This window comes from Quercus lobata, chromosome 9, assembly GCF_001633185.2.
Source record: "Quercus lobata isolate SW786 chromosome 9, ValleyOak3.0 Primary Assembly, whole genome shotgun sequence".
Lineage (NCBI taxonomy): Eukaryota > Viridiplantae > Streptophyta > Magnoliopsida > Fagales > Fagaceae > Quercus > Quercus lobata.
The window spans coordinates 46,677,387-46,731,889 of NC_044912.1; the positions used below are offsets into that span (position 1 = coordinate 46,677,387).

Sequence of the window (54,503 nt, forward strand, 5' to 3'; positions counted from 1 at the left end):
TTTGTCCTTTAATCTTCATTCAATATCACAACCTTGGCTATGCGACTGAATCACATGCTTCTTCTGAGATATAAATTGAATGGTCCTATTCCTTCATCTATATTGTGTTATTAATATTCAAAGCACCTAGCTAAACCCAAACTCAATCCTTGATAGCAATTTGTATTTGGCTTTCTTTTCAATGAGGGAGCTGTCAATTCCATGCGTTTTTAATATGGGAAAGAAAAAAACAAAAATCTTTGGATTTTGGGGCTTCAATGCCAACAACAACAACAACAACAACAAAAAAGACGAATTTTAGATGGAAGGGAAGGCTACAGTGAGTTAATTGAAAGTAGACCCTGAAAATGATGTGAACAAATACCTACCAGCAGTTAGAATTATGCTAAAATAATTAGTGAATATGTTAAACTTTCTCAAAGAAAGGAGAAAGAAAAACATTTTACTCTACTTCTCTAGAAAGCCAATTATTTTGAAGGACGTTGTCATTTTGATGTTGGACAAAAAGGAAATGTGAAAATGTAAAAATAAAGTGATATTTCTCTCATGTTAATTACATGAAGGAATATTATGCTGATCATGTGATAAATTCATGATTTAATCAATAATCATATATAAATTAAAGAAAATATTTCAATAACATAATAAATAATCAAATAAAAGAACATACATATTTTAAATTACATGAAAAATACTCATCATATAGCCCATGCTTTTATTAAAAATAAAATTACTATAATAGATTATAAAATAATTTTAAATAAATAATCAATATTATTTTAAATATATTTAAATATTCGAATTAGACCCCTATGTGTTCTAAGAACTCTAGCTTATTAACCAATTGAAATTTTTTTTTTAGATTTATACCCAAAGCAAAGGATTTAATAATCAAGTTATGATTTGTTCCAAATAGATTATTATGAATTGTTGTCTCAACCACAGTTATTAATCATCAAATTTAAAGACAATAATAAAAGCAATAAAAAGACACACAAGTTTGGTACTAAAATGGAAAATCAATGAATAATCTCTTCAATGGAAAACCATTTTGGGGATCTAAACCCATAGAAAATTCACTAAAAAATACAATTACAACTACATATCTACAAAACCTTTGCACAAGACTCTATTTTAACCTCAACAAATGCTCCATTTGACTTTCTATCGTAATGGCCTAGAGCTTTGGAATTTTTCTACGCAAACTTTTCCAACGACCAATCCCTGATTTAAGGTTTGTACAAAAATCTTATAAATAAAACATATCACAAGCTATTTTACCATCAGAACTACATATTTTGTAGTATTGCAGCCATCTAAAAACCCTAAAAGAATAAAGAAAGATGTGAATACCTTAAGAGAAAACACACATCTAAAAGCCAAAACGAAAAACTTATAAAATATTAATTTTACTGTTAATGTTTTGATGACAATAACTAAATTAATGATTACTACAAAATTTCAAAATTTGTATATAGAGATCAGATGTCTTAATTTGGTAGAAAATAATATTTTGCATTAGATAGGTTTTAGTCACAACATATGTAAATTTCTATTACTTTTAGTTAATAGAAACTTATTAAGGATTATGAATGAAACAATTTAAAATTTGAATAATTGGGGGTGGAACCAAAGATAGAACTGTTCAAGTATAGGGTAGGAGTATTCGCATAAGCTCGTGCAAAAATTCATGTATATTTTAACATAAGAACTTACTTTTTTCTATTTTATATATATTCACTTTTCAAAACACCCTACATCAAAATATCTATTTTACACTATATTTAATGAAAATATAAATTTTCATGATCTTTTTAATTGTTTCTCTTTCTTCACACATAATAACTACCAATCACTCTCTTCCTTCATCCTCAAAATATGTTAAAAAAGAATAAAAAACTAAATGCAAAATAAATAGTGTCAATGCAAATTAACATAATTACTATAATAACCATGTATTTTTACACAACTATATATAGACTAATGTAAGTGAATCTTGAGCTTGATTGACTAAAATGTGGTACTTTTCTATTATACAAGCATTAATAATTCCATAATACTCTCAATTCGCCTATATTGACTTATTTTCTAATTTATTACTAAATAATTAAATTACAAATTAAAAAAACTTATATCTATATTGATTTATTGAGTTAATTTTTTTTAATTATATATTTGATTATTTTTACTTAAGTTTTTTTTTTTTTTACTGGAGTTTATGTATTCTAATTAATTATATGAAATATATGACTCTATTCTTCTTCTTTTTCAGTTTAAAGTTCTCCAGTCAACTAGGATTATGAGAAAACTGAGCATAATAATGAGTCCCAATAAAATTCAACTCACAAATTAAATACTAAAGTTTTGGGAAGTTCTTTTTAGTTATATGTGTTAAGAATTCTGTGAGTAAAGAATTTCAACAACATTTTGGTAACGTATATATGCATGGTGCAGGCTCAAACTTCATTGGAATAAAAGAAAGACAGCTAGCTGTGGAGGCGGTTAGCTATATGTACCAAAAGCTAGGAGACCCCTTGCGAGTAATAGAGAGTGAGAGAGAGAGATATATAATTATATATTTTGGAAGGGCCATATCACCGAACACTTTTTGTTTTTTGATTTTTGGATGTAGAGCAAATTAATAGTATGGAATATAATTCCTTTGTTGTTTTTTTTTAGGTCAAAGAGTGGAGAATATATATAATTCATCAGATTGATATTAATATAACATTTTTATGACAACGATGACACCATTTTCTCCACCATCTTCATTATTAGCAACTATTGCCCGTGCCACCACCAAACCTTTACCTCACTAATCACTATCACTTCGTATCAGGCTGCTGCCACTATGGCCACTATCATCAACCCATTGATATACACTATACTATAGGCACCGTTGCATCAACCATTTGGTCCTGACCAAGGGGATGGAGGCGAATCTGATAATCATACATGCATAAAGTAATAAAAGATAGTTTTAGCTTGTATTTTCATGCATGTTTAGTTCTAAACTAGTTTGGGTTATTAATTATTTCCTTCAACTCACTATGTACAAGAAAATTTATAATACTATCTATGTATTTTTTTTTAAACTAGTCTCATGATTCATTAAAAAATAAAGTTATATAATTAAAACTACACATAAAGACATTTACAATATACACTTTAAACAACAAAATCTTATACTCAACACTTTAATTCAATGTGAATTTGTCATATCCATCCTACCATGTAAATTAATTGATATATTGATATTTAATTAACTATGATGTTAATTGTAAAAATTTGAATGATTAAGTGCGCACATCGCATATACTCTAATAATTTTTTTTTTTTTTTTTTTAAGTAGTTCTCCTCTATGGAAAAATTGAACAGTGCTATTGAACCATGAGGCTTCTTAGCATATATGAGAATTTAAAGTTAATTCTCCTCATGAAAGAGTTAGCTGAGCAATGCTATTCATCAACAACAATGCCATTAACGTGCATACCCTAATACTTTATAATGGAAAACTATCCACTTATATAATATGTCAAAATTAGTACACTAATTAATTTGGATATATATTAGATGAAGTCATATAATAAATCTCAAACAAATTAAAGTGTTGATAGAAATAGAACATATATAGCTGATACATAGAGTTACTAAGTAGATAGTATAGGAAGAACCCTAACAAAACAAAATGAAGAGAGAAAAGGGGTCCCACATTAATCCAAGTGGGAAATGGAACCATGTGCGATCATATGGTGGTTGGCCCCTATGTTGCCCCACTAGACTTACCTTTCCCCTCCAAAACCTCAAACTGAAAACGAAAGGAAAAGAACCTCTCTAATTCAATTATTTCTAATTATATAAATATATATATATATATATATATTAAAATTAAAAATTAAAAAAGAAAAGAAAAAAAAAAAAGCATTGATTCCCTGACCTCAAGTCTCCTCCCTCTTTTTAACACCTCCCATTTCCAATCTCTTCTTATTCTTCACATTTTTTTTCATCCTATATTCCCTTATTAATCTCTCTCTCTCTCTCTCTCTTACAATGTAGATATTGTGTCAGAAAATACATTCCCCTTTTGTCCTCCTGAGTTCTGAGCAAGCGGACCCTTTTGTGTCAGAAGAAAATCCCCATCTCCAACTATTGTTTTTCTTTGGATCTATCCCTAAAAGGCAACCCTTCTAGACTAGTTGGTTACACGTACAACCATAATATATCTGCATCACCCACACTAGTTTTCACACATAATATTCTTCACAGAGTGTTTTTAGAGAGACCCTTTTGCCCAATATCAATACCCTTTTGAGTTTTGAACCCTAATCTCTTCCCAACTATGAATTCTAAGCGCTTCTCTCCTCCCTCTTGTACAATAAAATCTAGGTTCACCCGCCGCTTCCTTCGAGCCTTCTTGAAAATAAATAGGCAAAGAACTCGTACCCCATCTTCCCCCATGGAGATCTGTCAGCGATATCTAAAAGTTAAGCTTGCTGCTGATGTATCCATGGCTTCTGCTGTGGGTCCAAGGAGGGCTTGGAGTCGTGCTATGCTTGCAAAGATTCGACACGGTGTTCGTGCTGGAAGCACGAGCTCTCTTACCATGAGAAAAAGAAAGATATATCATGGAAAAAAGTCTACAAAGGAGGTAGGTATTGCTGGCAATGCCAAGATGCTTAGAAAGCTAGTGCCTGGTGGTGGTGAAGCAATGGATACATGCAGCTTGTTAGATGAGACCTTTCATTATATAAAGTGCCTCAGCACTCAGGTAAAGGTGATGACAAGAATTGCTGATCAAATTTGCTCTACTTGAGCTGAGTTGTGATATATTGTCAGATTTTGCGTTGAAATAAATATGCAACCAAAGAGATCTTACTGTTTGTGAAGAATAAATTCCCATCCTAATTAAGGAACACATGGCATGAGGGATGAACTGTAAATAATTAAATAGCATTTGTATATGGTTTAATTTCTTTGTTGTGCTTCTTCTCTCTTTTTCCATTAATTATTAGTATTATTTTTCTTGGTAGATGGTATATTAATTTTTATGTAATGAGCTATAATGTGGGGTTAGAAACTGATGGGATTTAATACCACTTGTGGCTGAAAAGCTTGTTTTGATTCTATGCCTTTCTCCTCCCATAACTCTGCCTTTTTTTTCTTAATAATTCAATATAGTTTTCCTTAATTAAGTTTCCCTCTTTGTCTTAATGATTAATCGTAATTTTAAATTAGTATTTGCATAGTGTTACAAGTATCAAGAGCTATATTAACATGGTTTATTTGATCAAAATAACTTTATAGCAAACTAATTTAAGACTTACAAACAAATCCATTCATTTAGAAAAGGAAAAGTACTACATAATGGTCCAATTAATACATCATTATGCTCCCTTTCTTCGAAAACCATGACCCATATGTGTTCCCTTTGGTTTTATATTTTTTAGGGTTGTCATCCAATTGCTTCAAAAGTACACCGGCAAAATGATTTATTTATATACATATGTTAAATGCTTCTGCTTACTCATTCCTAGCTAATAGTTTTTTTTTCCCCCCATTTAATTAACTTCATTAGAGCTTTTTAAAAACCTCGTGTGAGAAAAAAACTTAGCATATTGTTATTGTATTGTTGTAAAACGTCTCACAAAAATCAAATATTTTACAATTTTCTTTTAAGCTTGTATAAATCTTAATTAGGCATACATAATGACGTGGTAACATGTGAAGCACCATAGGCCAAAGGGTGTGTTTGGATATCGCTTATTTTGCTGAAAATAATAAAAAAATAATTTTCAATTACTGTTCACACTAAAAAACATTGTTCATATACCTTGATATACTGTTCATGTCCCATGAACAGTGCACCAAGCACTGGTCCCAAAAAAAAAATTCAAAGGCTGAAACACAAAACGTCCAAACGTGGACATGATCCAAACGCTCACAAAGGGGTACTTAAGCTTTTTGAAGGGTGAGGCTTACGAGCTATTTGGTTCTTGTTTTTAGAATTAGTATTTTCTTTTTTAAATATCCACAAAAGCATAAAATAGTTCATAATTATGTTACCAAACTTTCTTTGGAAAAAAAAAAAAATTGTTATCGGATAGTTAATTATCTTTGGAAATTTAAATAAAATTATATTTTTCTTCTCTAGCTTTTTTGTTTTCCCAACTCCAAAAAAAAAAAAATATATATATATATATATATATTCTTTTTACTTTTAAAAAAAAAAACTCTAGTTAAATTCCTAGAAGAAATTAAGATATAAATTTTCACAAAACATGAATTTATGCAAATTCTAATTAATAGTTTGAAAAAGAACAAAATGAATGCTAGAAAGAAGTCTAAAACAATCGTTTAAAATTTATTGATTGATTTTACTAATTATATGAAGACGTACTTATAGCTAAGAAAATTTTCTCAGGATAAGTTGGTTAGATTTCTTTCAAATATATCATTTCAATATTTATGAAAGTATCTGAATTTAGTATTTGATTTATGTAGTCAATATAACTATTTTACATTTTTTTACCAGATAAAATGTACAAACATTCAACTAGAAATGATGATCGCAAATATATAATTTTAACCAAATTTTATTAGAAGTTTTACCACAAATTTTGTTAGATTTTAGTAACGGTACGTGAATAGGTCAAAAATAATCGAAATGATGTAATAAAAGTAAGATAACTGGGATTTGGGATCATACATCAGAACTCATAAACTTGAAACTTCATATATACCATTAGAGCTTAACAGCATGATGTGACGCCTTTATGTTCAGTCTTCTTGTAATATTTTTGTTCTTTTTAACCTACTCAAGTTTTGCCTATTCATATCATCAACATCTGCATTAGATTTCCATGTCGATCAGGACATAATTTGCTTCAAATACATATAAAACAAATGTTCCAAAACTACCAATTTTTCATCTGGTTTATTCTATTCAACCTAAAAAAAAAAAAAAAAATTCTCTGAAAAAATTAAGGTATTTTGGAGAAACTCCTCTAATTGTGTGTATTTGTTTTGTAACATGGAAATTTATTGTGGAATAAAGCGGAAGCAACAAAATAAGACAAAGGAAATAACCATATTACAAATATATAGGCTAAACATCATCATTTTTTTTTTTTTGGGTTAAAAGATGATTCATTAAAACAAACTAAACACAACACGCACAGCTCCCTCAGGACAGAGCCTATTACAGAACCTGCCATCCATGTCTTTCCTAAAGATTTCTAACACGTCCACAGGCGGACTACTAAAAGCACAATAATTTAATTGAGACGTGGTTTCCATAGTTATGAGTTCTACTCCCCTTATATGGCTGCGATGCAGAAAGGCAGAGCCCAGACCTAACCTTGCTTGCGTTGCTTGGATTTTGACCTTCTTGTGCTTCATGCATTCTTGCTTTTCACATGTTCCTCTTATCCTCTTATACAAAAGGATTCGGGCCTTTATGGGTCAAATATTCACTGCTTGATCAAGAGGGTCTTGGGCCCCTTTATTTAATCTTACCCAAGCTATTCTGCAGCAAACCTGTTTTGAGTTTTGTCCTTTTCTCATGGTATTTGGGCTATGCTAGACCCAAATTTACTCTTCTTGAAAGATGTATCTCATAAAGGTCATCTCTTCGGCTCTATTCCCTATATCATCCTCGAGTCCCATATATTCTACCGTAAGTTGCTTTCTCTTGTATTTATCTCTTTGTCCAAGTGCAAGTTTAGGCTTTTATTTCCTTTTGTTTTGGGCTTAACCCATTGATCTTTCATACTTTCGGCTTTCTTGCTAGGCCCTCAGGCCTTACTTCGTTGGGCTTTTGGACTTCTTTTGTTGAGCAATAAATATGTGAACAAACGGGTATCAACACAAATCAAAGAACTTATCAAATTGAAACAAAAGAAAGCAAACTTAAAATGACAAATTCGCAATGACTTATTTGATAAATGCTGGAAATTGTTAATTATAGTAAATTTGTCTATTGGGTGTGATATGAAAGTAGAGTCTAAACTAAGAAGAAAACGATGGAGACAATTTGGGAAATATTCATAATAAAAATAGAAATAGAATAGAAAGCTTCGTTTATGTGAAATTTAAACGGGTTAAAATAAAAGAATTGACTTTTTAATTTTAATTAGACTAAATATTTGAAGATGTTGATGCAAATTCTCTAAGTACTCTATTAGTTGTACTCAGTGTTATTAAACCTAGCCAAGCCAGGCTGGTTGGATTAGTAACCTAGTGACACGACACATAGATTAGTCCAGGTCATCAATTAGATTGGATGTGCACAAGACCCGATCAAAACCTATAAAACTCAGCGGGTTTTAAGCAAACCGTGTGACTTGATTGGATTTTAATAACCCCAACTGGGTTTATGAACTGTGTAAAATTAAATTAATAGGTCCATCCCATTGAAATTTTTTACTGTTTCATATGTGATAATATGGTAATTTAAATAAGAGAAAATCCTTAAAAAAAAAATGTTCTTTTCAATTTCACATAGCCAATTAGCATGTAAGTATAAGTACATCAATATATATTATATAGTTTATTGCTTAAACCTTCTTTTCTCTTCTTTTGTTTATGTTTTGTGTTTTATTTGTTTACTGTTTTAAGTTTAAGCCTTTAGCCCTTTTTCTCTTCTTTTGTTTATGTAGTTTGAGATTTGCATTTTTATATATACAAAATTTTAAGACATGTAATAATATTTTATTTAGTAAAAATTTTGTTACAATCTTATGACATTCGTTTATTTTGCTTGTGAAATTTTACAGACTTTCTAATGCTATTGCTTGTAAATCCTTGATTTTGAATTATAATAGCAAGTTTAATTTTTTTTAAAATTACATATTCATGTTATGATTTTTCAAATTTACTTTTATATATATTTAATTTTAAAAATCTTTTTTACTTGACCATGCAATTCAACTGTTGAGACACCGGTTGAACTAGTGACCTAGTGATCCAGCTCATAAACCGAGCTAACGTTAGATCTGGGTTTAATAACTATGGTTGTACTACTTATGTTTATATTTTCTAGCCAAAAAATCACTTTAACCCCAATAAATAAGGGGTGCATACGTTTTGGTCCTTAATTTTTCTTCTTTGAATTTCATTCTTTGAATTTTATTATATAGTTTCAATTTCATCCTGTCATCATCCACCTCCTGAAATCACAATAAATTTATATATATAATCTTGTAATAATAGAACATATCGATACTAAAATATGTCATTCCAATGGTCTAATAAACAAACCAAAACGATCACTAAAATAAATTAACAACATCGTTCTCACTGATCGCCAAAAAGAAAAAAAAAAAATGAAAATCTCAAACTTGAAAGTAGAAGACAAATTATGAAGGTTGATGATATAATATTATTGAACTTTAACATGAATAAGCAATAACAATAAGAGATCAAAGTTAAAGTACATAACTTGCTTTCAAAAAAAAAAAAAAAAGTACATAGCTTCCAAAATATAGCTGACAAGTAAAAGCATTTGCACCAGTAAGCGTATAAATAAAAAAAAATATCAAATTTACACATTCAAGCCTCAAAATTACCCACATCAATTGAGCTAAATATGTGTAAATTTTCAAAATTATTATAATAATTGTGTAAATATACACGATTATTGTAGCTTTGTATATCATTTTTTTTCCTCTCAACTCTGGTCTCATCAAATTCCTCTCTCTCTCTCTCTCTCTCTCTCTCTCTCTCTCTAAGAAAAATGATTATTTAAATAAGTAGAAAGGATAATCTGGAGTGGGTGTTTTTTAAAAGTGGTTGTATAAGATAGAAAAAGTAAATTTTCATACTAATATTTTTAACATAATTTGATACGCAAGCTAAAGCAAAAGAAATCTTTGAGATTGATGGAACGGTTATGGTGGAACCATAGCTTTGGGATAGTGCCGATGCCGATTTTAGGCTCGCCAGATAGTGGAGGCATTGTAACTTTAGGTAATATTCGCCGGATGGTTGAAGTTGTGGGAATGGGTGGAATTGAGGGCTTTGCCGATATTTGCATTGGCAAAATCGACTTGGGCAACGTTGGTATGAAAGGTATCATGGATTGTGGCTGAGTTGAGATTGTGGGATTTGGCAATGTGGGTTGTGGCATGGTTGGCAATGTGGGCTGAGGCATGGTTGGGATAGTGGGAATAGTTGGAATTGTGGGATTTGGTAACTTTGGAATTGAAGGCAAAGATGGCTGGTTTGGGTTAGGCAAAGATGGCTGGTTTGGCATAGTGGGTATGATTGGCAAGGTTGGTACAACCGGTTGAGGAAATTGTAGAAGATGACGAGCTGCCAAGCTAATGTTGATGCTGCAAATGAACATTGTAATGAACAAAGCTAAGATGAAGCACTTGAAAGATGCCATTATTTCTAAGTGCAGGATTGGACCCAAAATTACAATGTGTCCTATTGCAAAAGATATTTGTGGTTTGAGCTTATATAGTGTTCGGAGGGGTATTTTTATTATTATAAAAATATAACTTACAATCTATGTTTTATTTATCGAATATAACTACAGGGTAGAACGTAACAAGTTTTTAAACATGCATTAATTTAAGAACTTATTGATATACAGTTGCATTAATTGGTATTTTAAAAGCCTAAGAGTTACAAATTTTATACCCTTTTAAATTTATTGGAACTATTAATTTTCTATGTAACTTGCTAGCGCACAACTCTTATAAATAGTCAAGTTCAAGAGAAATTATTAGGTCCATTGAGAGGACCATTTTAGCTGGAACCCAAATCCTTTAGAGTTCCTAGAATACTATACAACATAGAGTTCTTCGAATCTTGACCTTTCATTTTTTGATCAATAGTTTAGATTATAACATGTCATTAATCCATTAACAAAAATATTAAATAAAGATGACACTTAAGCTATTAAAAATAAAAACAAATTTACAAGTCATATTTTTTTTTTCAACAATTTAGAAAATGTAGATGTGATATCCAAATCACACTGCACCAAGCTTGCCTTTGGTGAGATCATGGTTTTAAAAAGCAAACCGGAGGTAAAAACATTTTTGCCTCCAGTTTAACCCAATTTTGACTTATTTGACCAATTTTCTCTAGTTTTGGGAGTTTTTCCTTAATCAGACTGGTGTCCAATTCCTAATTAAACCGGTCAAATTGGCTAGTTCGGTCCAATTTTCAAAACCATGGATGATATCACAGTGTCAAATGTGACGTAGGATGGAGAACTTTGACAAAGACAAACTCTCTACCTTTTATTTAAGGCAAAACCCAGCAATGAAATTAAGATTCTTTTATTTTTTTTAGAAGAAATGAAATCAAGATTCAATAAATAAAATTAGATGAGTTCAATGTAGTGAGATTTCACATTTGGGTTTGACTTATGGGTTTTCTTTCTAAGTATTTTTTTTAAATTAAAATAGATTAAAAAAAAAACCCAAAATACGACATGTTAATTTGTTTGGTTTTACTATTTGATGCGGTGTCATTATATAAGGTTTTTATTAGTGGATTAATGACATGTTATAATCCGAACTATTGATTAAAATATGAAGGTTAAAATTAAAAGAACTGTATGTGGTAGAATACCCTAAAAAATTTAGAGGATTTTAATCCCCTTTGTAAACCTATTAATTTCTCCCAATTCGGGCAATCTTATGGTGTATTATTTAATTGGTAATAGTTGTCTGCGTAGAATTAAATCCCTTGATGCTTTTGTATCCAAAAAAAAAAAATCCCTTGATGCACACTGCTCTCCACATAAAGGATGAATTTTGATTCTCTAGAAACCACGGCCACTTCTTCAGTAGCCTAAATTATGGCATATCACGTTAATAATATTTTATTCTAATTTTAGAATCTATTGAGAGAGAATGAAAAACAAACCAAGGCATACTGAACTCTAAACATATATTTCTTTTCTTTTTTTAACGTGTGTATAGATGACAATATTTGAGTATATGAATTTATATTTGAGTGATTAAAAAGAGTTAAGGATTTGAATTTGAAAAATATACTAATAATTTTAAATCTTAATATCCCTGAATTTGATGAAACTTCTAAATCTATAGAGTTTTAGAAATTCATAAAATATACTTCAATATTTATAAATTTGAAATTAAGACATCAAAATTCTAATCCCAATTCTTTTGTATGATGACTAGAAAAATTACTAATCCCATCCTTTTAAGAATTAGTACTTCATCCCACCAGTATCATTTTTATATAATATATATATATATATATATATATATATATAGAGAGAGAGAGAGAGAGAGAGAGAGAGAGAGCGTGGTTTAAGCACTAATTCTCCTTTCCATTTAACATGCATTACCCCTACCAGCTACCACTGCACATAGAGGCTATTGCACCAGAGTGATGCTGAAGGCAAAAATGTATTGATTAGGTAAGGCAAATTGTAAAAGATGACAAGCTGCTAGGCTAACATTCAGCTATAATAACTCAAAAATTTATTATAGCTGCTTAAAAGTAGGTTCTACAAAATTTTTGTAAGAACTGGCTCCTCCAAATGAAACTAACCGGTCCCCCCACGTGCCCTTGACTACTTCTTTCATTCAAATTTACTTAATTACTTTGACTTTTTTTCAGTCTTTCCTCCATCTCTCCTCCCCCCAACACATCAACAAACCCACAACTTTTATGAGTTTTACTCACTCTTACTATCAGCTTTTCTTTCAATATGTATTTTCTAATGTTCTACTTTCCAATCCCTTCTAAAAGAACTCATCACTCAGTATAAATGTTCTCATAGTCTTACACTAACTCTCTTCAATCTCTTTACAAAAATTCATTAGAGCATTGTTGAGTGGGTCATACATACATAAATAGAGATACATATATTTTTTGTGAATCAATATGATTATTTAGTCTAGACCGGCCCCTCCAAAGATAAATTTCTAACTCCGCCCCTGTTAACATTGATGCTTGAAATGGATATTGCAATTAACAAAACTAAGATGAAATTCTTGAAAGACACCATCTTTAATAATATACAAGATTGGATCTAAAAAATAATGTGTCATGTTCAACTAGTTGAACTATGTGGCTCTAGACTTGTACTCTTTAAGCCTAGAGACTTTTGCACCTTTGATTTTGAGGGTATTTATTTGATAAAACCTTAATGTTTTAACTTTGAATTTCAAATTAATTAACTTTGAATTTCAAACTAAACCCCCTTGTCTTGAGGATTTAAGATCACTCTACATGATAAAAAGTCTGCCACATGAACACTGAATAGGATGTAAATATTAAAAGAACTAACATAAAACAGAGTGAAATTTTTATTAAATTTTTTTTATTAATAATTTTTTTTAACACGTTATTAAGCAGTTGTTTGAGCTTTTTACGTGCCGAATAGATGTCAAATGCAACTTCTAAGGTTTTCTATTAATTTTAGTTAATAAAGACTTAAGAGTTACAAATTACAATGAACTCATTAATAAAGACTTAATTATGATCATATGAAATTGATTAGACTCATTAATTTCACATGCATTCAGCACAAAGCATGCATGAGAGAGAGAGAGAGAATGATTTTATGTGAGGAAGAAACACAATTGAATCAATCAATCAATCAAATATATATATATATATATATTGTGGGGCCCAGATGATTTATGGGCCAGGCCCATCTACCCAAGGAAAATCCGAAGGCCCAAGCCGAGGAGGGCTATGGCCCCAGCTCGACAAAATAGCCTGTGGATATCGCCGAGGACGGCTCAGTCCTCGGCAGACCCAAAGTCCCCCCCACTGAAGGAAGGGTAAAAACGGTATAGGACCGAAACCAGGACGAAAGATCTAAAATATCCAGGAAAAGCTGCCCTTACTGCCATTCAATGCTCTGAACCTGACAGAGCCGCATTCTTTGGCTTTTACAACCACCCCCAACGACTTTGAATATGGGCTGATGGGACAAGTATCAATTTTGGAAAGGTTGATCCCATACGTGGACGAAGGACAATGAACGGAGGCGAAGATAAAAGGAAAAACAAGTAATCTAAAAGGGGGGTTGGGAAAAATGGCCAAAAACCAGAGCCTCCCAGCCCACCTCCAGGAGAAAGACTCCAGGGGTGAAGGAAAACCGAAACTTGTACGAACACCACGAAAAACCCACCGCCTGTCGATCAAGGCCTAGCCTTCCAAACCCACGCTCTACAAATGATATTGTTAGGGGCCTTTTTACGTGCGAACCCGACACTGTTACGGTCCGCCGCGAATCGCGTCCTTACAATTGGCGCCGTCTGTGGGAAGGGCTTGTGTGTTGGTATAGGAAGTGGGTCGATAGAGTTTCTTCGTTATTTCTAACCGTTGGTTATAGAGTTCTAGTATAAAATTCTGTTAGGGACTACGTTTCTTGACTAGGGGCTTGGTTGAGGAGCTAACTCCCTTAAAGCCAAGGTCCCCCGAAAAGAGCAAACTAGGCACTTGGTAGCGTTAACCATATGGATAAACTCTAGGGGCTTGGCTGAGGAGCTAACTCCCCTAAAGCCAAGATCCCACACAAAGAGAAAACTAGGTTTTGGACAGAACTAAGGCATTGCATAGTCCACGGACTCAAGCCTCTAGGGAAACCAACTACCTGGATGTTGGAAAACTAGGTTTTGGACAGAACCAAGGCATTGCATAGTCCTCAGACTCAAGCCTCTGGGGAAACCAACTACCTGGATGTTGGAAAACTAGGTTTTGGACAGAACCAAGGCATTGCATAGTCCACGGACTCAAGCCTCTGGGGAAACCAACTACCTGGATGTTGGAAAACTAGGTTTTGGACAGAACTAAGGCATTGCATAGTCCACGGACTCAAGCCTCTGGGGAAACCAACTACCTGGATGTTGGAAAACTAGGTTTTGGACAAAACTAAGGCATTGCATAGTCCTCGGACTCAAGCCTCTGGGGAAACCAACTACCTGGATGTTGGAAAACTAGGTTTTGGACAGAACCAAGGCATTGCATAGTCCACGGACTCAAGCCTCTGGGGAAACCAACTACCTGGATGTTGGAAAACTAGGTTTTGGACAGAACCAAGGCATTGCATAGTCCATGGACTCAAGCCTCTGGGGAAACCAACTACCTGGATGTGGAAAACTAGGTTTTGGATAGAACCAAGGCATTGCATAGTCCTCGGACTCAAGCCTCTGGGGAAACCAACTACCTGGATGAGGAAAACTAGGTTTTGGACAGAACCAAGGCAGTGCATAGTCCTCGGACTCAAGCCTCTAGGGAAACCAACTACCTGGATGGGGAACCAACTATTTTAAAAAAAAAACTATGGCATATAAACCTCAAAATCCATCCGAAGAGAGCTCCGCGTTAACAGATGGGTTAATACCTTGATTGCGCGGATTCCTCGGTCTACCCTCTGATCCCCCAATATCAAAGGGGTTGATGCGATACGGCGCAACATATTATTCAAAAGCACAACCAAAGCCCCTCGCTACTCGGCTACCCTCTCGGACGAATTACTTAGAGTTTATCGTACTCGGACATCGCTCTAGCACGCATCGCGCAGCACTCAGCCGTTATCCCGGTTAGTTCCAGGAGTTTAATTTATTGATGATTAACCTTGTTATGCTTGATAATATTTGTAAGTCTAAACTAGTAGGAATCTGTGTTAAGGCGTTTCTCTGCCTAGAATATCATTAAGGGCAAGCTCATATTTAATATTCATGCATAAAGTAGTGGTTACGGAGAAGAAAGATATGTATAGAGAAATAGACACATACTTTATTAAGACAAAGGAACAGTACAGTGTACAATGGAAAGCTGAAACAAAGCCTACATCGAAGCTAACTATGTAAGTAACGAAGAATACAAGAGGGTGAAGATAAAGCCGAGGAGGCAGTACAGAGGAGAGGTTGGCTACTGCCTCGAAACCTTATTCCTCCTCTATGCTTTTGCACGCCCATAACTCAGGCAGCAAAAGAACCCAACTTGGGGCCTGCACCGCTACAGAAAAGGTGCAGGGAACCTGACCTCAGGCTAACACCATCTACAGAAAAGGTGCAGGGAGCCGGACGTTGGGAAGCCCCCGCAAAAATTTGCCTGCTACAAGGCAGACGGCGCTGATGGCGGAAATTCCTTTTTCTGACATACCAAAAATCTGGCATGACCAGAACCTGCTTCGGATTTTGACTAAAAGAGGGAGGAATACCATCTTCCTCCTGTCAAGACGGAGGACTGGCTTGAATCTGTGCCATCCTTGTCCATACCATATCACCTTGAGGATTCGGTGCCTCTGAAGCGTGCGGAGACCTTTCATCCCCATCCGAGCCTCAAACATCTTGCTTTGAGACAGTGGCGCTAGAAAGAGAGATCGCGGATATGAAGTGATCCCCTATCCCATTTATACCCAGAAGTAAACCGGTGGCATTTAATTCGCGCAGCGTCCCAAGGAACGCTACAGACAAAACATCTCTGTCTCGATTTCCAACGTCGTCTGCAACCCTGAGGTTAAAGGAGTCTCGAGAAGGCGCACCTCGAACACTGGGACGCCAAGAAGTACCGCGTGATCAAAGACTACGGAAATACCTCTCAATTTGTGGGCCCAGTAAATTCGCGGCCCAGGCCCGTTCAGCATATGGGCCCAGGGACAGAACCAAGGCCTTGTATGGTCCTCGGACTCAAGCCTATGGGGAAACCAAGTACGAAAAATTATAAAAATTATAAGTTTTGGACAGAACCAAGGCCTTGTATGGTCCTCGGACTCAAGCCTATGGGGAAACCAAGTACGAAAAATTATAAAAATTATAAGTTTTGGACAGAACCAAGGCCTTGTATGGTCCTCGGACTCAAGCCTATGGGGAAACCAAGTACGAAAAATTATAAAAATTATAAGTTTTGGACAGAACCAAGGCCTTGTATGGTCCTCGGACTCAAGTCTATGGGGAAACCAAGTACAAAAAATTATAAAAATTACAAGTTTTGGACAGAACCAAGGCCTTGTATGGTCCTCGGACCCAAGCCAATGGGGAAACCAAATACTTGGATAAGAAAAGGTTTGAATCTCGTAAGATGGATTACTTGATAAAAATGCCAGGTCACTTCATCCACGGCTTAAACACCACAAAAGGTTAAGGCCAACAAAGGTGTAAGGAAGGGGGTGGAAAGCCCCAGCACTTAGTCATATAAGAAGGCCGCTCATTTGGTAGGTGCTATATCTTCAAATGGTTATTCCTTACATGACATCAAGCCTTCGTCTTTCTCCTCGGCTAACATGGGGTAAGTATTACTCTTCGCTGATCGGCCTTATTATGCCAAGCATTTCTATTAAAGTTATGACGACGTCTTTTTATTATTATCAAATCTTTTGGTCTTTGCCGCCATTGATTTAGATGCTATATTAACGTGCCGAGCAGCATTTGTAGATCCAAAAGAGAAAAAAAAAAAGAGCATAGAGACAAAACATACGAAATAAAATAACAACGATTTTTATTAATACGAAAAATTATTACAATGTACAAAGAAGGGCTCGAACGAGCCTATACAAAATGTGGACTGCCTAAGCGATAGTTACATCCGTAGTACAGATAATTAAACTCCCAGGCGTCTTCTAAACTCGTCTTCAAAGTCTCTCCAATCTTTGCCTCGATACTGCTCATATTATGATAAAAACCTTCTTTGGGAAGAAATGGCGGAGAAGGAAATAGTAAGGAAGAAATCAATGAAGAAGATGGAGGAGATGAATGAAGAAGATGGAGGACATGAGTAAAGAAGGAGGAGAAGAAGAGAGAAGAGATGAAAAGAAAGAAAAAGGAGCAAAAGAGGGAGAAGTGAAAGCACCAGGATGGAACTGGTGCTGGGAAGACTAAGAAATGGAGACGGAGAATAGCCCAGTGAAGGAAGAGAGGAAGAAGAAGAGACACTTAGTCCCTGCCTCGATCCTGACTCCCAACACACTGGAGCCATACTAGGTATGCTCATAGGAGAGCGGTTGGTACTGATGATGGGTGTTCTCGACTCAGTCACGCCGAAAGTTTGACGTGACGAGTCCCTACTTCGGATTTTGACTGAAAGAAGGGTGAGGTTGATTTTGAGTCTTCGCCATCCCTGTCCCGATCGAGCCATAATGAGCTTTATTGGAACATGGCGTTTATGGGAGGGGTTTGGCTCCTGCATCATTCGTTGTTATGATAAAGTGTATCACGATTTAATTTGTGGACCAGTGGGTAAAATGAACCCTAGGGGAGACCAAGTATTTCAAATCTCAGAGAGATGAGAAGGAATTCTTTACAAAAACAATAACCTCCGCCTTTCCTTCTTATACTGAGGGTGGAGCGGGAGACATTTAATAGGTTCAGATATCCAAAGGGATCTGCCAACACAAACATGCCGGTTCCGTTTCTCCACCCTATCAAAACAAACCGCCGAATTAAAGTAGTCTCGTAAATAGTGGTCATTAAAAGCGCGTTTTGAGATGCCCAAACGGTAAGAGCGCATCAAGCGCGAAATCAAAAAGCTATCTCATAGACCGGCGCATTTCTTGGACAGATGAGGAGCCGCCAGCATTATTAAAAGGCCAAATTGATTGGGCCGTAGGAAGAGGTTTGGCATCACCAAAACCCCCCTTTCCAACCAAGAGGTTGGACAACCGGGTTTTGAGGGGCTATTGTGGGGCCCAGATGATTTATGGGCCAGGCCCATCTACCCAGGGAAAATCCGAAGGCCCAAGCCGAGGAGGGCTATGGCCCCAGCTCGACAAAATAGCCTGTGGATATCGCCGAGGACGGCTCAGTCCTCGGCAGACCCAAAGTCCCCCCCACTGAAGGAAGGGTAAAAACGGTATAGGACCGAAACCAGGATGAAAGATCTAAAATATCCAGGAAAAGCTGCCCTTACTGCCATTCAATGCTCTGAACCTGACAGAACCGCATTCTTTGGCTTTTACAACCACCCCCAACGACTTTGAATATCGGCTGATGGGACAAGTATCAATTTTGGAAAGGTTGATCCCATACGTGGACGAAGGACAATGAACGGAGGCGAAGATAAAAGGAAAAACAAGTAATCTAAAAGGGGGGTTGGGAAAAATGGCCAAAAACCAGAGTCTCCCAGCCCATCTCCAGGAGAAAGACTCCAGGGGTGAAGGAAAACCGAAACTTGTACGAACACCACGAAAAACCCACCGCCTATCGATCAAGGCCTAGCCTTCCAAACCCACGCTCTACAAATGATATTGTTAGGGGCCTTTTTACGTGCGAACCCGACACTGTTACGGTCTGCCGCGAATCGCGTCCTTACATATATATATATATAAAAGGTAAAGACTTCACATGGGAGAGTATGAAGTTCAACCATGTCACGCAGTCTTTAAAAGAGAATTGAGTTCAAAAGAAATGAAATATTCTTAAACCATATCAAAGGTAAAAAAAAAAAATCTAAATAAAGACTTTTTCTTTCTTTGGTTCAATGTTTCAACTTTCAAGACTTTTCCAATTAAAAGATAAGGACTCTTCCCTTTTCACCTCTTGCATTTCTACTCATTTATATACACTAGCCCACAAACATTCACATCATCTTATCTCAAATACACCAAGACCAAGAACGATGTTATTTACTTTCAACCCTTCAATGACACTTACATAGCCCCAACATTGTCATCCCATCTAATCTTAACTTATATGAGTTGGCTACGACCAAGAAAAAGGGCTTGTATATTTTATTGATAGACAACAACTTTATGATTTTGATGTTGAGGTCAAACATTGTGGGTTTTGTAAAAGCTATGATTGGCTTTGGGTCTTTGGATGTTTGGGAACAAAAGAGAAATAAAAAGAAACCTTCTAACTAATTATTGATGAGATTAGTTATTTTTTAATTATTTTTTAGAACTCATAATGTATAGGTTTCCTTGTAGTTTTTTACTACCATATTTAGTGTGGTATTGGTACAAGCACGACAATAAAAGTAAAAGGGCAATAATGATTTTAGAGTGTCTTGTGTGTTTTATTTTTTTAATGTGGAAGGCTAGCTTAAGGCAAATAAATATTGATAAATAAAAGTGTTAAAGACAATTTCTTTAATTTTAGGATATGAAAGTATTTTATGTTTTGAATTTTAATTAAACTATATATTTGATCCCTATTTTTTACACCATATTTCAATTTGGTCCACAACCTTTTAATTGTGTTAATTTGGTCCCTAACATTTTAGTGCAGTGTCAATTTAGTCCTTACCATTATTTCTTGGATGAAAATTGATGACATGGCAAACGGCCAAAATAAAAAAATTAAGTTATTGTCACATCAGCGAAAGCTAATATTTTATTTTGACCAAGGAAGTCAATCTTGTACCAGAAGTTATACCGATTTGACTAGTGGAACAATATAATTCGGTACCGGTCAATATCAGTGTACCGTTTCGGGTTTACCGTTATTTTTTATATTTATAAATATATATATTATAATAATAAAAATAAAAGTTTACCATAAAAAATTACCTCAATTCAAAATAAATTATTTATGGTTTTAGACTTTAGACTTTAGTATACTAAGAAAACAAATAATACTAATAAGTTAATAAAAATAAGTTATCATTCTGCCCTTACCAAATTCAAAAATTACAAAACTATAAAAAAAAAAAAAAAAAAAAAAAAAAAAGAAGCTTATTTCTATACCAGTCGAAATGCTCGAAATCAACCGGTACGACCAGTATTTAAACCAGTACAAAAGGTTGACGTTTTGGTACCAGTGTATTGACCACCTTGATTTTGGCCGTTAGCCACATTAGCAATTTACATTCAAGAGATAACGGTAGTGACTAAATTAACATGTCACTGAAAGGTTATGAACCAAATTGAAATATAGTGTATAAGATAAGAACCAAATACATAGTTTACCCTAAGCATTATAAATAAGTCTTAAAAAACATAAAAACATTTCAAATGAATTTACAAAGTATCTAGCTGTAGACCTGTAGTTAATGACAGAACATTTTTCTTTCATGTGGATTTTTTTATTTTCCAAGTGTCATTCATCCAAATAAAAATGGGAGAAAATGAAAGGTTTTTTATTTATTTATTATTATTTGAGATAGAATTCTACAATAGTCTAACTTAAGTGTATATGTATATGAAACTTCCTTCTGGAAACTTGACCCCCGACCCTTATCCCCCACACTTTACAAATACTTAATTATATTAGTGGAGTGGCTGTCTATCCAAGGGTGCACGGTGGTAAATGGAAGAGTTTTAAAAGGAAGAAAAATCGGACCCTAATATTAATTAGTTGACTGGCCATGAAGTATAAGAGCAAAACACCGACCATATAAATTATACAAGCTACAATATTTATCAATTTTGAATTTCCAACTGTCAATTTATTATTTAAGGTCAAGAAAATAAATACATCCCAACTAGTAAAACAAAAAACATTAAATGAAAAATTCGCAATGACTTAGCATGCGTTTGTGTGTTGCATTTTGCGTTTTAAGTGTGGGACCTGGCACTGTTCACGTGTTAGGTAGATTATTTGCTATACGGTGCGTTTTAAGTTTTTAGTTTTAACTCTTAATTTGCTATAGTATTTTCAGTTTTCAATTTTCAGTAAAATAAGTAGTATCCAAACAAACCCTTAGTGTGATAAATACTGGAAGGGACGATTGAAAGGTCTACAAAGCATTATTGTAGTATAAAATTTCCCCATTGGGTGTAATATGGAAAATGGAGTGTAGGTAAATAAAAAAGTAAAGGAGACAACTTGGGAAAATTTTATAGAGAAAAATAAAGGTTTATTTAAACGAAAATTAAAAAGAAAAACGAGAGAAGAGAAGCACAAGTGTATGTAAAATGTAGACTAGTTAAAAATAGGGAAAAAATGACTTTTTAATTTTATTTTGGTTAAATATTTGAAGAGGCTAGTATGAATGCTCTAAGTATTTTTTTTATTTTTTTATTTTTATACATCAATAGTTGAGGGTGAAGACTTGAACCTTGGATATCTTTATTATAAACGTCAAAAGATGTCAGTCAAGCTGCAAGGCTCTTGGCCTTTTTATTGCTTTCATTTATATTTTCTTGTCAAAATATCACTTTTTGCCCCTTTAAAATTGGGTTGTGTTCATTTTGGTCTTTAAATTTTTTTTCCTATTTCATTTTAGCCCTTAAATTTTATGGTATAGTTTCAAATTCATCCTTGTTGTCATCTGTATTATGAAAATACTGATGTGTCTCATCGATTATTTATGTCAATTATATTTTAAAAAGTGGTCATATATATATATATATATACAGAAACAGTATTCCAGAATGTGTTGGCACTAAAATATGTTGTTTTAATCAATGAACCAAAACGGAATCTAAAACATAATTGACAACATTTTTTATCAAAAATGACAACAAAGAAAAAAATGATAACCTCAAATTTAAAAGTACAAGACAAATAATGAAGCTCGATAGCATATTATTTCAACTTTGAGAAACATTAATAAGCAACAAAAATAAGAAATCACACTTAAAATTAAAACATCACATAACTTTCACATATAATAATCATGGGTTTGAGGGTGTACGGATAGGGGAGAGATTTGGGATAGAGGGAACTATCTTGGGGACTTTGGGGGTTAAAGGAATGCCTAGTGAAGAGAAAAATGACTTGATTAGGTTAGGCAGTTTGGCTATGAATGACAGTACATCTGATTGAGTAAACTGTAAAAGATGACGAGTGCGAATAGTTGGACTTGTGGTATTTGGTAACGTTAGAATTGAAGGCAAATATGGTTCATCTGGTTGAGTAAATAGTGAAAGATGACGAGCTGCGAGGCTAACATTGATGCTTGAAATGAACATTGCAATGAACAAAGCTAAGATGAAATTCTTGAAAGACGCCATCGTTAATAATATTCAAGTTTGGATCCAAACAACAAATGTGTCCTGTAGCAGAAGAGATTTGTGGTTTGATCTTATATACTGTTGAGGTGTTTTTAATTTTATAAAATTATTATAACTTACAATTTATGTTTCATTTATTGAACATGTCTACTGGATAGAACGTAACAAGTTTTTTAAAAACCGCTAATTAAGTTACAAACTTTTTGATATGCAATTGCACTAGTTGGTCTCGTAAAAGCCCAGGAGTTAAAAAATTTTTATATCCTTTCAGAACTATTAATTTCCTATGTAACTTTTTAGCCCATTATGCTTATAAATACTCAAAGTTAAGCCAATCTTACAAAAGGTACCCCAAATTTTTAGGGAGTATTTTTTTTCAAATATTAATGGACACCTCCATAGAATTAAATCTAGGATTAAATCTCTTGATGCACACAGCTCTACGTGTAAAGCACGAAAATGCCATATCCCATTAACAATATTTCATCCAAATTTTAGAATTTGTTTTTCTCAGCCACAAATTTGATCAGGCAAGCTAAGCAAATGATTTTATAGAGAGAGTGAAAGAGAGATTGGATTGGAATAAACAAACAAACTCTTTTTTTTTATTTTCCTTTTTTATTTATTTGAAATTTCTTAATTGGAAATGGGAGATTTGAATCATAAAATTAGAGGCTGTTGCACCTTGTATTTTGGGGATAATTATATGATAAAACCTTAAAATTACATTAAGTTTAAAATTTTCAATTAGTTTACAATTGTAGCAATTTTTTCTTTCTTTCTAAATATAATTATAATTTTTAAAAAATGAGACAAAAAACAAAACTTTTTGCCCAGAGGGACACCAAATAGCATGTAAATGTTAAAAAACCTAACCGAAAAAATAATGAAATTTTTGACTAAATTGTGTTAATCAGTAAGGTTTTCTAATGCATTATTAAGTAGTTATTTCATATTGTGGCTCTTTTAAGTGACAAATAAATAGATCTCAAATGCAAGTCATAGGATTTTCTCTTAATTTTAGTTAATAAAAACTTGTTAAGAGTTACAAATTATTCATTGAACTCATTAATAAAGACTTATTAATTTTGTTATCGCATGAATTTTATTATACTTATTAATTTAATACGCATTGACACAACATGAACTCAATTTGAAAACGCACGTCCATGCATACAAAGAGAGAAAGCAAAACCTTATAGCACATTGAAGCAATGCAATCCACTATATTTTTCTCGCTATACAGCAAAAACTATAAGTTGCAGTTCGTGGAAAAGAAACTCTTCTAACTTTACAATTATGCGCTATCAATATGTATGGCTCCTAATCCTGTATTTGATATTGCTACACAAGTTTCAAACAAAATGCCACTGACTCTCATTTCGTTACCTGACCTGTGATTCTTCAAAAAGTGAGCACCAGTATACCTGTATGCTTGAGATTAGTTCCATGATCCACCCCTCTTGCACCATTAACTAAGCCTTGACAGTAGAACCACTTTCTGGCATTAGTAGGGATGGCAGGTCTCTAATTCGATAGCCACTGCCCCAGAAAGAAGCAAGACAAAGGCCCATAATAGCCATGGCAACTACTGAACAAGCTGGTGGAACTGCCTGACTGCTCCCGAGGAACTGGGTAGCAAGGAGCCCCGCCAGGGTGGAGCTTTGCATTCCTGTGCATAATGAAATTGTCCTACTAACTTCTTCTTCTTGCCTGTCAAACATGAAGTTAGATTAGAGGAAAACCAATTCAAAGTTCTAACTCCACCAAAAAGAAAAAATGCCAATTTCCAAAGGTGAAATATTCCTACATATGTGTAAGAATGCAAGCCTGCGTGCAGAACATTAAGAATAGCCAAGCTTGTCTAAATGTGTTCCCCTCCAAGAATTCACAAGATACAACTATTATCAATAGGGGAAGGTGGGCTTTTATCTACATGTCAATTGAGAAGTGAGCAAGGGAGTTTCAAAGAGAGGGGGGTGTTTGCCAGAGTTGCAAAAGGTAACAAACCTTTGGAATTGGACCCACCAACCGGCAATCAATTAGGGCTGCAAATTTGCAATGGCATTAAGGAGAGACAGATTATTGAATGGCAATCACAAAGTTTGACATGGAATCATACCTACTACTTCCATTCTTTGAGGAGTTTCGAGGACAGGAAAGGTATGCATGACAGACACACCCAATGAGGATATCTGATAAATGAGTGGCCCAGGGCACAGGTTAAAGAATAACAAATATTCAATTACGATGTATAATGTTAGTGCCAACCACACTATAAAGCATGAAGCCTCTAGACTAAATCCTATCATAAGTGCCTATTAAAGAACAGTCAGATTTGGCAGCACAGAGACAGAAAGAAGGATTAGCTTTACCGGATTTTTTAATTCTCAGCAATGGACCCTCTATACCACATTGTTAATTGCTCACAAAGGGCTATTAAATGATAAAAATAGAGGTGCACAAGTTCGCAAAACAAGGCAATGCCAAGTGGATTAGTTTTTAATACATCCTTCATTATTAATAGGACAGGACATCTAAGCAAGACATTTAAATTTTCTCAGGCAGAAGGACAAATTTACCTAAAAACTGGAATTTTGGAGACCCAATATCCTACAGTAAAGGCCACAGCATGAAACATAAATATCGGTAAAACCAATCTGAGACCCTCCGCAGACAGAATTTGGTTCCGATTTATAGCAAGGGGACTACCGATGCACATAGCAGTGCAAATCATTGCAACAAATGGCATCACCGGTTCAAGGACAGTCACAACCGGTTTTGCATAAGTATTAAGCACAAGGCCAAGAGTGACTGGAACAAGAACAACCTAACAAAAAGTGCAAAGGAAATCTATTAGCAAAGTCAAATGAGGTAAAATCATTTATAATTCCCCTTGCAATTGATTAATGCACTGTTATTCTTACCTGCAATATTGACTTTGACATAGCAACAGCATCAACCGGAACAACAGACCCAATTAGAAGGCCAGTTAGTAGGGGTGTAACAAGCACTGATGCAATGGTAGTTGAGCTGGTTAGGAGAATGCTCAAGGCCACATCCCCTTTGCTTAAAAAACTAGCGTAGCTAGACAGCTGAGCTCCTGCAACACAAGATGTGAGGACAAAGCCTGCATAGAACATCTGAGACATGCCGAATGCCCCTGCAATTAATACTCCGAGTGCTGGCTTTAACACATACTGCGCAATGAACCCAACAGACAGTGGCAAAGGTCTGCAACAGATGAAAACTGAAGAACATTGGGAGCACATTCAAAATCTCACAAATGGAATGGAAAAGCAAAATTCTCAGAAGAAATACATTAGAATAATGGTTAAATGATTAAATTCACCATTTTATGACAGCTTAACCTTTTCAGACATCAAAATTCAACAATGTTATATCAAGATTTTACCTTTTAAATGCGAGAGCAAAATCATCAATGGAAAGCCTAATTCCAATAGACAACATGATCCCACCAAGAGCAGGTGCATATAGCTCCTTAGATACCCTGGAGAAGTTTAGAATTCATTTTCTTTTAGTTTTTAAACAACTCCAAAAAAAAACATAGATTAGCTGGGCAGACACATTGTGAATGTAAATCTTAACAAAAAAACAGTTTTTTGCCATAACACCTGCTGAGTAGGAACTAGAAGACATGTGAAGTAGAAAAACTAGGTAAAACTAAACTCCTTATTAGTTAGAAGCCTTTAGTCAAACACTTGTAGTCCAAAACCTGATATGCAATTTCCAGCCTACAAGATGACAACTATAATAGGAATTTTAAACTCTGGAAAGCACTCTGCACCTCACTTTTCTAACAGACAAGATAAAGTTAATAAAAAAAGTAAAAAAACTTGACAAGTAAGAAATCAGGATAAAACAAAAGAACATTATTAAATATAGACTAATTAAAGTTATGCTATCAGAAAAAGGTTGAAAAAGAACATGCGATTATTCATAAGTTAATTCTGAAAGCAAAGTTTCAAGACAACAATTTCCAAATCAACAATTTTATATTATTAGTACTTCAGAAACGGTGTCCAAAAACTGTATTGGAAATCACAGACAACAACCTACGACTAAGAACAGAAACCAAAGTGCTGAAAATAACCAAAATCAGACTGAAACTCAGAAAACCCAATCACAGAAAAACAGAGAAAATCAAATGCAGACAGTTGAAAGCAATTAAACCATAATCAGACTGAATCACTGAAAACCCAATTAGAGAAAAACAATGAAACCCACATGCAAAACTTGAAAACTGAGAAATTAAAACTCAAAACAATGATAAGCCCAAATTGGAAAAAAAACAATCAAACTCACATGCAAACACTTGAAAGCGATGAAACCAAAATCAGACTGAATCACTGAAAGCCCAATTAGAGAAAAACAAAGAAACCCACATGCAAAACTTGCAAACAGAGAAATTAAAGCTCAAACAATGATAAACCCAAAAATAGAAACATGATGAAAAAGCACAAAACCACATGCAAAAGTCGAACACTCGAGTAACCCACCAAGTAAAAGTGGCAGGCTGAGCAAGAGCAGCAATCGCAGTGGCAGCAACCACAAAAGGAAGCGTTGCAGAGAGAATATGAGACAAAGAAGAAGAAGAAGAATCGGTGTTGCTGTTCTTGCCAGTATGCGCTAAATCGTTTGGGTAAATCCCAAACGACAGCATCGATGCGTTCCCTAGTCGCCTCTGTAAACCAACTCTGCCTATAAACGGCGAAGTGGAGCAGGCGAATATGGAGAGCTTTTGGTTGCTACGCTGTCCATTGGAGTGTTTGGCAAACGAAGAACAAGAAAGAGAAGAAGAAGAAGAAGAAGAAGAAGAAGAAGAAGAGGAAGAGAAAGAGAGAGGCCTGAATGAAGAAAAGGTGAGTTTTGGGTTGGGGAGAGAGAGGAAGGTAATTGAGGACATTGAAGAAGTGGACATGGATAATGGTGGTGGTGGTGGTGGTGGTAGAAGTAGTGGGATTCGTCGCCGGGAGAGTGGTGGTTTCCGGCGAGCTTTTGAGGAAGGAAAACAAAGGAGAGGTGGTGAACGAGTGGAGGATGAGATGATAGAGTAAGCTTATACTAATACGTACACACAATCAATATTGTTATGTTCTTTTTTACTAATTCTATGGAGCACACATATTTTTATAACTTTTTATTACAATTTTGATCGGGTAAAATTATGAAAATTATGAATGTAACTTTTTATCGCTTGCAGATGTACTTACCATTTTTCTTTTACCACCCATATTTGGCCACATAACAGTTGCAATAAAAAAGCTGTGATACTAATTTTTTTTTAATTTTGGGTTAAATGAAAATTGTTGCTGAAATGTTGTGAGATTTATTATCAACATAAAAGAAGTCAATGGCATAAAGCTCACATTTTTTACAGTAGGCAAGACTCAAGTACAATATTTATGTATTGTTTCTTAGTTTTCACTTTTAAAATTCTATCATATGACTTTTTTCTCGTGGGATAAAAGTGTATTAATTAGTTAAGTGGCCACATGGCAAATCCTAAAATAGAAATCTGAAGGAACAGCACCTAAGTTATTATACATAAAATTTAGAAAAATTATTAGGTACTCCCGGAATACCATAAATGCATACTTCCTCCTCTTACATGAATGATGGGTCCCACCATGAATTTAATTAATGGGACCCATCATTCATGTGAGAGGAGAAACTACGCATTTATGGTACTCCGGGAATATACAATAATTTCCCTAAATTTTGTCCGTTCATAATATCATAAATTTTTTTAGAGTTACAAAATAGTTCTGAATTATATTAGTTTATAATTGTTAGAGTTAACAATTTTTCTTAGATTAAATAATTTGACACAAAATAAATTAGGCTTACTCTTTTTAGTAGAGCAATGTTATATTCATAATATTTTTATAGCACTTTTATAACAAATTTTAAATGACATGTTGTTAAGGGTAATTGCATTTTACTACTCTAAATTATATCTCAAATTACACTTTACACTATAAACTTTCAGAATACACGGTTAGTGCCCTAAACTATAACTCGTGTTACACTTTGCACCATACTGTTGATTTTGTTGTCATCTTGGACAAAAAAACAAAGTTTATGGTACAAAATGAAATCAGAAGTATAGTTTTATGATGATAAGTGTAATTTTTCATTTATTTTTAAAGAATTGAGAAGAGAAGTAATTCCATCTTTTCAAGTGGTGCTATGCTTTTCCATCCAAGATACTTGCAAAATTGAAGGATGGGTGTAAAATATAACATGAGTTATAGTTTAGGATGCTAACTGTGCGTTTTAAATGTTTAGGGTATAAAGTGTAATTTAGGATATGGTATAGAATGGTAAAGTGTAATTTTAACTTCTTGTTATTGATAGTCAAAAAAGTAACTTTAATGGTGAGTTCAAATTAAGATTAATAACAATTTACCACTTATGTTTCTCCAAAATAAAAAAAATAAAAAAATTTACTACTTAAGATATGTTATAAAAGTGTTATAAACATGTTACGAATGTAGCACTTCTTATTTTGGTATGGGGTAGATGTGACTAGATATTTTTCATAAGTCATAAAATAATGTAATAAATTATGTGATTTAATACATATAGATGGTCTTATAAACTACTAAGTAATCTCCTCCAATCCAAATTTAGTAGAAAACTTTATCAATTTTAAATGAAATAATCATAAAATCAATTTTTAGCTTGTAAAAATGTTAAAAGACTTTTTTCCAATTAATTTTTAATTAGAGGTAAATTGTATTTTTAGCTCTTAGAATTTGGGTAAAGTTCAATTTTCGTCTTTCAAGTTTAAAAATATTTGATTTGGTTAATGAATGAAATTCTAAATAAATAAATTCATTCTTGAAATATGTGGTAAGTTCGACTCTGGTCTTTTATATATAGGGTTTGTTAGATTTTGGTTCCCTCAAATATGTGATTGCTTCCACTTGGCCCCTAGGGTGCCCCAGCATCCACACAATCACCTGGAAAGAAAAAAAAATAAATGGAGAGAATTATTTTATTTTTTAACTTTTAAGGACCAAATGAACCAACCCATATTGGAGGAAAAAAATATAGAATTTCCCCTTTAATTAAAACTATTATTAATTATATTTTTTCAATTTTTATTAAAGAATTTTTACTTATAGTTTTATTTTGATAATTTTTGTTTGTATCTTAAATTTTGTTTTTGTTTTATTTTCTAATTTAATTTGTTGGGTAACATATGAGCAAAGTCACATATTGAATAATAATGAGAAAATTGAGTAGTTAATATAACATAGTTAGCTCAAACTAATATACTTTTTGGGTTAAGTGTTGTCTCTATATGTTATATTAACCTTTCAATAGGAATCTCCCCAATATTGTTATCAGCTAAGCAAACTCCATCTACCACCTTCTTCATATGTTTAAAAGGACAAGTGTCATGATGAGAAATTAGGGAGGTAAAGGTGAAAGGTCAGGATGCGAAGAAAGGGAGAGTATATAAGAAAAAGATTGTTTTCAGAGAAGCGACATCCAGACACAAGTACCAAAAAGAGAAAAGAAACAAAAAGAACATTAAGAGAAGAGAGTGAACAGTGCAACTTTCTTTATAACATTGGCCTCCTCGGGTAGGCTTGCAGAAAAACATTTGTTCATCTATTCTATAACATTAGCCATTTCTTCCATATTTTCATCCTCGAGCAAAGCCCTCTCTTGTTGTTTGTTTCCCTCTCTTACAAATTTTATTGATTTGGGTCAAGGTTAAACTGTACAACTCACTGTTCTAAGTGGGCTTGGGCCACAAGATCTTTCGGTCCTTACGGTTTATAATTCCAAACATATTATTTATGCACACACACATGGTGCTTTCACCATGTGGTACCCAACAAATACATTAATATTATTAACAAAGATTTTTTGAGTGAAACATGACATTTTTCTCAACCAAAAAAAAAAAAAAAAGGTGAAACATAACGTTATTGCAAAATTTTCAATAAATTTAAAACATTACTCCAAACTAAATTCTCAAAATTTTTAAGAATATTAAATGAGTTTTTTATTATTTTAATAATAATTTATTATACATTATTAAAATTTATTTTTAATACTTATACTATTTGCTTTGACCACGTAATTTGAGGTGATTTTTAATCTTTTATTTTGACTATTCAGTTTTAATATATTATAAATTCTACACTAAAATTTTAAGTTTTTAAAAAATGATGAATTTAGTCACTAAATTATTATTCTAACTAATTTAAATTGTATTATTAAATTAGTTTCTTTAATATACATTTTCCTTATTTTCCTTAGTATATAATATTACTACACAAATTCCCCTGACATTGGAACAGGGACATAATGGGAAATCAATTGAAAATAAAATGTTCAATAAGCGAGAAAATTTGTGATATTATACAAAACAATTAATTTAAAACCACATTTTTTAACGATTACTAATATAATTTTTGTTTAAATTGGTAATATAATAAAAATAGTATGAATGATTATATCAATATAATATTTCTTCAACCACAATTTATTATTTTAACAAGTTGTTGAAAAGGTCATGAGAAATTTTAGAACCATATACAAACAAGGTTTAAGTGATAACCTAGTGATAATGTTATTTATGGTTTTTTTTTAGGACAAAACTTAGTTACAATACCTTAAATGTTATTTCTTAGGTTTCCTTCTTAAGATTCAGTCATGTGACTACTTAACTAAAAAATACACTTTTATCCCATGAGAAAAAATCCACATGGCAGAATGTTAAAATGAGAACTTAAAGAACAACACCTAAGTACTGTACCTAAGTCTTGCTCTCTCTTTTTTTCTTTTCTTTTTTTATGTCCCTTTTTTGTCATTTGAACCTCACCGCCACCTCTTATTCCCCCCCCCCCCCTTCCAAATTATTTATGGAATATGATTCTCTATTTCAAGTTATCTCCATTTTGTCTATTTCTTAGTTGAGATTTTATCCTTCTGGTCTATCCATAAACAGACTATCATGTTATTTAAAATATTAAATAATGAAGTCAATAATACAGCTTTAAATTTCTATCATGAAATGGGGAGATCCTTTCCCACCATATACCTAAGGTAAATTAAAAATGATAATTACACTCTCCTCCTTTGAAATTTGAAGAAATTAACACTATCCAATTCTATTTAAATTAGTAACATAATATTCTAAATTTCTATAAGAAACTCCTTTAAAAAGTTTAACCATAGTTAGTAAAAACATAAGATAATTTTAGAATAAAAATAAAAAGTTTATTAAGCACCAAAAGACTTGCAAGTTGTAACATCAAATCTCTCCATTAACCATTTAAAAAATGAAAAAAAAAAAAAAAAAGAAGAAGCAAAAATCATACTTAATATTTTAAAATATTCTTTAATTAAATATTTAAAATAGTGGATTTTTATTCTAAAATGGATGGCAAGTTTGGAAACTTTCCTTTGAATAAAAACTTTGCATTTTTAATTAAAAAGTATTTTGATAAAATGGATGTCAAATGCCAAGGAAAAAAAATGTTTTTTTTTTCCTTTAAGCTTTGGGTGAAGTGACGTTTATAGACCTCAAGGTAGAAAAACGTAATTATACCTCCCAAAAAAAAAAAAAAAAGTTCTCAAGCCAAACTGCCAAAGCTGACATATATGCATGTTGGCACATTTATAAAACTTGTGCCATGTACATCTTGTTGCCAATGCCATATGATGAACTTGTCATTGGCTTTTGGAATCAGAAAATAGGGCAATGTTGACAGAATTATCATGAGGGGTGAGGAGTGCGGAGTGACTCTCGTGTCTGTTGGATTTACTTGGTTCAGGCCCCTGCATGTCAATGCTTTGGCAACTAACTGAAGTGAACCACAGCCATGTGTTTTTTTCCTTCTAGAACACTCCATATTGACTTTGTTGTGGCCTTTCAAAATTCAAAATAAATAACAATATTTTCTTGGAAGATATTGATAAAGAAGTAAAATATGAAATGATTAGTTTTATTCAAAAAAGAAGAAGAAAAAAGTAGTTGAAGAATCTAAAGAATGTGGGTGAAGTGAAAAAAAGTCGGTGATGGCAATGACAATGTCAAAGTAATGTAGACTGGTAAAACCAACTTCCCCTCCATCCACATTTTTCTCTCACTCTTTTCTTGGAGAGACTTGAGAATGAGTGTGAGTGTCATTCAAGAAGAAGGAAAGAAAAAAATTATTCAAAAAAATTGAGACGGGTTAGGATTACGTGATTAAATGATTAAATTTATCATATTTTATTAACTTAAAATTTTAGGAGAATCGATAATTTAACAATTTTTATTTTTAAATTATTGAAAAGTTCATTTTTGTCCCTAAATTATTAAATTTTGTATAATTTAAGGGTCCATTTAGTTAGAGAAATGGAAAGTGGGAGGAAAATAGTGGAAGGATTGAAAATATTTAGTTTTCCTTCATATTTGTTTGGTTGAGAGATAAAAAATTATTTTGTTTGGTTAAGATAAAAAATGAGATAATAGAAAATAAATTTGGTAGAAATTTACTATTACTTCTCTATTAGATAAAACAAAAAATAACACATTATATTTTTATTAAAAATTTGTGTATGAATGAATAATTCATTTAAAAAAGGCACAAGAAGTTCAAGAACAAAAAATATATTCTTAAAAAAAACTAAACTAAACTAAACTGACGTTAAAAAATTAAAAAAAAAGAAAATAAAAAAGAAAGAAAGAAAGAAAGAAGAAGATAACTTCTTGGACAAGGCTGGGTGAATAGCAAAGAGGAAAAGACAAAAAGTAATGTAACGTACCTGGGTAATAGGCGAAGAGCAAGGAAGAGAAACAGACAATTTTGTTCAAAATGGGGGGAGAATTTTGTCCAAAATGCTTAGTCTCAGTTTGACTCTTATTTTCTTCCCAATTTGGAGAGATGAAGTTTCGGTAAGCTCGGAAAGAAAAACAACTGAACTTTACCAATCTTCTCTCTTCCTTCCCTTCTAACCAAACATCATTCTTAATTATTTTCTCTCATATTTTCTACTTTTTTTTTATCCTCTCTAAAATTACTCCAACCAAACATAGCATAAGTTTCTATGGACCATCCTAAAAAAATTTATAGAACCACCACTGAATTAAGCTCAATATATTTATGAACAACTCGATTCTTTTACAACTCTAATCTCAATCTAAATTTCAAATTGGTAAAGTATAGTATATCCAAACTTTAATTTATTATTATTTTTTTGGTGTTGTGTGTGTGCTTTTTTTTTCTCTCGTTTGGAATTGTGGTAGGGATTTCAAGTTTTTTTTTTTTCTCTCTCTCTCTCTCTCTTTCGGATGCTTGACATGATTAATCATGTGGGCATCACATGTTACCCAACTTTTTTAAGTTCTTCAATCATCCGAAAAAAAGGAACAGTTTGTTGATCTTCATATTGCACTTTAATAATTGCGGAGACTCGTTTGATTGATCTCGTATACATACCTGTTTTTCTTTCCTGGGTTATTGGTCTGGTTTCATTTTTTTTTTTTATTGTTTTTATATATAAAGAACTTCATTATTCTTTTTAAAAAAATAAGAAAATTTATTATTGTTTAATGTTTATCATTCCATTGAATTTGTTTTTATGTGTTTTATAAAGAACTTCATTATCTATATTCATGATTAGACGTCACTCATTGCCATAAAACCAGCACTAAAGCTGCTGTTTTTCTTGTTCTCATTTCATTAATTTTAATAAAATTATAAAAACTCCCTTAAAGTTTAGTACAAGCCACACAACTATTTTATAATTTTTCGTAGTTAAATTAGATGTACTTCCCTCAAAATAAGACGTGAACATTATTTTATTATTATTATTATATGGTATGAACTTTCTTTTGATATATCACACTCAGCCCAGAAACAGTTTTTGATTTTATTTCTTGGGTTTGACTAACTTTTTAAAAACGAATCTCTTTTTGTTTAAAGAGGGATTACCATATTATCTACTAATTAAATAAATCTACTACTATTTATCATTGTATAATTTTTTTTTAAAAAATCCTTTTAAAAAAGTATGTAAGTCAAAACTCTTATTTCTTTATTTCTAATTTTCTGAATAATCTAACAATGGGGCAAGGTATCCCCACCAGGGTACTTTTGAATGAGAGTTTAGATTTAGGGTCTGTTTGGATACAGTTTATTTTTACTGAAACTGAAAACACTATAGCGAAATTATTTTTAAATGTGTAAATAGTGCTGTGGGACGCATTTTTAATGAAAAAGTTGCTAAAAAGTGTAATTTGTGGGACTCGTAAATAGTGCACGGGTGTATTGTTCACAGTTGACAAGTCAACTATTGTGGGCTGAACAAAAAAAAAAAAAAAAAAAAAAAAAAAAGAGAAAAACGCAGAACAAAGACGCAAACGCCAAAATCATCCAAAATCATTTGAATCCAAACGGGTACTTAGATTGACTTTGACGGAAGAATATATTACCATAGTTCTTTTTTCTTTTTTTAATTTAAGTTTTCCAAAACTTTGTTTCCAATAACAACTGTTCTTCATGCCATGTTTTCTGTAGTGAAAATTTTGTTGCTCACGAGTCATGAGTCATAAGTCATAACATAGCTGTTTGGGTAGTTTCTTGCCAAGACAGTGTCTATTATTATTAGGGTAAATTCCACAAACTTACCCTGAGGTTTGTGAAAATACCAATTAGGTCCACAACATTCTAAAACCTACCAATTTAGTCCTTAAAAGACAATTTTGTCCCTGACTTTTTTTCTCTTTCTCTAATCTGTCTTCGTTCCTCTCCCCTTCTCTCTCTCTCTCTCTCTCTCTCTCTCTCTCTCTCTCAAAAATCACTGAAGGGTAGGGATAATCCCAAAAAGGTGCTTCTTGAGATCAACTGTTTGGCTCCTTTCCAATCCCTGTTCCGCCATTCCTTTCTTTTCTTATAAATTCTTCTTTTACTCTGTTAAAACCAACACAAAATTATTCAACACCAAAACCCCATCTCTAATCTAACCCAGAAACATACCCTATAAAACCAACAAAATTCAACACATATACACAAACCATTCACCACCAAAAACCCATTTTTAATCAAACCCAGAAACCTACTCTACAAACCAACAGAATTCAACACATTTAAACAAAACATTCACCACCAAGAACCCATTTTTAAATCAAACCCAGAAACATCCACTAACTTTTCAAGGAACCAATACATATACACATGATAAAATTACAGAATAATCATCCATAAAATTGTAAGATTTATTTATGTTAGCTCAGACAAAACAAAAAACTTCTCTTTCTATTCGGTGAGGTCCGATTTGGAGATTGTAGATTGGGCTTATTCAGCGATTCAGCATGCGATGTCTCGGCTTGAGGATGAGTTTCAACATGTTTTGATTCAGAGCACCGTTCCTCTTGACGCTGAGAGACTGTACGGCTCGATCCGCCGGAGTAGCCTTTCGTTCCCAGTCAACGATGCCGGAATGATTGCCGGAGAAGATGATATGAGTGTGGTGGTTAGTGACTTTTCTAGTGGCTGTGGGTGATATGGGTTTGTTGGGCAGTGGGTTTTGAGAGAGAGATCTAAGAAAGAGAGAGAAAAGAGAGAAGGGGAGAGGAACGGAGAGAGAGAGAGAGAGAGAGAGAGAAAGAGAGAGAGAGAGAGAAGGAAGAAGAGGAAGATCGGTATTATCACTGAAGGGTAGGGATAAAATTGTCTTTTAAGGACTAAATTGGTAGGTTTTAGAATGTTTTGGACTTAATTGGTATTATCCCAAACCTCAGGGTAGGTTTGTGGAATTTACCCTTATTATTATTTCTCACAAAACGGGTGGGAAGCCGAACCCAGTTCCAAAAATAAAGATATCAATTGTTTCTCAAAAAAAAAAAAAAAAAATCCTATCAAGATCACTGGAAATTTCATCTAATAACAACTCTAATGAACCTTTAAAAAGAGAGAAAGGCCAGGAAAATACCTCTAGTATACTATTGATTAGAGTTTTATTAAGAAATATCAGCCACATCGGTTAAGATTATAGCATTGAGGTGTGGAGGAATAATGAACCTAAAAAAGGATGATGATTTGGGAAATGGGATCCCACTAAGTTGGCCCTGTATTTCTAGTACAACAACTCTATACACAAATTGATAAGGTTATTAATTTTCTTGTACTTACAAGTTATTGTCATAATTCATAAATATTTAACAATGTCAAACTAAATTATTCTCATAATGATAAAGGACGATTTTTTTTAACCTAAAATTTTAAGTTTATTTATTAATATAGTACTATTTTAAAATTTTAAAATTCTAGAAGACCATGGCCTCTTGGTCCCCGGGTTGATCTTATTCTTATGAGCCAGGGTATGGTGGATCGAGAGTAGGATTTGAGTTTTGTCTTTCTCAATGTTTGTGGGTATAAGAAGGCTAGAATACAGTGATATTTTTAGTTTTTTAAAAAATAATACAAAATGAGAAGTTTTTTTAAAAGTTGTGGTTAAGACTGAAGAATAAAAATAATGGTGTTAAGCCAATTATTGTGCATTCAAGCCAAATTTTTGTTTTGTATTTTATACTTTTGAAAATTATATGTGTTGTCGTTGTCCCTTAAAACAAATCTTTAAAATAGTTGAGAACATATCATAATCAAACAGAACTTAAAAATATCTCTGGGTTAAATAATTAAAAAGCATAAATCCGATGATACAAAAAAGAATGGTACTATTTTCAAAAACAAAAAAAAAAGAATGGTACTCCTCAAAAAAAGAAGAAGAATGGTACTCTTTCAGTCTCATGTGACATGTCCATTTCTGATGCTGGCTTTTATTTTATTATTATTTTTTTTTTTAGTATTGCGAACGCATTGTCATATGTTTTAGGGTGTGTTTACATATCGCTTATTTTGCTAAAAATTGAAAACTGAAAACATTGTAGCAAAACAATTTTTAAATGTATGAATAGTGCTGTGAGATCCATTTTTAATAAAAGTTTTGTTAAAAAAGAAGTTTGTGGGTCCTGTAAACAGTACACAGAACCCACTGGAAAAGCCACCACAGCCACAAAACACTCAAAAAAAATAAAATAAAAAGGAAACGCAGACGCAGACGCATCCCTTTTCATCGGTACCCAAACGGGTACTTAGTTGAAAGTTTTATTGGAAAGATACCGATACTAATAAATTTTTTAAAAAAAAATTCTTATAAAAAAAAGAAAAGAAAAACATAGATAAAGAAAAGAAAAGAAAAATCTTTTTAGCTGTAATCATGAAAAACTGAACTACGTGAATAAGAAATATCTATCAAAAGATAAAAAAGCAATAAAAAGTGTTTCTTTGGAATAAAATGAAAAAAAATAATAAAGAAATATGATTCCCCATAAAATTAAACAATTCAAGAAACAAAACTCTTATATACCCCACCCTCCCCTCCAAGTCTTGAACTGAGGCTCCAGCATTCCCTCCATACAGTAAGGCATGAGGAGGTACCATTCACTTCAATTCACTCAAATGGTAATTACGAGAAATTGAATCATATATGAAAAAGAAAAAAAGAATCTATGGACTCATGTGAAAGTAAATGTTACTTTCATCAATCATCATAAGTTAACAACTTAGTAATGAATGAAATTAGGTGTGTCCATAAGATTGTTAATAATATAAATATATATATATATATATATATATATATATATACATACATCTATCAAAACATAAGAGACAAGTTATAAAATGCAACAAGTTCTTTAAACATTATTTTTGCCCATGTCTACTTTTATCACTTAAACAATTCAATTCTTGAATGAATAGAGATTTGGTTTTAATATTTCTAATCCAAATATTTTTTGTTAATATTTGTCCAAATATTCTAAGATGAGTTGATAAGAAATAAACAATGAGTTGGTAGCACTATAGAGGAAAACAAGCAAAAGCACTTTGTTGAGGTCTAAAAGGATCACAATGAGAGAAGCCCAAAGAAGTGAGCCAAGCCCAAAAGAAAATAAGCCAAGTCCAAGGAAGCAGGTGCAAGGGGACCACGAAAGAAAAAGAAATGGCAGGCTCAAGAGGCTTGAAGCCCAAAAGAAGAAACATCAAAAAAGAAAAGAAACCCACGACAAGAGATTAAAGAAAATAGCCAGGATCCTCAGCAATCACCAAGAGGCGTAGATCCTTCCAGGCGCATAAGCACAGTCAAAGGAAGATTAAGACAGCTCGAAAGAAAAGGACAATAAAAGAAAATAAGAAACAGAGTAGAAGCCACAAGTGCCAAAAGACCCAGCAAAAAAAGAAGAAATAACCAGTGACCTCTCATGGCACAAGTGGGAAGCGTCTTGGGGAACCAGAATGGAGAAATACGAAAAGGGGAATGGCAACAGGCGACTTTCAAGTTGGCAGAATGGGATTCCGCCCAAACGGGAAAAAGGGCAAAAGGGGAACTGCCAAACGGTGAGATCGAGAAGGGCATACTTCAGCACATCCCGAAGTAGGTAACCAGCCATGGACCTTCAAAAGAATCAAAGCTGAAAGAAGGAAAAAATGAAAAAACAGGAAATAGAACCTGCCGAGTGATGGGCACGGAACAGACTCTGTTAACTATAAGACGAAACAGGGGAACCAATAGTTCCCTTGGGATGCCAAAATTTCACTATAAAAGGAAGGGTAGGTTACGAAGAAAATGCAGAGATTTTTGGAGAGAAAAAACTATCAGTAAAGTTTTGTAAAAGAAGGGAAAACTGAGAGAAAGTTAATAATATTGCTTCCCGGTATCCTGTAAAAAGCCACTATTGCACATACTCGGATTCAAAGAGAATCAAACTTTGCAAGTTTTGAAGGCTGAAATAGCCATTCAAGACTGTAATTTTTGAGCTTGATTGAACCCTGTATCACATCTTAGTGAGCATTCTGTAACCATAACAAAGAACATATTAATGAAATATGTCCCACTGATTCAAAGATCCTTATAACATTATTTTGTGCTCCTTTGTTGATCCTGTTCTCTGAATTTGCCTTGTTGTTTTGATATGTCTTTCAATACGAATATCCTTACTTGTCATTTTACGTGTATTGTAGGAAGCATCCCCTGTGCATCACTTGATTCTTAAACAGCCTGTTAGCTGCGGTGAATCAAGGCCCGGTCCACCAAACCACTTATTAGGCCCGGGATCCTTGGGCCTAAGTGTCACAAAAAAAGGCACTCTCACACACTTATAGGTTGTAGTTTCCTTGATAGTGAGAATGAAAAGGGAAAAGTAAAGTTGTGTTTTGAAATGGTTAATGGACTGATATTTATAATATTTGGAGAGAGTAATTATTGACAATTTGATTAATTACAAGTGTTTGGACAATTGAAAGGGTCAAGTATTATTTTATTTAAGGACAAGCTTCTTTAAGTTGTTGGACTAGTAAAACTTTTTTTTTTTTTTTTTTTTTTTTTTAATTTGAGAAACACACACACATATAGGGGAAGGGGGATGAGATAAGGAAATACACTTACACACCAACACCAAAACTGCATGTGGTAGTTAGTGTCGCGGAACAAGTGATAAACCATTTCTCAATATCACACCTTACCGATGTGAGATGACTCGACAACAATAAGTATCTTTTTTTATTTGAGAAACACACACACACACACGTATATAGGGAGACCGGTTATATTTTGAGGAACAAAATAGGGAGACTGGTTATATTTTTTGGATGTGCCAATATCATTTTGCCATGTATACTAAAGAAGAAATTTTAAGGTTTGGGGCTACATGGCTCCGCCCTATGTGAAGGTAATGTTACTTTTGATGTGCAACGAAAATTCGCTAAGTCATCTCCCGTCCATATGCGTCGTCCAAAGGATAGACAAGAGGTAAATCTTTGCCAACTCGTCCGTTTGTCCTTAAGGATAGAGGAGCTCACTATCGTCCGTCTGTCCTTGAGGACAAACGGGCTTTCTACCGTTCGTCCGTCCGTAAAGGACGGACGAGCTTGCTACCATCCCCTCGTCCATAAAGGACAAGGGAGGTTACTACGTCTCCGCCGAGTGGAAGAACGTACCGTCACCAGTCAAGCCCAACCGTTGTGAAATGCATACTTCTACGTCAGTTACAGAAGTTACTTTCGAGCCTGTTGGATTCCTCAACTGTAGGAACGGTTACCAAATAAGTAACCGCTTCCCGCATACTATATAAGCACACGCCAATGAAAGAGTAAGACATTCTGTTCTTGGGAAACTGAGTTTACATTTTTGAAGTCAGAGACTAACTTCACCATCGGAGGGTTCTTGGCCGGCTTCCACCAGTCTCCTCTGAGTTTTTGCTTGTTTTCTCAGGATCCAGTCGCAAGTTTACCAAGGCCCGGCATTTTCAGTCCACTGATATCCCAGGGTTCATCAGTTGGCGCCGTCTGTGGGAAAGAATAATGTTTGAATTCCATTGTTGGATTCTGCGATTTCTTTCTTGGACATAAGGGCTGAAATGGTCCGGACAAGGTCAAGGGCTACTAGCCCAGGCCCTCAAGAAAGCAAAGGCGACCGTCAATCGGTGCCTACCGTACAACCGCCTTCTGTCCAACACGTGCAATCCATGGCTGCTACTATGGCAGAATTGACCCGCCAGAACCAGGAGTTGGTTAGAGAACTTAACATGAGGAGGCAGCATCGCGATGAGAACGTTGGAAGACAGGCCCAAAGCCAAGATGAGAGGAATGTCGAGTTTGAAAGCCAGCCAAGGGGTACCCCTTCAAGGAGGGTGCCTCACTTGGAAAGGGAGATGGACCAAATGAGAAGAACTATGGATGAGATGAAGGAAAATATGAAGAGGACCAACCCCGTAGAGGACTTGGTTCACAAGACTAACTCCCCTTTTGTGCCTTCCATCAATGCTCACCCTTTGCCACCGAAGTTCAAGATGCCTTCCTTAGATTCATATGATGGGACGCGAGATCCATTTGATCACATTGCCACCTTCAAAACTACTATGCATCTTCAAGGGATTCCGGATGAAATAATGTGCAGAGCTTTCCCTACTACCCTTAAAGGACCCGCACGAGTGTGGTTCAGCAAAATACCTCTGAGCACGGTAACGTCCTTCGAAGAATTAAGCAAGTTGTTTGTCAACAACTTCATCGGAGGACAGAGGCACAAGCGTTCCTCGTCTAGTTTGCTGACCATAGAACAAGGGGAGAATGAAAGTTTGCGGTCGTTCATTACGCGGTTCAATAGGGAAGCTTTAGCAGTGGACGAGATGGATGACAAGCTCCTCCTGGCGGCTTTCCACAATGGGGTTCACTCTGACTTGTTCATCCACAAGCTATATGAGCAAGAGCCTCAGACCATGGCCGAACTTGTCCACTCAGCCCAGAATTTTATGAATGCGGAGGATGCTATCATAACCAAGAAGAGGAAGAGAATTGAGAAAATGGATGCTAACCCCACTCGCCATTCAGAACAAGGTCCTCGTCTTAAGAAAGGACAAACGGAAGACAAGAAGGATCGTGACAGGAAGGCAGGCCCCTCAGCACGAAGTCAGCAGTATACGCCATTGAACATGCCACTCGATCAAGTCCTAATGCAAATCAAGGATGATCCTTCCTTGAAGTGGCCAGAAAAAATGAAGGGAGATCCAAATAAGCGCAATAGAAACAAGTATTGTCGCTTCCATAGAGACCATGGGCATGATACAGACGAATGTTTTGATCTAAAGCAGCAGATTAAGAATCTTATAAGGCAGGGGAAGCTAAGGAGTTTCCTAGGATGAGACCACAAGGACGAAAAACTCAAGGGAAAAGCTGAAGAGTCGTCACGGCCACCTCTCGGAGAAATCAGAGTTATTGTCGGAGGGAGCTCTACAGTTCAGTCATCCAGGTCCAGGAAAACATACCTGAAGGTGGTGCAGAGCGTCCATCTCTCTGGACGAACACCTAGAGATAGGAATACGGACGAACAGACAATCACATTTACTAAAGAAGAAACTGAAAGAATCCACCATCCTCATGACGATGCTATTGTCATTACCTTGCTCATCGCTGACTACACAACCAGAAGGGTACTCATTGATAATGGAAGTTCGGCAGATATCCTGTATCTTCCAGCTTTTCAGCAGATGAAGTTAGGACGAGACCGTCTTCGTCCGGTGAATTCTCCGTTAGTAGGTTTTGGTGGAATGAAGGTGCAGCCCGTGGGTACTGTTACATTACCAGTGGTAGTGGGGGCATATCCACAGCAAGTCACCAAAGACATGAGTTTCTTGGTAGTAGACTGTTCGTCCTCCTATAATGCCATAATTGGGAGGCCAACTTTAAATAGTTGGAAAGCAGTTACGTCCACCTATCACCTATCAGTTAAGTTCCCAAAAGACTATGGAGTAGGACAAGTGCAAGGAGATCAACTGGCAGCGAGGGAGTGTTACTTGGCTATGTTGGCCACAAACGAGCAAGTGCAGACCATGACTATTGAAGAAAAAAGGGTCGTGGTAGAACCTATTGAAGTGTTGGAAGACATTCCCTTAGACGAAAGGAACCCTGAGAGGTGTATCAGGGTGGGGGCAGATCTAGAAGGAGGGATTAAGGAGGACCTTGTCTAGTTTTTGAGGAAGAACATAGATGTATTTGCTTGGAGTCATGAGGATATGCCTGGAATAGATCCTAATGTCATCACCCATCGCCTGAACGTATGTCCATCTTCGAAGCCAATACGACAATAGAAAAGGGTGTTTGCTCCTAAGAGAGATAATGCTATTAAAGACGAGGTTCAAAAATTGATGGCAGCAAAGTTTATCCGATAGGTGTACTATCCAGATTGGTTGGCCAATGTAGTGATGGTCAAAAAGGTGAACAGCAAGTGGAGGATGTGTGTGGACTTTACTGATCTGAACAAGACTTGCCCAAAAGATAGCTATCCATTACCACACATTGATCAGCTGGTGGACTCAACCGCGGGCCATAAACTGCTTAGTTTTATGGACGCTTTCTCAGGATACAACCAGATACGGATGGACGAGGTTGACCAGGAGAAGACCTCATTTGTTACTAGTCAGGGCTTGTTCTGTTATGAAGTAATGCCCTTCGGCTTGAAAAACGCTGGAGCAACGTATCAACGACTGGTCAATCACATGTTCCGTCCTCAGATTGGGCGAAATGTCGAAGTGTATGTGGATGATATGTTAGTGAAAAGTTTGGAAGAGTGTAAACATCTAGACGACTTACAAGAAACCTTCAACACACTCAGGCGATACAGTATGAAGTTGAACCCCAGCAAATGTGCTTTCGGAGTAGCATCGGGAAAATTTCTTAGATTCATGGTCTCACACAGGGGGATCGAGGCAAACCCAGAAAAGATAAAGGCAATCCTAGAAATGAAGCCTCCGTAGAATATTAAAGAAGTTCAATCTCTCATCGGGCGAGTTGTCTCCCTCAATAGGTTTGTCTCCAAAGCTATTGACAAGTGTTTTCCATTTTTCAAGGTTCTAAAGAAAGCATTCGAATGGACGGACGAGTGCCAAAGAGCCTTCCAAGATTTGAAGATGTATCTTGTCACGCCCCCGCTGCTAAGTCTGTCTGTGGTAGGAGAGGAACTGTTTTTATACCTGGCGGTGACCCCGCATGCTGTGAGCTCAACACTGATAAGAGAGGAAGCAAAAATGCAAAAGCCAGTGTACTACACCAGTAAGGCATTGAGGGGGGCGGAAGGGCGATATCTGCTAATAGAAAAGCTGGCCTTCGCGCTCATCACGGCTTCCAGGAAGTTAAGACACTACTTCCAAGCCCATGTAATCAATGTTATGACAGATCACCCACTTAAGAAAGCTATGAACAAGTTGGAAGCCGCAGGACGTCTGGTCCAATGGGCAGTCGAACTCAGCGAGTTTGATATCCGATACCAACCAAGACATGCTATTAAGGCTCAAGCCCTGGCAGATTTTATTGCGGAGTTCACGCCAAGATGCAATGATGAAGTGCAGGAGGATAAAAGGTGGGTGGTCCATGTAGATGGCTCGTCCACACAACATGCAGGAGGAGTAGGGGTGGTTTTGCAATCCCCTGAAGGAGACAAGTTGAAGCATAGAGTCCGTCTGCAATATCGACCAACTAACAATGAGGTGGAGTATGAAGCTCTGCTTAAAGGACTAGAATTGGCTAAGTCTGTAGAAGCGGAGTCAGTTCTCATCCTGGGAGACTCTTCGTTGGTAATGGGCCAAATAAATGGGACATATGAGGCGAAAGAAGAACGAATGAAAAAGTACTTGGAGAGGGTATTACAGCTTGTGAAAAAATTCAAGGAAGCTAACTTCATTCAAATCCCAAGGGAAGAGAATGCGGAAGCAGATACCTTAGCGAAGGAAGCCTCAGCAACCGAAACAACCGACGGGTATGATGAAATTCAGTACGTCCCGAATGTAGATCTCCCGAAAGTGCAGCAAGTAGGGAATGAAGAAAATTGGATGACCCCAATCGTCTCGTATCTGAAGGACGGGAGACTTCCGGAAGCAAAAGACGAAGCTAAAAAACTCAGGATAAAAGCAGCCAGGTACGTCCTTATGGACGAAGTTCTTTATAAGAGGGGCTTTTCTCAACCTTATCTTAGGTGTCTGGCCCCAGAGGAGGTGAACTATGTGCTGAGGGAAGTTCATGAAGGAGCTTGTGGAAACCATTCGGGAGCCAGAACGCTCATCCACAAAGTTGTCCGTGCAGGGTACTATTGGCCAACTGTCCAAGCGGATGCAAAAGCTTATGTCAAGGCATGTGACAAATGCCAACGATTCAGCAATATCCCCAGGCAACCATCAGAGTATCTCACCCCAATGATGGCCCCGTGGCCCTTTGCTTAATGGGGCCTAGACATCCTGGGTCCTTTTCCACTTGGAACTAGACAGATGAAATTTTTGGTGGTAGGGATTGACTACTTCATGAAGTGGGTGGAAGCAGAACCATTGGCAAGCATTACCCAGCAGAATGTAAAGAACTTCGTCTGGAAAAATATACTATGCAGGTTTGAAGTACCCAAGGTACTAGTATCCGACAATGGGTGGCAATTTGACAATACCCTTTTCAGGGACTTTTGTCAACACTTCGGAATCCACAATCACTACTCCTCTCCCGCCCATCCACAAGCAAACGGTCAGGCTGAGGTTACAAACCGATCCTTACTGAAAATCATCAAGACTCGTCTTGAGGGGGCAAAGGGAATATGGCCAGATGAGTTACCTGATGTCCTATGGGCATACAGGACGACGGTGAGGACCCCTACAGGGGAAACTCCTTTTAACCTAGCCTATGGGAGAGAAGCAGTTATACCTGCGGAAGTACACATGGCCACTCATAGGGTGATATCATATCACGACAAGGATAATGAGGAGCAACTCCGTCTGAACCTCGATCTTATAGACGAAGTGAGGACAGAAGCAGAGTACAGAGCAGCGAAGTACAAGAACCTCATGGCTAGGCAATATGATGCAATGGTGAAACCAAGACGCTTTAACATAGGAGATCTCATCTTGAGAAAGGTCTCCTTGGCAACCAAAAATCCAGCTCATGGGAAATTGAGCCCCAATTGGGAGGGACCCTATAGAGTCATTAACTTTAAAAGACAAGGATGCTATTATTTGGAGGCCCTGGACGGGAGAAAGCTAGAACATCCTTGGAACGTGGAGCACCTGAGGAAGTACTACCAGTAAAAATGAGCCAGAACGAGTATCACTGTGGACAAGTTTGGAGCTTGCTACTCTTTATATTCTACTTATGTTTAATTATATGTTTGATACTATTGCTTTGTTATTTATGTTGTGGTTTTTTATCATGATTCTGGACGAAGCTATGAAGTTAACTAAATAAAAGGCACAAGCATGTATGTGCCCTATCTGTAAACGATATGTGTAATGTACAAAATGTTGTGTGATTCGAACTCCATGCTATTCTCGTTCAAAGCTAACCTACAAGGTGGCTAGGAATGAAATATTTTTCAACTTTCAATGGGACGAATAAATTCTCTGGACGCGGAGATGTAACGTCTAAAGCTTTCCTGAAGGAAAAGCAAGATCAAGGCACCCCATCCTAATCAAAGGACGAGGTAGAGCCTATAATAAGCCTGGAGTATTCGTCCATGAGGGTAAAGCAAAGATGAGGTATCCTTGTCCAGATCAAAGGACGAGGGAGAACCCAACTTGGCAAACTCGTCTGTACACAAGGCAAAATGTGCGTCCAAGCCTTAAAACAATTAGGATAAAGGACGAGGCATAATGCACATCCAGACCCTAAACAGTAAGGCCCATAGACGAGGTTTTTGAGACAGTTCTATACATGGACGAGCGAGGTCCATAAATCTGTGGACAATCAGGGTGCATAAAAGAAATTTTAGTCTAAGGACAAGAAATAACCATTGAAGTTTTTATAGATGGTTTAAACACACCAAATATGGACGAGTAAAGTATGAAGCCATGCATACGAAATGAAAAATCTCGTCCATACATAAAAGAAATAAAATCCACCAACTGTTTGAAGGGCGGACAACCAACGTCCAAACACCCTTACGAAGAACTAGTTTCAATACCTCGTCCTAAAAACTTTGGACGAGTTCGGTGTACTTGAATTACATCAAAAGATCCCAAAACAAAGGATTAGACATTAAAAAAAAAAAAAAAAAAAACTTGTTCTTAAGCAGGAGGGGCAGTGGGTGGCTGGGTGGAGGCATCGTCTTCAATATTAACGTCCTCAGAGCTAGTTTGAAGAAGAGAGCTAGTAGCAGCGTTTAAATTAAGTTTGATAGAGCTGAAGTCCACCTCAGGGAAGTTTTCAATAGCGTCCATCCTGAAATCTTCAAAACCCGCTGCATAGTTGCGGTCCAGTAAGTCTGTGAATTCCTTGGACGCTTTGAACTCCGCAATGGCATCGTCCTTAGCCTTGGAGAGGGAAGTACTCAGCTTGTTATTCTTCGCTTGAAGGTGGTCAAAACGAGAATCTTTCTCCACCATAGCGGCCTTCAACTCTGCGATCAAATTTTACTGCTCTGCTTCCTTCTCCTTAGCCTCAGCAGCAACCCCAGCCCATTTCTTACTCTCGTCCCTCACGCTTTTTATGGTCGTCTCTAGCAAAATTCTCGTCTTGTCCAACTTAGTGGCTTGCCTAGACGCTGCGATGAACTTGGACATGGCCTACAAAAGAGAAATGCTTGGTTAAGACGCCCAAAAGATAGTGAAATAATAAAGGCAAGACAAAAGGAAATTTACCTTAAAAAGATCATGAACACCAGAATGTTCAAAATCTTTTAAAGACATGTCATAACAAGCATGTATGTCCTCGTCCTTCACAACTTCTTGGAAACGTTGCCAAGCCAAATCTTCGTTTTCAACTATGTTCGAAGATACCCTCGGCGGGGGCTGAGACGAGACAGACGTAATCGTCCTAGGAGGGGTCTTGGACGAGGTCGTCTCCACAGGTGGAGATACGTCCACATCAATTGTTTGGACAGAGAGACTGGGCTGAGGCAGGATAGGCTTGGCCATCTTAGACGATGACTGTTTCACTCTTTTGTCACAACGGCTGGGGAGGCTCCCTAAGTCCAAATTCCTCAGTAGGGACTTCCTTTTGTCCCCAACAGACGAACGAGTCTGAGGTACAGTGTCAGGACGAGCGTCCTCGGCCTCAGGACGATCCCCCTCGCCAGCAACCTCTTTTCCCTTGTTACCTTTCATTGTTGCCATTCCTAAATAATAAAAAAAAATGGTTTTTTTTTTTTTTTAGAGCTAACATAAAAAGAAAGGGTAAAAGACGTCCTGAGTTAGAGGCTTACTTCTCCTTACTGTTATCTCGTGCGCGAGTGCTTTGTCAGAAGGATTAGGACCAAATCCCCACTTAGCAAGTCGTCTAAGCGTCACTAGGGAGTGGAAACTCTTGTTTGCGAATAGACGAGCTCTGTGGACGCGATCACGGTGAAACGTGCTAAGGGAAGGACGCCCAACAGCTGTAAAGGAATGAGTTAGAATACAAAAAATAATAATAACTTAAAAAAAAAAAAAAAAAAAAAACTTACCCTGAGGACGAAGGTTCCCTAGGTCCCCAGTATAATGACCAAAAGTGTCCCGTCCAACGTCTGAAGGGTTTTCAGCCCAATTCCCGGAGACGAAGAAAAACTCCGTCTTCCACTTTCTGTCAGACGAGGGTAGGGACCTAATCATTCTACAATCTTTGCCCTTGGCAGTAAACTGGTAAAAACCAAGGGATTGATGAATTTCGGAGGGTTTATAACAATAAAGGAACTCGTCCACTGTAAGAGGACGGTCCCCCCCAAACACCTCTCTCCATAGGACTTGCATAGAGATGACCAATCTCCATGCGTTTGGATTAAACTGACATACCCCCAAATCTAGCCTAACTAGTAATTCCCTAATGAAAGCGTTTAAAGGAAATCTCAAACCCCCCAGAAGATAGGCCTCATAGACGCCTATCCCAAAACGAGGATCACAACACCATTCACCACGGACGGGCAACTTAGGGTTAAGCTCGTCTGGGATCTGGTACCATGCCCTCAGATTATCTAACCTTTGTTCGTCCGTTTTAGAAGGTATGTCTATTGCACAACTAAATACAGTAACCTCCTCCTCGTCCAAAGGGATAGACGGAGGGACGGACGAGGAAACCCTGGACGAGGTACCTGCCTGGGACCCTGAGGCCTTCCTAATTTCTTGTTGTATAGCCTCTAAGGGAAACCCAGGGATGCTGGAAACATATTCCTCGTCCGTAGAGTTCCCTCCATCACTACTACTAGAACCACTAGAACTAGTACTGGACTCGGATTGGTACTCGTCTATGGCCTTTTCTAGACTGTCGCTAGACGACATTTTTTAGAAAAGATCAAAAAACCTAAAAGACGAGAGAAGAGGGAATACTTGGCTCTAAGATGAATGAAGGCTACGGACGCGAGGAAATTCCTAGATGAGGCTCTAGACGAGGAATGTCAAAGAACGAAAATCTTAGAAATGCAGAGGGCAACGGAGGAATTCCCCTATTTATAGGAAATTGACCTGGGCATAGAAAATGACACAACCAATCAGGAAGTGACACGTGGCACTCATCTCGAAAAATGAATCGACGAGACTCATCACCAATGAGAATGTGACACGTGGCATCTTGACGTATGGGCTTTCTAGGTACAACGCCTGGTTGTTCGTCTCCTTAGATGACCTATATGAACGAGGGGGCAACTAATGTGCAACGAAAATTCGTTAAGTCATCTCCCGTCCATATGCGTCGTCCAAAGGATAGACAAGAGGTAAATCTTTGCCAACTCGTCCGTCTGTCCTTAAGGACAGACGAGCTCACTATCGTCCGTCTGTCCTTGAGGACAGACGGGCTTTCTACCGTTCGTCTGTCCGTAAAGGACGGATGAGCTTGCTACCATCCCTTCGTCCATAAAGGACAAGGGAGGTTACTACGTCTCCGCCGAGTGGAAGAACGTACCGTCACCAGTCAAGCCCAACCGTTGTGAAATGCAAACTTCTACGTCAGTTACGGAAGTTACTTCCGAGCCTGTTGGATTCCTCAACTGTAGGAACGGTTACCAAATAAGTAACCGCTTCCTGCATACTATATAAGCACACGCCAATGAAAGAGTAAGACATTCTGTTCTTGGGAAACTGAGTTTACATTTTTGAAGTCAGAGACTAACTTCACCATCGGAGGGTTCTTGGCCGGCTTCCACCGGTCTCCTCTGAGTTTTTGCTTGTTTTCTCAGGATCCAGTCGCAAGTTTACCAAGGCCCGGCATTTTCAGTCCATTGATATCCCAGGGTTCATCAACTTTCATCAATCATCATAAGTTAACAATTTAGTAATGAATGAAATTAGGCGTGTCCATAAGATTGTTAATAATATATATATATCAAAACATAAGAGACAAGTTTTTAATGCAACAAGTTTATACATTATTTTTGCTCATATCTTCTTTTATCACTTAAACAATTCAATTCTTGAATGAATAGAGATTTGATTTTAATATTTCTAATCCGAAATTTTTTTGTTAATATATGTCCAAATATTCTAGCTCAAGGAAACTTGCAAAAGTGACCATAAAATATTGAAAAAAAGAAGAAAAATTTGTGAACCCAAACAGTTGTTCTTCATATATATACTTTCACTGATACCGTTTTCAAATGGTTCAACTGTTATGTTGGCATTAAGTGCCTAATTTAACCAAATCTACACTATTTTTTTTTTTTTTAAAATAAAAAATAAAAAAGAATGAATCAATCTTAAGAAAGAGTAGAGAATCTAGTGATAATGTTTGTAAAGTGGATTCAAGAAGGGTCTCTGCAATGACCAAATCATGATTTACTGAACGTAACCTTGTCAGTAAAATGGATTCAAGAAAGGTCTCTGCAATGATCAAATACAATAACAAAGATTGGAAGCACTAGAACCACACATGTCTATTCACACACAAATAAAAAAAAAACACTAAGGCTGTGTTTGATTCCCGTAAAATATTTTTCGGAAATGCTATTTTCGAGAAAGGAAAATATTTTTAAGTGTTTGGTTGCATTATGAAAATTGTTGTAGAAAATATTTTCATGTGTTTGGTTCTATTCTGAAAATGCTATTTTCCTACAATTTTTTCACATTTTCTCAGCTATTTTCTCAACATCCAAACAAATTTTATTACAGAAAATTTCAAAATCACAGCCAAATCCCAATCCACAGAACAAATCACAGCCAAATCCCAACACCACACACCACCGAAACTCCAATTCAACCCACGGCAGCAAACTCCGGCAATCAAAAGCCACAACCACCAAAACACTACTACCACACCACCACAACAACAACAAAAATCAAAATCACACAGAAATCAAAATCACACAGAGAGAGAGATCGGTGGGTCGAAGGCTCTGGGTCGAAGGCGAGATCGTGCGGAGGCGAGATCCAGCGGCGCGGTGCTGCGATCGACGAGACCGGTGCGATTTGGTGCGTGCGATCGTCAGACTAGAGCTCGAGGTTCGCTGGCGACGTCGAAGGCATGATTTAGGCTCCCTCTTCTTCCTCTTGCTCTCTCTCTCTCTCAGTCCGGAAACCATTTGAAGTGAAAATAGGAACGAAAATGAATTTCAGTGGTCAAAGCTTCTTTTTTACGATCAAATGAAAATGATTTCTGGAAAATTCTATTTTCAAAACCAACCAAACAACCTATTTTACGGAAAATGATTTCCTGAAAGCGTTTACCACCAAAACAAATGCACCTTAAAGTCCAACATGTTTGCTGATGAAAACAACATTCACGGGATCATTACATGTGGGACGTTTCGGGATTAAACAATCCTAAATCTCACATTTACCTCATTGCTTACAATGACAATTACATGATCAAATAATTTCATCCTACCAAGCTAGGATCTAAATGTATACCAGCTTAGAGAGACACTTGTGCAAAAACATAATTTACACGAACCAGCCTAGAGACGAGTCTAGCCAATTCAAACCACTTTGCCTAATTTTAACCTTTTTAATTACATTGTTAATTTGAATAAATTTTTCTTTTAAATTGGGTTGGAAGAATTTCCTTCAACTCATTACGTGGCAATTCATAAGACTAGCTAGTAATTTTATGACAAAATATATAATCACATAATTCATAAAATCATTTGAACAAGTTACATGACTATATATTTAGATCTGTAATTTCATCATTTTCATGCACAAAGCACATACTAAAAATAGAGAGTAAATTGTTTATAGATGCGATAAATACAGTTTTGAAATCATAGGGGACGCAGTCAAGCCCACTAGTTAAAGCAATTGAACAAGAACAAATATAATCGTTTGATTTATCGATATCATACTACTTATATGGACGATCTGAATTCTTATATCTAGAAAAAGCAAAAGCATTGGCACCTCTAGAGATTGCAGTGGCACCATAAATCTAAGTTCAAATATACAATAGCAACTAATAAACATTAAACAGAAGGAATTTATGGGGACTTTGGACTTGCTTTACTGTGACTAAAATGCTTGATATGACATTCCTTCCGCTTGTATTGATCAAAGTTGGGTATGAAGTATGAACATATAAATTATTATTCGTGGAATTTGATCAACTAGGTTTACAAAAACACACACATAATTTCTTGGTGTCCAATTAGAACTCTCTCTCTCCTCTCATTCTCAGCTCTCGCCACTCAGCAACACCGAAAGCCGAAGCTGCTGAAGTCCTATCCAATGCCAATTTGCCACCACAACACTACCATTGATCCACCACCATTGGCATTGAGTAAGTCCATTTCGTCTCTCTCCCCTTGCTTAGTTTGTTTGTTTTTATTTATTTATTTATTTTTTTGGTGGGATTTGATATTTAGACCTTATGTTTTGATTTGTTGTGGATTTTGATATGTGGGTTTTGACTTTGTGTTTTGAATCCTTTGTGGGTTTGTGAGTTATAGTGGTTGTTTTAGTTTGAAAATTTCAAACCGATAGAACCAATTGCCCCAATAAAAAAAAACCGCACTGCGTAAGGTTGAAGAACCAATCACATTTGTGTAGTGTCAAAATTAGGGTATGTTGAGGTCTAAAAAGGGTCATAATGAAATAAACCCAAAACAGAAGAACAAGTCAAGCCCAAAAGGAAAAATCTCGGGCTAAGCCCAAAGTAATAGGCACGGATGACCCATGGGGGATAAAAGGAAGGCCTAGAGGATCCTGAAGCCCAGAAAAGGAAGAAGCATCCCAAAAAGAAACCACGGCAAAATATAAAGAAGCAAGGATCTTCAAATCCCTTCAAGCACAAATAAAAAGGAAGACTGGGACAGATCGGTAGAAAGAAGACAGGAAAAGAAAAAAACAAGAAACGCGAGTGACTTCTCATGGCACAGACAGCAAAAGGGCCTCGGGGAACTAGGACAGGGAAGAAGAATGACAACGAATGACTTTCAAAAATGGCAGAATAGGATTCCGCCCAAACAGGAAAGAAGGGGAAAAGAGGAATACGCCAGAAATGGGGATGCCGAGAAGGGCATACCTCAGCACGTCCCAAAGAGGATGGCCAACCAGAAGCTTTCGAAGGAATCAGAACCAAGAGAAGGAAAGAATGAGAGAAAACGGCAAAGGGACTTACCGAGGTGACAGGGACAGAACATGCTCTGTTTGCAAGAGAACAAAACAGGGGAACCCGGGACACCCAGAAAAAAACTCCATTATAAAAGGAGGGGACGGGTTGTGAAGAAGGCAGCGAGAAAGAAAGAAAGAAACACAAGAAAGAAGAAATTCTCTAGAAAGAACCATCAGAAAAATCCATGCAGAAAGAAAAAATACTGAAGGAAGAACAAATACTGCTTCCCGATATCCTGTAAAGGCCACTATTGCACATACTCGGATTCAACGAGAATCAAACTTTGCAAGTTTTGAAAGCTGAAATAGCCATTCAAGACTGCAATTTTTGAGCTTGATTGGACCTTGTATCACGTCCTAGTGAGCTTTTTGTAATCAAACAGATAATTTATTAATGAAACACTGCTTCATAATTCCCAGGATCCCCACAGCACTTTTTTTATCGTCTTACTAATCCTGTTTTCCTTTCCTTCTGAACTTACGTTGTTAATATTTTTGGCACTCTTCGATATCCTTGTTTGTCATTTTTTCTGTATATTGTCAGGAGTATTCTCTGCATCTACTTGATTCTTAAACAGCTCGTTAGCTGCGATGAGTCAA

At 35.7% G+C, this 54,503-nt stretch overlaps 3 protein-coding genes across 3 annotated transcripts; 2 read left to right on the forward strand and 1 right to left on the reverse strand.

Annotated features, from left to right (window-relative positions):
* Positions 1-3,990: 3,990 nt before the first annotated feature.
* On the forward strand, positions 3,991-4,992 carry LOC115960835 (transcription factor IBH1-like). The gene has a single exon (XM_031079827.1). It carries the CDS (start codon positions 4,340-4,342, stop codon positions 4,811-4,813), a length of 474 nt encoding a protein of 157 aa, XP_030935687.1. The 5' UTR covers positions 3,991-4,339; the 3' UTR covers positions 4,814-4,992.
* Positions 4,993-24,041: 19,049 nt separating this feature from the next.
* Positions 24,042-27,943, reverse strand: LOC115960939 (probable sodium/metabolite cotransporter BASS3, chloroplastic). Its single transcript, XM_031079977.1, has 5 exons — positions 27,361-27,943; positions 26,256-26,351; positions 25,768-26,074; positions 25,423-25,670; positions 24,042-24,553 (listed from the first exon to the last, which is right to left on the reverse strand). Exons 1-5 carry the CDS (start codon positions 27,780-27,782, stop codon positions 24,316-24,318), a joined length of 1,311 nt encoding a protein of 436 aa, XP_030935837.1. The 5' UTR covers positions 27,783-27,943; the 3' UTR covers positions 24,042-24,315.
* Positions 27,944-44,336: 16,393 nt separating this feature from the next.
* LOC115961875 lies at positions 44,337-45,641 on the forward strand. Its single transcript, XM_031080782.1, has one exon. It carries the CDS (start codon positions 44,337-44,339, stop codon positions 45,639-45,641), a length of 1,305 nt encoding a protein of 434 aa, XP_030936642.1.
* Positions 45,642-54,503: the final 8,862 nt, after the last annotated feature.

Excerpts from the sequence above, each read along its gene's own strand:
- LOC115960939 (XM_031079977.1), bottom strand. The coding sequence starts at position 27,782 with ATGTCCACTTCTTCAATGTCCTCAATTACCTTCCTCTCTCTCCCCAAC. Across the intron at positions 25,671-25,767 it reads TGTCAAAGTCAATATTGCAG|GTTGTTCTTGTTCCAGTCAC; the intron begins GTAAGAATAACA and ends ACTTTTTGTTAG. Across the intron at positions 24,554-25,422 it reads TCCAAAATTCCAGTTTTTAG|GCAAGAAGAAGAAGTTAGTA; the intron begins GTAAATTTGTCC and ends CATGTTTGACAG.
- LOC115961875 (XM_031080782.1), top strand. The coding sequence starts at position 44,337 with ATGTATCTTGTCACGCCCCCGCTGCTAAGTCTGTCTGTGGTAGGAGAG.
- LOC115960835 (XM_031079827.1), top strand. The coding sequence starts at position 4,340 with ATGAATTCTAAGCGCTTCTCTCCTCCCTCTTGTACAATAAAATCTAGG.